This window comes from Neospora caninum, chromosome XII (genome assembly GCF_000208865.1).
Source record: "Neospora caninum Liverpool complete genome, chromosome XII".
Classification (NCBI taxonomy): Eukaryota; Apicomplexa; class Conoidasida; order Eucoccidiorida; family Sarcocystidae; genus Neospora; species Neospora caninum.
This window is the reverse complement of record NC_018398.1, coordinates 1,808,793-1,877,368: the sequence shown is the minus strand read 5'-3', so window position 1 is coordinate 1,877,368 and position 68,576 is coordinate 1,808,793. Positions and strand designations below refer to the sequence as shown.

The 68,576-nt window shown below is 56.0% G+C and overlaps 7 protein-coding genes across 7 annotated transcripts in view; 5 read left to right on the top strand and 2 right to left on the bottom strand.

Annotated features, from left to right (window-relative positions):
• NCLIV_062590 (conserved hypothetical protein) overlaps positions 1-2,173 on the top strand; it is a gene marked incomplete at both ends in the record, with an annotated part of 5,667 nt that extends 3,494 nt beyond the window's left edge. Inside the window, 5 exons of the mRNA XM_003885810.1 lie at positions 1-265; positions 655-713; positions 931-1,206; positions 1,598-1,625; positions 2,115-2,173. The exon at positions 1-265 is cut by the window's left edge and continues 12 nt beyond it. Of these exons, the coding sequence (XP_003885859.1) occupies positions 1-265; positions 655-713; positions 931-1,206; positions 1,598-1,625; positions 2,115-2,173 (687 nt within the window). The remainder of the gene's footprint in view (positions 266-654; positions 714-930; positions 1,207-1,597; positions 1,626-2,114) is intronic.
• A 1,415-nt stretch (positions 2,174-3,588) lies between these two features.
• NCLIV_062580 (conserved hypothetical protein) lies at positions 3,589-13,100 on the top strand (the record flags this gene model as incomplete). Its single annotated transcript, XM_003885809.1, has 8 exons — positions 3,589-7,165; positions 7,845-7,910; positions 8,421-8,821; positions 9,912-10,069; positions 10,417-10,842; positions 11,330-11,436; positions 11,718-11,862; positions 12,473-13,100. The coding sequence occupies 8 exons, from the start codon at positions 3,589-3,591 to the stop codon at positions 13,098-13,100; spliced, it is 5,508 nt and encodes a 1,835-aa protein (XP_003885858.1).
• A 1,986-nt stretch (positions 13,101-15,086) lies between these two features.
• Positions 15,087-20,859, bottom strand: NCLIV_062570 (Contig An13c0020, complete genome, related; the record flags this gene model as incomplete). The annotated part of the gene is made up of 9 exons (XM_003885808.1): positions 15,087-15,303; positions 15,928-16,135; positions 16,646-16,860; positions 17,365-17,439; positions 17,788-17,882; positions 18,304-18,427; positions 18,958-19,130; positions 19,729-19,934; positions 20,781-20,859. The coding sequence occupies 9 exons, from the start codon at positions 20,857-20,859 to the stop codon at positions 15,087-15,089; spliced, it is 1,392 nt and encodes a 463-aa protein (XP_003885857.1).
• An 8,440-nt stretch (positions 20,860-29,299) lies between these two features.
• On the top strand, positions 29,300-38,094 carry NCLIV_062560 (putative GTPase regulator; the record flags this gene model as incomplete). Its single annotated transcript, XM_003885807.1, has 7 exons — positions 29,300-30,669; positions 31,327-31,860; positions 32,156-33,498; positions 33,753-33,926; positions 34,117-34,206; positions 35,100-35,165; positions 35,747-38,094. 7 exons carry the CDS (start codon positions 29,300-29,302, stop codon positions 38,092-38,094), a joined length of 5,925 nt encoding a protein of 1,974 aa, XP_003885856.1.
• A 6,035-nt stretch (positions 38,095-44,129) lies between these two features.
• Positions 44,130-52,278, top strand: NCLIV_062550 (conserved hypothetical protein; the record flags this gene model as incomplete). Its single annotated transcript, XM_003885806.1, has 7 exons — positions 44,130-44,273; positions 44,659-44,981; positions 45,569-45,667; positions 46,018-46,439; positions 48,007-48,061; positions 50,808-50,913; positions 51,349-52,278. The coding sequence occupies 7 exons, from the start codon at positions 44,130-44,132 to the stop codon at positions 52,276-52,278; spliced, it is 2,079 nt and encodes a 692-aa protein (XP_003885855.1).
• A 1,851-nt stretch (positions 52,279-54,129) lies between these two features.
• On the bottom strand, positions 54,130-59,511 carry NCLIV_062540 (conserved hypothetical protein; the record flags this gene model as incomplete). The annotated part of the gene is made up of 2 exons (XM_003885805.1): positions 54,130-54,834; positions 55,483-59,511. The coding sequence occupies 2 exons, from the start codon at positions 59,509-59,511 to the stop codon at positions 54,130-54,132; spliced, it is 4,734 nt and encodes a 1,577-aa protein (XP_003885854.1).
• A 1,367-nt stretch (positions 59,512-60,878) lies between these two features.
• NCLIV_062530 (putative GTP-binding protein) lies at positions 60,879-67,021 on the top strand (the record flags this gene model as incomplete). Its single annotated transcript, XM_003885804.1, has 9 exons — positions 60,879-61,374; positions 61,800-62,074; positions 62,352-62,450; positions 63,015-63,107; positions 63,851-63,907; positions 65,120-65,209; positions 65,718-65,773; positions 66,090-66,189; positions 66,788-67,021. 9 exons carry the CDS (start codon positions 60,879-60,881, stop codon positions 67,019-67,021), a joined length of 1,500 nt encoding a protein of 499 aa, XP_003885853.1.
• Positions 67,022-68,576: the final 1,555 nt, after the last annotated feature.

The following is a 68,576-nucleotide window of genomic DNA, read 5'->3' as shown; positions in this document are numbered from 1 at the left end:
GGTTGTCACGTGAACGGAAATGCATTCTACGATCCCTTTCGTCTGTCGGTGTCTGTGCCTCTGAACCTCGTCCACGCGGCCTTGCATGCGCCCCCGAGCAAGACGGACGCATGCACAAGTCCCGACCTCCAACCTACACAGAATGGACAGCCGACGGAAGCGACAGCTGTGGCCTATCTACGCTCGTTGATTGACTCTCGCAGCAAGAAGGTCTGTGTGAGCGGCGGTGGAGATTGGAGATATCTCGACATCCTTCCCAAAGCAGGTCAGAGAAAACCGGTTTTTGAGCACCACATCCACATGTGCAGAGAGAGAGATATCTGCGCGAAGGCCGACGCGTATACGCAGGCAGATACCCAGATACGGATGCAAGCGTGTTTACGGATAGAGATTTTTCCAGGTACAGGGACACATGTCAACACATTCACGTAATATATTCATATGTATAGATGTATGCATATGTATGCATATATATATATATATATATACATATATATATATATATATATATTTATATATATATATATATATATATATATGTATGTGTGTGGATACATGTATGTATGTTCCATGCGTGACATCATGGGTCCATATATATACACAAGTGGGTCAGCAGTTCATCACTCGATAGAAGGGTGTCTTGTCGCTGTGCAGGAGGAAAGTTGAACGCCTCGCTCTTCGTGATGGAGCAGCTCGGCTTCGACAAGTCCCGAGTACGGCTGCATGCACCGGACCGACTTTCGTCGCCGTTCTATCGAGTGACACACTTCACAGGAATGTCCACGTGAGACGGTGTGCGTTTGGGCAGGTGTGTGTACCTGCCCAAACGCACACGTGGCTAGAACATGTCGCCCCGTTAACGCGCGATTCGGAAAACCTGCTGCGTGTGTGGGGAAGCCTGTGGTTTCTGTGGGCTGCCTGTGCATGCAGACCGTCGTCGCAGGCGACAGTGGGAACGACATCGACATGTTTTGCGATCCCGGGATTCTCGGCGTCTGCGTTCGGAATGCGCAACCAGAACTGCGCGACTTTCTGCAAAACTTTCATGACCGGCAGTGCTCAGACGAGGCCTCACGAGCTGCAGGCGAGGCAATGGTGGACGAACTCACAAACGCGAGCGCCCGCCACGGACGGGTGACCGTCGATGCGGACGAAAGAGACTTCCTGGCTCCTGCTCACTTGCGAACGCTGCGGCCCACCAAGCATGTAAGTCACACCGCGTCTCTGGCCACATTTTTTATGGGACGTGAGTCCAAAAGTATGCAGAGAAATCAGACAGCGAAGTAGTTCAACTCGCCGCGCCACTACACCTACACTTATATCAATGTATATATATATATATATATATATATATATATATGTATATGTCGGCTCGGTATCCGAGAGTCCACAAAGGGGCTCGTACGCACCAACGCGTATCCCGCGAAACTTGCGTAGGCAGCTGTGGATCGTTTTCTCGCCCTCTAGAACATCCTACCCAAGTGGTTCAAAAAAAAGGCGTATCTAGTATGTGTGTGCGTCTTCCGTGTCTGAATTTGCGCGTATACCCCGGTGTATGTATACTTTTTTCTGCCTTGCTGGCTGTCATCCGCCTCAGGTGTGTTTCGCCCAGCACGACTGCGCAGGTGCGTCAAACCACGCAAGAAATGTTTCCTGTTGGTACAGTTTCTTAGCAGTTGCGGTGGACTGCGACACGCGATGTTCGTCCGACCGCCGGTTTTACCGTGCCTAAGACCGTGCACGCGGATAAACAGGGAAACAGGTTCATAGACAGCTGCCCGAGGAAATGGAGAGACAGAGTACGTAACACATTTACCTGCTTAGCTGTATCTATCTAACCGCCTCGGCGCATATACACGTATTTCTCTAATGTCATTGCATGCGTGAGATGGGTATGCACATTCAGCGAGAGAAAGGGATGTTCCATGAGGGTTGAAGGCCTTTGAGATCGCTTTGCGCGTCGCGCGCACCTCCATCCGTCTCACCATTTGTGCCCCGTGGGCGGATCCTATCCCACCTGGTGGCTTGGATCTGTACGCTTGCATCCACCCTCTGTATCGTAGGCTTATTTTCGTGCATCTGCACGTGTGCGTTTCCCTCTGTCGGTCGGTCAGGAGGCATTTTGGATGGTCTTCTTTACTTCAAGTTCGACAAAACGATCCCTGACCTGTAGCGGCCGCCGTTCCTGATTCGCCGCCGTGGAGGATTTGCAGAAGGGAAGCATCAACAGAGTGTATGCAGTCAGCTGATACTGGCTGACAGAGGTCCAAGAACCCAAAACACACAGGCGCTCGCCGGACGTTTCCCTTTGGTGTCACCCGATCTTCTTTTAATAGAGTGCATGTGCAGGATACAGCGTCGGGGCGAAGGCGCGTAAAAACTCGAGAGGTTTCCTTTCGTACCAACGGAGTTGACAGACCACGCTGCGGCGTTAAACGCTTCTTGAGAGTATCGCTAGAATAGAAAGGCAATAACCCCCCTCCCCCCCCCCTACCCCTACCCCCCCTGAAGCAACTAAGGCCTTTCTTACATCAGTGGGACACCGAAAATGCTGTTTGCGTGGTGGTTTCGGGTGGATCCGTGAAGGCCGAAACTCGCCGTTTCAGGCGGTCCTGACCGATACAGCGCCCTCCTCGAAACACATCGGGGTGAATAGACTTTGTGCAGCATTCGCCTGCCTGTGGTCTACTTTTTGTTAAGAGGCCGACTGGATGACGCGCAGTGACTACAGTTCAGGCGGCCCCACATGTAACGTAGATAAAAGCTTCTCGAGTCACACACAGCATCTTAACTTGATTCCCCTCAAAACCACATTTCTCACCTCAGGGCTCGACTATCAATAAACTACCCTTCGCGGTTTACCCTCACGCGCCGCAGGGGCGACAGAAAGCTTCTGATGCATTGTCCGAACGCGGTTCGAGCCGTGCAAGAAACTGAGTGCCCGCAACTTCTTCAGCGGTTCGGATCATTCTCTGAAGAGATCTGAACCCGCAAAGCGCGGAGAGCCCTCTCTGCTCTCGAGCTTGCTCTTTCCCACCGTCGCCTCTCACACGAGACAGCCGCTGTGTCGTACACTGCCATTTTCGTTAGATGCGAAACTAGTCTGTGCCGAAGCGATGAACTTGGGGGCTTGGTTGCCGCTCCATGTCCCCGTGAAGCGAGCTCCAAAGTGAAGAGCGAGAATCGCTTGGAGATTTCCCGAGCCATTCTTTGCGAGTCCTGCCAGTAGATGCGACAGCCCCCGTTGTGTGCTTGTCGGGGTTTGTGTCGCAGTGTGCAGTGGTGCGCCGCTCCACGCGAGAGACTGTGCAAATCACCGGACGCCTTGTTTGGAGGCGAAAACGCCGTCTCCAGAAACGGGCGAAGGCATGGAAAAGTGCATCACTCTGTTCGCTTGAATCGCAGTTGGGGACTCGACTGCAAAAAGCGGCCAGGCTGCTCGCCGGCTGCAGCGAAACGGCCAAAGGCTAGCGACGGCCGCTGCATGCGCTTCACGGTGTTGTGAAGCGCCCTGCCGTTCGAACCCGGCGTACGCTTTGTCGCTGCTGTTCGTGCACAATTTTCCTTTTCTTTTTTTTGACTTCCACAATGGATGCGTTCGACTTGCTTGCGCTGTTAAAGCGGCGGCAGAGCCACGGTCTGTGCCCGCCGGAGCTCGGCGTTGCTCCGATTCAGCCCCAAGCGGCCAGGCGTGTGTCTCCGCCGAGTCAAAACGGAGGCGAAGAACAGAAGCCGCTTGCTGGGAGTTCCGCTTGCAAAAGAGTGAGTTCGGCCGCGGACTCCTTCGCGCCTCGCGCGTTTGTCAATTCCCAGGTTCCCCTCGAGCAACGGGTGTCGTCGTGCCCGACAGCGTGGCCAGCGAACGGCGCTGCTGCGGCGACTTCAGCGACTTCGGCGACTTCGGTTCCCGACTTACCAACCCTGCTCGCCTCATTAAATCAACTGTTGAGAGGGCCAGATGAAGAGAAGAAGGCAAACAGTCTGAACGTGCTCTCGTCGCTTCGACTTCTCCAGCCTGAGGCATCTCCTCTCCAGCTCCCCCGCGCCGCGGCTGCGGGCTCCGCGGCCAGTGGCAAGTCGCTGCCTGCCGTGGACCCATCAGCCTCCTTGGCGTCTGCGCCGCCTCGCCTGCACACACACGGGAGTGCGCGAGACGCCACCGCCTCTGTTGTTCAAAACGAGAAGAAATCCGAGCCGACTTGGGCACGTGCAACTGGACAGAACACAGGGTCGAACCAAAACCCACAAGCGAACGTAAACGCGCAGGCGAACCTAAGCGCGCTAGCGACAGCGGGGCGAGATCCTTTGCAGGCTCACCTCCTTCAGCAGCGGCAGCATTTGTTCCAGCTGGTTCTCCAGGAACGCCTGCGACAAGCGGGCGTGTCGGCAGCTTCACCGCCTGTCTCGGGGCCCTCGCAGCTTCTGACCCAGCCAGGGACGGGGCGGACTGATCCTGGAACCTCTCTCGCGGCTCAGACGTTTCCCTCCGCCGTTCCCTACGCGGTGCCGGTGAGCACACCCTCGCCTCCGGGGCAGTTCGACGGAGAAGGTCACGGACGGCTTTCCGCACCCGGGCTGGCAGGGCGCGAAAAAGAACCGGCGACGGCGCGGAAGGCAGTGGAACGTTCAGCCCGTCAGTGGCAGTTGTCGCATTTGCAGCATCGGCTTCTTCTGGCCTGCCAGGCGCAGCAGAAACGCGACTGCACTCTCGCGCATGCCGCACATCTCGCCCAGTTGTCTCCTCAGAAGAACGGCATTCCGTACTCCGCGGCGACCGCTGCAACGTCCAGCACTCTTTCGCCCGTATCTCCGCTCTTCTCGCTTCCGGGGACGACGGACACGCGCTCCAGTGAGTCTCCGGTCGTCCCGCCTGGTCAACCTCAACGGGCCGGCGGGGCCGAAACCGCTAGAGGACGGTCGACGGGGCCCGCAGGCGCGAGAGGTCTCAAGGCGATCCCCTGTAGGCCTGTCGGGACTCCAGTCTCCGGAGACCTCGCCCCCCCCCACGCCGTCAAAGCGGTGAGGAAAAAGGGGTTTCTCGTGTCAGTCCCGAAGCCGAAACGCCAGCGGCAGTCTCTGCCGGGGGGAGCGGCTGCGCCGGCGCTGCTGCCGGAGAAAGAAAATGCGGAGACAGCGGCGGCTACCGCGGCTGCTGTTGCAGCGGCCGTCGCGGACGCGGTCGTGGTGTCTCCGACTGGCGAAGGAGCACAAGAGGACTTCGCCGGCTGGGTGAGGCGCTCGATGCGTCCTTCCCGGCCCACACTCCGCGTCCGGTGCCCAGACTGTGGAGGCCGGGCGAGTCAGTGCCAGTGTGGTGGCCGAGCTGGGTCCTGGGGGCTGATTGCGCGGAAGGCCCAGTTCCGACGGCTTGCCTCGAGTCCAGAGACGGCGCTGGAGGGGCGGCTGAAGGCGGAGGAAAGACCCGCCGAAGACGGCGAAGGTTTCCCGAGCGTCGCCACACAGAACAAACACAAGAAGCGCCGCACCGGCGGGGTGATCCAGCCGGTCGCGAAAGCTACTGGCAAGCTTCCAGGCGTCAGTCGACTCGAAGCCGGGGAGGCGACAGGTGCTGCGAAGGCCGAACACGAGGAGCGGTTCGAACCGTCTCCGCATCGCGGCGGGGCCACCCCAGCCGCTTGGTCAGCGGTTGGCCTTCCCTCGGCTGCCTTCGCTGCCTTGGCTGCAGCGGAGAAGGGAAGCGAGGCAGGCGAGGCCTGCGTCGCGGGTGTCTCTTTGGGGACAGGCGAGCATGCAGCTGGGGCGTTCGAAGGAAAAACCTCGGAAACGCGTGCAGCCGCTCTGGAAGGCTCCGAGAAGGCTCCGAAGAAGCCGGACGCACTGGGAAAGAAAAAGGCGGCTGCCGGCACCCAACCCAAGCTCGGGTCGACGAACGAGGCCCTCAGCAAGCGAAATCGTGCGACCGACAGATTACCTGAAACCGATGAGAAGACGTGCTTGACAGGGCGTGGACTGCCCGAGAATCGAGGAACGCATGTGGGAAACGTCACGATGGGGCCCGCATCGCGTTCGCTTCACGACGCTCGCCACATGGGGACGAAGCGACTGCCGACGGCGCAGCAAACGCCGCGGCCAGTCGACGCGGGAGCCGAGCGCTGCTTGAGACTTGTGTCTCCCTTTTTCGCTGACCTTCGGGGCATCTCGGGCTTCCGAAGCCTCCAGGTTCACGTGCCGCGCGCTGAGTCTTCTGGGAAGCAGGCGAGCAGGACGGAGCGGCTTTTGGGGCAGTCCTGCATGCCCCGTGCGGTGGCGGGGAGGCCGGACACGGCTGGGGTTTCGGCGCTGGTGTGGGGGCCGTGGAAGCCTCGCGGGGTTCTGGAAGAAGCTGAAAAGCGCGACATTCACCTGAACACCCTCACAGAAGAGTACCACAAAGCCGTGCGGCTCATCAGTCAGCAGGGCGCGTACGTTCTCACAGCCGTCGGGCCGCCGGCGGTCGTCGCTGCTGCCGCTGTGGCGCATGCAGTGAAGGCCACAGACGACTCTGAGGACGAGAGTCGCGTCCCCAAGAGGAGGCGCCTCCGCACAAACACGCGGTTCGCTCTTCATTCGCGAGATTTTCCAGTCATTTGCATGCCCACTTCCGCGCCCTGTGCATCTTGCCCGAGCATCGACAGGAAGCTCGAAATTGCAGAGGAGGGGGAGCCAACCGTGAAGGAGACGAAGGTGAAGACGGAGGACGGATGCGAGGTGACCAGGAAACACGCCGAATGTCGAGAGCGAGCAGGGGGAACTGGAGAGCCTGCCGAGACAGCAGGGCGCTTGACAGGCGGGGGGCCACTCGAGGCACAGCCGGCCGTGGCGGAGGTTCATGAAAGCATATCAGGGAAGAAGAAAGAGCGCGACGAGGAATCCGAGACGGGGACAGAAGCGATCAAAGCGAACAGGGAAGGAGACCTAGGGCCAGACTCCGAGGACGTCCTCACGGCGCCGTCTCGGGAAAGCGAGACAGAAGAGGAGAGCATCCGAGACACCGACGCGGGTGTTGAGGAAGAGGGGAAGGCCGACGCCGACCCACAGCCTGCAGCTTTGGAGCACGACAGGCGACGTACAATTTACCCGCGTATGGCCCGCGATGCCTTCTGCTTCCTCGCGGCCGAGCGCCAAACAGAGAGTGCCCAAGATCTGCTGGCGTCTCCCCCTGAAGGTGCGTGTCTTTGCAACGCCTGGCCATGGCAGCGGAGTCAAGATAAAGGCAGTCGAGCAGAAGTGGGGGGAGGTGGGGTGGATGCCTGCGTTTCCAGAATGGGGGTGTACGGCTCACGGTTCCACGCTTGGGTCCGCCGTTGTTCAAGGTGCTGTCAAACAGCCATCCCACAAGTCGTGCGAAAACGAACAAGACCTGTTGTGGTACAGGGGCCATTCGGCGTGATTCCTATTTCGCGTGTCTCTTTGACGCGCTTGTTCTCACATCGCCAGCATTATCGTAAAAGCATGCACCGAGATGCACCGAAGGAACGCGGAAACCGCGTGCCAGACAGTCACAATCGCGGAGAAACACTCGATCACGTGGGAGGCAGGCGGACCCGCGCATGTGCGACATGTGCGACAGTGTACATACAGCAACCTGTAGAGATGCGTCACCCTTCGCCCGGTCACGTGTCGGTTTCTCCACCTGTTTTTCTGTTATGTGTTTTTCGTGTTCCTCACTCGAGACGTTATCAATCCAAGTTCACAAGCATATCAACTTCTTTCCCTATTTATATATATAAGGTGTTACACGTTTTATCCGTTTTATCTGCTCGGACGTAGCGTTCCATAGGGAGTTGGAGGCATTGATCTGCATCGTGATCCGTGTGTTGGGGACGTGCTCTGCATTGCTTCAGATGAAGAACTGGAGATTCCGTGCGGCTTTGCTTTTTGCCGACTTCCGACGGCAGCGGAGCTTGATGGTGAGAACTACCGTTTGGATGCCTGTAGTTTTATCTCCACTTCCTCTAGCCACTGCCTTCGGATCGATTCGTCTCTGGCCCCAGGTTCCTCGATTCGTCTCCGGCACCGGACAAGCGGAGCCAGGAAGCTGCACCCTCGCGCGTTTTGTCTCTCTGAATCGCCAAACGTTTAATGATCCTCGCGACACCTGCACAAATATATACATATATATACATATATACATATATACATATATATATATATATATACATATGTACCTATGTACCTTGATGTGTGCTTTGGTTGTGTACTGCGCATGTGTACGTGTAGTCCGACATGCAGTTTTGCTAGTATCTGGGGCCGCTGGGGCGTCTCGTCCCAGTCTCCGTGTTGGATGTATCTCGCTGTCCGTTTTTTCTCTGGTGGCTTACCGGTTGTCGCGCTTTGTTGTCGCGCCCTCGAGGTCCCCTTTTCCACTCCGTGCATGTAGGGCCGTCGCTTGTGTGCGTTTTTCGACCCCTTTGCATCAGACTTCCCTGAGTTCTCTGGCGCGGCGCCGCTCTCTCCGCCTCCCTTCGAGGGCCCGGCCACTGCGCTGCTGGCGCTGTCGTGGTGCATGCAAGCCTCTGGAAACCGCGACATGTTGAAGGCCGTTCTCGTGGCTGCAGGGTGCAGCCTCTTTGCCTGCTCCTCTTTCTCCGGTTTCTTCTTCTTCCGGCCGTCCCAGCCTCGCCCGAGCGTCAGGCGACACGCCCGGGACCCCGCGATGGCCTCACTCCGCGCTGTCCCTCTGTCGGAGACAGCCGCAGGGCGCGACGCCGATGCATGCGCTGAAGGACGCGAGACGGCCCACGACGCAGTCCCCTTCGTAGAAACGCCACTGCATGCGTGTGGAATGCTGTGGAGCCTGTTGAAAGAGTGTGGCGGCGTGGTAAGTCTCGCTGGGCAGAAAGGCGGAGAGCTTCGTGCTCCGCAATTCTCTGGCAAGGAGCGACAGACAGTGGACCGGACACGTTTGCTCCCGGAAGCTCTCGGGTTGCCGCCTGTGTGAATGGACTTTGACCGTTTCACGTTTGCGTGAGGAGGCCGAGGAGGCAGCCGAGGACATTCGCTTCTTCCGCTCAAAGCAGTCGATGGTTTCTGTCGTGTGTTGCTCCGCCATGAGGGTCTCGAAGCTGCGGGTGCCTCATGCTCGCTTCGCGACAACGCATCTTCTTTGTTCTCAGACGTGCTCTCCGCCCTTCTCCAAGAAACACCGCGACCTTCTCTGGCGCCTCAAAGAGACGATCCCCGCTCCTCCCCCACACCCTTCACTCTGGTCCCCGACGCAACACGCAACTTCTGCCTCCTCTCCTGTCCCTTCTCGACCTTCTCCCTCTCCTGCCGCTGAGGCTGTCGCGGCTTCATCTGGAGTCTTGGCGAACGTGTTGAGGCTTTCGCTGTCTTCGAGCGGTCGGTGGATGTTCGTCGCGCGCGATGCCTGGACGCACCGCCTCCTCGCGTCCTCACAGATGGCGAAACTTCACTTCTCGCCCGGCATCGTGCACCCCTCGCTCCGAACCTGTCAACTGCTGCGAGATGGCGTCGAGCTCGTGCCCAAGATTGTGCGTCTTTTATTCTGTGGAAGTAGAAAGCTGAGTCAAGACAGCTCCACTCGTTGCGGAGTTTGCATGCGCCGACGGAGACATGCAGCAACGGATTCTGGTCGCGTCCCAGGCGCGCTTCCCCAATGCCACCCATTCAAACCTATCTACGCACACACATGTCTATATATACATATATACATACATATATACATATACATACATATACATATATATATATATATACGTGTGGGTGTGTAAGGGGGTGTGTGTAGGTGCGTGTGTGGATGCATGAGACTGGAAGGCAGTGTAGCTGTTTTTTGTGTGTGTTGATGCTTTCCTGGTTGTCAGTGTAGAATACTTCACCTGGTGGGGTTGTGGGGGAGGCGTCGTGACTCACGGAAGAAAAGATCCTTTTGTGTCTGTGCGCGTCTCCAGCTCTCGGGCGACGTCGTCGCCTCCCTTCACGCAGACGTACTCCGCCACTTCAGCCTTCTGATGGATCGCGTGCTCGCCGTCCACCAACACTGGCCTTCAGTGCCGCCTGCGTCTTCCCTCTTCAAATACAACGGCGTTGCCTGCCGAAACTCTCCTCTGTACGACTCGTTGCTGTTTGTCTTCTCTTCCTGGGAACGGGGAGAACGTTCGTAAACACCTTTGGACTTGCTTTGTGGACTTCCTGTTCTCGCTCGCTGGCTTCTCACTCGGTTGCCTTGTGTGTCCCGCGCGTCTGTCGTTGCCTGTCTGGACTTCGTCTGGAGCCTGTCAAGATTCGGCGGCCTCGCGCGGTTGCCATCGTTTCTTCGTCGCCTTCGGTGTCCGGGGCGTCGCGGGTTTCTGCGTGTCCATGCGCGTTCTTCAGCTTCGCCGCGGGGTCGTCTGTGTTGTCTTCCAGCTGCTAAAGGAGCGTTCGCGTCCTCTCCTGTGCGGCGTTTGCATGCAGACGCGTCGATGTGAATCTCTCAGAGGCTCACTGGGAGTGGGGCGACGGGGAGCTTCGACGGTCCCATTTGCGGCTCCAGCAGCGGGTTCTTCTTCTCACGCGCTCGGCTGGTGCAGCGATCGGGCGGCGCTTTGGCAGCTGGCGACGACCGTCCTCGCGCACGTCGTGCTCGTCTCCTTGTGCGGCTTCTGAGGGAGAGACCGACGCGAGAGACGAACGTGCAAGCAGCCACGCCGAGAACGGAAGAAAGGAAAGGCGCGACGAAGGCCTTGCCGGAGGCAAGCAAGACCGGCATCGCCAGGACGAGGAGAGAGACAGTGGAAGAGAAGAGGCGTGGAGAGCCATCACCTTTGGGTACATTGTCTCCATTGGGCCGCATGCAAATGACCAGAAGGTTCACCACGACTACCACCAGGAAGCCTTCGAGTGAGTTTGCATGCGTGCCCGACGTTCCTTTCGCCGACTCTTCCTGCCTGCCGCAAAAACCGTTCTTTGTCTCTTCTCGCGTTTCGCGGTTCCCCGCGTCTCTTGTCGTGCATTAACTGCCGCCGCCCCACACACACATTGCCAACACAAACTGTGTTTTTTAGTGGGGAAGTGATGTTACTTTCTTCGCGTCTTTGCTTTCCGTCCTGCAAGAGGTCGTCCGCTTTGCAGTCTCGCCGTGCAGTTTCAGCCGAAATGGACTTCTTCAATTCAGTCTTTCCTTGTCACTGGCGATATGCAGCGTCTCTCTTTTCTCTACCTGGTGCCTGTGGCGGTTTTCTTGTTTGCCCCCGAGATGCGTTGCTCTTTCTCTCTGGCGCGTCCAGATCCTTGCTCCCAACAGGCGTCTCTCGCTGCTGCCCGACGCAACCGTCGTGTTCGTTCATGCTCCGTTCACGTGTGTTTTCTCCCGCGTTTTCGCTCTTAGGAGAAACATCGTGAATGCTTTCTTCCCACTCGTGGACATTTCCACGGACAACTCGGCGACGACGTTCATCATCTCCGGAAAGAAGATTCAGTCCTGCGCTGCCGCAGGTGAGCGAAGACGAAGGGGGGGTAAAGCCGAGCCTGCTCGAGATCCTCACTTTCTAGCGTTGCACACCTGTCTCGCGTAAAGAGCGTGGCGAGAAGGTACGGACGTGTTGCTGCCTTTTGTTCGACTCGGGGAAGATCACCGGATGTTCCGCAAGATCCGAGTCTTCTTCGAGGTTGGGGGAGAAACGTGGCGAAGACACCGGCGACTTTTGGAACTGTAGAGGAGCAAGGCGAGAGGATATGGGTTCTGTGTCCACACATGCCCCGTGCCTGTGTCTCAGGTGACCTCATCCTCATGGACAACACAGTGCGACACTACGGCTCGCAACACCCCGCGCCAACCGTCAGGCCGCTCATTTATTGCTCCTTCGCCGATCGACGCACAACGCGAACTCGCGAGGCAGTTGGAAAGAAGACTCATTTCTAGTACGGACCCCACGACACAGCGTCTCGCTCTCTCTCCCTATATATATACATATATATATATATATATATACATATATATATATATATATACACATATATACATATATATACATATATTTATTTGCATAAAGCCAGGCGTATCTACACGCGTCTCTCCATCATCTTTGAACACATACGGTATTCAAATAATAGGTCTATATGTACAGTAGACACAGGTATCTTCACTATGTGTGCCTGCAATACCATATATATATATATATATATATATATATATATATGGATATGTGTAGAAACGTTTATTCGTTTTGCACAGATTTTGGTAGATCTAGAGCACGCGTGCAAATCCGTCTTTGCTCTTGGTGCCAGTGAAGGGTGACGTGTCCTGTTTGTCGTTAGCCTGAAGGCGTGCCTAGACAGGTAGGGGAGTGCAGTTGAGTGTGATAGACAGCGTCCGTAAGCGGTTCTGCCTCCCAAGCGGAAGAGTTCAGTAAGGCGTTTTACTCTACACACGCGCGGGCGAATAAGGAGGCGACGTTTTTCGGCGGCAGGTGCGATGAAGATAAAGTTCCGGTCCGTTCTCTCTGGTGGTGCTGCGTGTGTTGTTTCTCAGCAACTGGCATCAGTATCCGCGGCTGCCTGGCGAAGCGAAGATGCAAGAGAGTTCTCTGCAGCGCGGCGCTGAGGCGGCGGAAGCCTCAGATGGAACCGCCGCGGCGTTGGAGCGACAGGAGACCAACGACATGGAAGGCGACCAAAAAGGCACAGAAGACGGAGACAGACGCGACGGCGCCTGTGAGCACGAGGCGACGAACGGCGAAGCGGAACGAAACATCCCGGAGGCGACGGAAGGAGACGGTGCGAGTGTCGCGAGAGAAGAGCCGCAGCTGACGGGAGAAGAGAACGACAGCTCCAGGCGCCGAGACGAACAGCGCGAGACGAACGCGAAGGCCGAAGCTGAGGAAGAGAACGGAAGTGGAGGCGAGGGGGTTTCCGCCAGCGAGCGGACGGCAGAGACTCCGGAGGAGACGCCCTCGACGCGCGACACTCTTTGCCAAAACGAGGAAAAATTCGACAAAGAGAAGCGGAAGAAGACGCTCTCGGACGGCACAGCCCGGCGCGAGGCGAAGCCGTTCGTGTCTCTTGACGCGCCTCCTTCTTCGCACAACGACACGGACTCGCTGCCGCTCTATCTGCGCAGAGTCCTGGCATATCGACAGTCGCTGGAGTCTTCCAAATAGACGCGATCGCCTGCCGTCTCTCGCTACACTATCCGTATAGAGCCGTGTCGGCGCAGACACCGATATGTTTTGTGTCGAGTTTTTTGTACGTTCCTGGTGACAGGCTCGTCGTCTGGATTCCAGGGAGAGGAGCTGCGCACGCCCCGCCGGTGGAGCGAATGGCAAGTTTTAGACGCTCTCGTGCGCGGGCGGCGAATCGTCCTAGCGACAAGATAGATTCGTTTTTTTCGGCAGGAGCGCATACTCGAATACGAGCAAGAAACAGCCACTTCACACGCGAGGCCGGTCCGAGCTAAGCGCGTGCAGGGCGCGCGAGTCTCTCGAGTTTTGCAGGCGCCGTGTAGCGACACGGAGCGTTCCGCGTCTTTCCCTTTTTTCCGCGCCAGCGGGAGCGATGGCCGACAGGCCTCTTGGCGAGCACACCACGACACGAAAACGCGCAGTTTGGCGCGGGCTGCATGCATTCCTTTCTTCCCTTGTTGGCCTCGACCCCGAGCCGTTCTCTCGAAGTCCAAAATCGCCTAAAGATCCTTGCCTTTATTTCCTCTACCTCTGCCTCCGTTTCTCTCGCAATCATAAAGCACGTGGTTGTCTGTATCTCATAACTGAAGCCATATTCAGGATCCTAGATACTATAATGTCTCTGTTTATTCGATTTGAGTTATCCAGTTCTGGATCGCGGAGGATCATCGTTTTCTTGCTGTAGGCCTCTCTTTGCATTTGTCTCTCCATCCCCTCTGTCTCGACCTCTGGCCGCTGGTCACCGTCCCCCTCTCTGTCTCTCTGTGTCTCGCTCCCTGTCTCTCTGTGTCTCCTTCCCTGTCCCTCTGTGTCTCGCTCCCTGTCTCTCTGTGTCTCCTTCCCTGTCCTTCTGTGTCGCCTTCCCGGTCTCTGTGGCCGCATCCACTTGAGGGTGTCTGGCTGTCATACGGTCACTCCCCCCCGCGGCTCTGGGCGTGTTGAGTCGGGAATCTGTGTTTGCTATATGCGAAAAAAGATTTTGTCTAACTGGGTTTCTCTCGTGCTTCCGAAACCACGTGCCGGAGAAAGAAACCTTTTCGCGCAGCTGCGACTTGCCGAGGGTGTAAGCAGGCGAGACGCGAGAAAGCCGCCCGACGCGCGTTTCGACCTTGAAAGGGGGCGGGCGGCAGCCTCTTCCTGACAGAACGTTTCCCTGGTCTACACAAAAAATTTCCGACCCGTGTCGGGTTAGCGACGCGCCTAGAGACCCGACAGGGAGTCGACCTGAGGCACGCGCCACAGAGAAAGCCGGAAAAGAAGACCTTTCGAAAAAGAAAGAGAAGGAAAAGACGGGACGTGTCTTGCGTGGCCTTTCCCCCTGCCTCCTCTTGCCTTCTTTCTTTCCTAGGCAAAGGCAGGAGAGACATCGACCGCTCTTCACACCGTGTCGTTTGTGCGAGTTGGGGGAAACGACGACCGAAAAAACAACGCAAGAGTCGTAGACAGGGGAAAGTCGAGAGCAGGAAAGTAGGTCAGAAGGCCGAAGAGCGCGAGAAGCCGCGGGGGTGGAAAGTGGAAACGCAAGGAAGAAAGAGAAGAGCGCAACCAAAACGCGAGAGAAAGAATGGAAGACACACGAAGCCAAAACGAAACCACATGTGCGACGCAAGCATGGCCTTTTCTCCCGAGACCCCGACATCCCGATTCCTCAAACACACACATCCACCGCACTGAGAAACCTTGATTCACCCTCGCCTAGAGGGACACCTGTCTCGGCCTCGGTCGCCTCTCTCTGCTTTTCTCCAGATTGTCTCTTGAGCCGTCCCTCAAACTCCGCCCCCATCGTCGCCTCGAGGGTATGCAGCCCCTGCCCCACTCCTCCAAAGACCAGGTGCGCGAGACTTCCTTGGTTCCAGTCTGCTCGTCTCACTTTTCACCTATCTTCCAGCGCATCCACGCGCCTCAGCGTCGCCTTCGCTTCAGCTGCTGTGTCCAGTCTTCTTCCGCTCGCCTTCTCAGCTCCTGTTACTGCTGCGGAGCCGCCACGGAGCCGGCCGCAGCCCCCAGAGAGGCGCCTGGAGGGGAGAGGCCGCCCGGCGAAGACCCGGCCGCGGCCGAGGCCACCTGGTTTTTCACGCTTTGCATGCAGCCGATGAGCGCCCGAACGCCCTCGCCCCAGTGCTCGATGCGCTCGAGCAGTTCTTCCCACTGCTGACGGCCGAACTCGCGCTGCATGGCGGAGCTGAGGAGAGAGGGAAACGCATGCAGGCAGTTCTCGCCGGTTTCGCCTCACAGGGAAACGCGCGAAACAGACACCACGGGCGGCACGAGGAGAGCACACACGCAGCGAAAGGGAAAAGCAACGCTCTGTTCAAAGCCTGTGGATATCTGGAGCGTTCACACGACGCACAATTTTAGGGCAGCCCCAGGGACGGAAGAGAGACACGAAACGAGACGAAGATTCGAGGAAGAAAGAAAGGGCGAGCAAAGCCGAGAGACAAGCGTCTGCGTTCGTTCGAAGCACGAAGTGGGAAGAAGCCGAAAGAAAGGCGAATCAACGGCACTGAGAAACCGCGCGGCAGAGAGATAGAAAAAATCCCCGAACGGCACAGCGAAAACGAAAACCAAGGGCAAACACGCTCTCTCTCCTGCATATACACATCTCTCTCTAGATTTCTGTATCGATGTCCAATGCGAGCGTCAGAGGAGACACAGGAGCGCCAGCAGTTCTGCTCGAGCTCTTGCTCTCCTTGACCGTGTCCTTAAACGTTTCCCTCCGCCCCGTCATGTGTGTAAGTATACAGTCCAGTTTCTCTCCCTTTTTTTGGGTAAAACAAGACGCCAAACGAAAGAATTCTTTTCGTACCGAACGTGGAGCACGCGGGCCATTTGATCGATTTTCGCGTCGACGATTCCCTGGCCGATCGCCTGGACGGCGACTTCCTCCGCGCCTGCTTCGCTCAGTTGGAGCGCGTCTCCGATTGCGCGAATAGACACTTCCTTCTTGCGACCGTGCACGAGCGAGGCGACGGCGAGAAGGCGGATTTTCGCCAAGCACTGCTCGTAGTTCAGACCTGGAAAAACGAACGCACACCGCCGCAAGTGCAAACAGGAAAAATCGAATCCGCAGCGGTGGAAAAAACCCTGAACGGAGACCCCGAGTGTGCGGACAGGCCTCCGGGGGACAAGCGGCCAAACGGAGGCAGCCCCGCGCCGCATGTGCATGCAGGCGATGACGGGGGAAGGCCCACGAGGGGACGAAGCCGCTTTTCGGCATCGCAGTGGGGTGACGGCGCCGAGCGACACTCAGCTCTGGCTTCGCGAGGAATCGTTTTTTTAGAATTCTCGACGGACCGAAAACACGAAAACACTCGAGGTATAAAATAGAGCTTTTCGCTTATGTTATCCTGGCGAATAGCAAGATCCGTCGACGGGAATCCTGAGGCCTTCAGAGGGGCGTTTTTTCACTTGACGCGAAACAGCGCACCTGCCTGCCCACAAGGGGGGGCGGAAACGTGCATGTGGACGACCGAAGACGGGGACGAAACTCTTTCACGAAACGCTTTCGACACACGCGGCCTCACCGTGCTCCTCGAAGACTTGCGGGTGTTTGCTCTTGAAGGCTTCGAGTTCTTTCGGGCCTTGGTTAACGAAGATTTGAAGCAGTTCAATGAGAGGCGCATGCGCAGTCTTCCGCAGATACACCACTGCATGCAAGTCCATCAGGCCGTCGAAGACAATCACGTCCGGAAGGCGAATGCTGTCTTCCACCAACTCGACCGCCGCGGAGATTGTCGCTCTGCACAACCGCGGGAAAGCACCGATCAAGAAAACGTGGAAACCTGGCGAAGGCTGCGAGCACTATATCCGGAGGAACTCCGCGCCAGGAAATAAAGAACACGACGAACTAAAAAAACAAAAAGACTGAGGAGCAGAAAGGCCGAGCGGGGCTCATCGCGGGTTCGCCTGTGGAACGCAAACGCATGGCGAGTTACACCCAGAGAGGAAAGACAAGAAGAGCGAAGGGAGAAAGACGACGAAGATGCGCGGTGGGCTGCTGACGAGCCTCTGTAGGCCGCGCGTTAGGCGACGAGGGGCCATCAGAGGTTCGGCGACCGCGCGTGACAGGCGGCCGTATCCGAAGATACGCCGACGAGGCAAAGTCACAATGGAGAGCCGTCTACATCAACAGAGAGATGTACACAGATGAGGGCACATACATGCCTCTACGTTTGTATCAGGAAGAGGGAAAAGGGGGAATGAATTTGAGAGAGAGCGAAAAGAAGAGGCTCGAGTCACTCACCCATTCGCGAGGATTTCTTCTTTTTCGTTCTGGAAGAACTGGACGTGGCGCTTGAGGAAGGGGTACGCCTCATCTCTGGAAAAAAGATGCATGCAGGACCAGCCGAGAGAGGGAAACAATCAGCCACCAAGTACAGAGTAAACGTGTGACATCCAAAAACTGTTCCTCGCACAATGAACGGTACATTCACCAGAGACAAAGGCGCCTCACATCCAAAAATGTTTATACATACACAAATATATATATACATATATACCGCACATATATATAAATATATACATATATATATACATATATAGACAGGTAGGGGTGCGCACAAATTTGGAAAGTCCACGTGCAGGCATGGAAGCGTTCGGTGAGGACCGCTGCAGAGGCACGCGATCTGTCGATCCAACGGCCAGTCTCGCTTCCAAAATCGCTTACGCCTTCTTCAGTTTCTTCAGCTCGTTAGCGAGAATGAGGAAGACTTGGCGCTTGGACGAAGGTGGCAGATTCCAGTCGCGCATCCATTCGTTAATCTGAGAGAAAACGTGAAAAGATAGACAGAGAAACGAATGCGAAGGCCAAAACAAGAATACGAGCACTATCTCTCCTCTCCACTGCCTCGCGCACATCTCTACAAATAGATAAATGTATATACATGTGTGTGTGGATGCATACGATCCGTATTAAATGACCCCCCCCCCCCCGACAGCACGTAGGTACGGTCCGTAAATGTACGTGTATGCAGATACCGCTACGCGGAGGTGTAGAGTCACAGATCGAGTTTGGCATCCACAAATCAACCCAGCAAATGCGTATATACATACACGTACATCTAGATAAACATATATATATATATATATATATAAGTGTCGGTGTTTCTGCTCTGGCAAACCGTGTTTAGTTTCGTATGTCTCTATCGTGTTTGTGTCGATCAAATGCTCGCGGCAGACTTACGTAGCGAATGTAGGGGAGCATGACGTTGAAGAGATTGGTTTCCGCCGCGTACTCGAGCGTGGCCACAAAGATGGGGAACCGGTAGGGGAAGTTGGGGGGGAACGCGTTGTACAGCGACTGCAGCCTGCGGGGAACGAAGACGGAAATGCGGCCAGAAACCAGAATACACGAGCGGCACGGACGCCGGTCGCTGCACGCCCAAACGGGAGACGCGCGAAACGTCGAAGACCACGCGAACGCAGAAAAGGCCAAAGGCGGACGTCGTGGCGCTCGAAACCGTGTTCTTTTTCTCTGTCAAAAAACCAAAGCAAAGGCTTCTTCGCCTTCCGCCCCCAGCTGTCGGCGCACGTCGGCATCTGCAGTGCCGCACCGTAAACGTCCTCGCGCACCTATGCATACATTTGCATGAATCGACACATTTCTATATTTACACGTATATACACCCTGACGCATGCATGTCTATGCATGCACATCCATCCCGCTGCATGCAGGCGCCATGGCGCCTGCATGCAGCGGGATAGCTGAGTGCGTGAGGAGGCAGTCAGTTGCGGTGTCGGCAAGCAGGGCAGAGCTGGGTCGTGCGGAGAGAGTTGCAAACCGAGACGCTCGCCCAGTTTTTTACGCGACAACGCTTTCGTGACGCCACGAACGTACAGGCGCAGCCGAAATTCTGCCATGTCTGTGGAGGCGCGGAAAACCGAGCAAAGCGTGCCAGCCGCTTGTCCGGCCTGTTCGACGTTTTCGATGCGAAGAACCACCATGGCGATGAGAACGGTGAAAAACTCCTCGACTTCGTGCACTGCCTCCAGGAAGGTTTTTCGCGTCGCCTGCAGCACAAGCCGGTTCGCGTTTCACCCGAGAAATGTGTGGAGGCTGTCGGCGAGATCCCCCAAGGAAGAGGCACGCCCCACGCGCACATCCGAGCCCAACCGGGACGCCCGCTGGCCTTCACGGTGCATGCAAAAAGTATGGCTTTATACGCATATAAACAGATCGAGAGATAGAGAAGTAGACAAGTCTGCGTGCACGTCTCTCCAGGAAAAGAACAGCGAAAGCAAAGATGTGCCTATACAGATTCGTGTGCAAAGGATGCGCTTCATATACATATATATACACCATCTATATACATATATATACACCATATATATACATATATATACACCATATATATACATATATATACACCATATATATACATATATATATATATATATATACATTTATAGATTTAAATCTCTGTATCCAGGTCGAAAAGAGAGAACGAAACAAAGTATCTGTGTGTGGGAAGAGAGACTTGTTTTTTTCTGCAGACAGACGTGTCTTCCGTATGTGTAATTTGAACGGAACGGCACTGGGATGAGGAGGAGCGGCAGGACGCCGAAGGCAGCGTTTTTTCGTTCTGCGTTCGGCTTGCGTTGGGCTCACCGCCGGCCTGTCGCTCTTTTCGCCGGCAGGCTGTTGTCGGGCATGAGTAGCGTAGTTGAAGACAAGTTGGTGCTGAGAGAGGAGAAGTTCGAAGAGCTGGAAGTGGTCGCGGATCCTCTGCTCGCCCGTCTCCTCGTCCTTGTCGAACTGCTCCAGGAACTGCGTGTAGTAGCTCTGGGTCTGCGCAGGGTTCTTCAAGTTGATGACTGAGGAGAGACGCGGCACAGGCATCCAGCGATCATGTGTAAATTCAGGACAGAACGCGACACACACGCCAAACCACGAAGAGCCCCTCCGAGGAAAGTGCGGAACGGAGAGAACAAGGGAGCGACACAGAGAGGGGAGCGAGACGGAGAGGGGAACGAGACACGTTTGAGAACGAGAAGCCAAAGAGGAGGACGAAACATCTGAGACAAAGGGAAGCGCGAGACATGCGAGAGAGCTTGGCACTTGGAGAAAATGTGAATTCGAAGCCACGCGGGGCCGCAAATGAGGGGATACAGCATAAAAAACGATGGGGCGACGGAGAACAAGAAGAAACAGAAAAGGCGAGAAAAAGGCCTGTAAGGAAGACAGGTAACCCCCCACTCGTAGAACCCCACGAGAGACGAGCGGTCCGAGCGATGCAAGAGGGAATACGCACGAGCCTTGATCGCACAGAGAACAGAGCCGAGAGAAAAGGTGAAATGAAGACGCATGTGCATGTGCACAGAGACAGTATCTACTTATAATGAGATAATAACGCTAAGAGCAGTGGGACGGATCATCTCAGTTGCCTGAGGTGAAGAAGTTTTCACGAGAGGTCAGGACAGAACGCGAAGCGGAAGCCTCGGACGGACGCCAGAGAGTCGCAGCGAGCGAGAATCGAGAGCGGCGGAGGAAACACAGAGATTTTGGAAAGACAGATATTTTGGAAAGGCGAGAAGCGAGGCTGTCGGCGAGCGCCGCAGCATGACTGTGCGAGAGGACAGGAGAAACAGCAACGAAGAGGCAACCTGCGCATTTGGGGCAAAAAGAGGAAGAGGCGCCCCGAACGGGAGAAAACAACCTACTTTGAAGAAGCCAGTCGCCAACAGCGACGGCCGAGGCGGTCCCATCGCCGTCCGTTGCAAGGGGAACGAAAGTTGTCATCTTTCCCAAGAGGCGAAAACGAGGAGGTTCTCAAGGAGGAGAAAAAGGCCGGGGAAGACTGAGAGGAGGGGGGACTGAAGGAACGTGGGGCAAAAAGAGAGGCCGAAGTTGCCGAGGGAACAACGGCTGCCTTCTCACACTGGAGAAGGTTCGGTCCTCGAGGAACAGACTGTCGCGCAATTGGGCGAAAGGAAAGACAGACAACGAGAACATGCACAAGGAACGGGCGGCAGCGCGAACAAGCAGGGGACGGACTGGCCGAGGAAACCGAGAGCTACGGGAAACGTCGGGTTTGGAACAAAGCGCAGAACAGAGCGGATGATAAGCGCGGAGGCAAAGCAGAAAGAAACAGACGAGAAGGGAAAACGGCGTGAACACAAGGAAGAACGAGCGGGAGAAAGAGGGTAAGGAGACAGACTGGAGCGGAAGGAGCGAGAGGAGCGGCTCCGGACGGCCTCGCCCTGTCACTCTGCAAAGACACCGAAACCAGAGAAGAAAGGTCGTTTTCTCGTGACGTCGCGAGGTTCACAAAAATCGCTCCACGCCAGAACGGTGTGCAAAGGCAGGCCTTCTGCTTTTCTCGAGAGCGCGCCGTTCCCTTCTTCCCCCACATTTTTTTCCGCGACTGCATGCAGGGTGGAAACGGCGCGGCGGAAGTGAGGGACGACGGAGAGACAGCGGGTTCCTAACAACGCACGTTCTCTCTTTTCGCACAGCCAAGAAGCGGCCGAGTGTGCGCGCCTACGCAAGTTAAAAAAGGAAACGTACACGGTGATTGTCGCTTACAATTCGCGGTGGCTATCACAAAGTTTTCGGAAACCTGATGTTACACCCATGTGTCTCTCGCGGTAGGTTAGAGGCGCCCCCCCCTCTCCCCCTTGTAAAGTGAACGGATCGTCGGCGGTAAGCATTACGGCTTTTAAGGAAAATGTGCATCTGTAGTACCTTGGTGGATCGCGTTTGCTTGGACATTAGCTTCTGCGTCAATTCGCTCTGTTCGCTGTATTTTTATGAGCTTAACGGTGGCTTGCGCGATCAGAGCTGAGTGGCAGTTTGCCGCTGGGGGTGAACTCGCACAGTGGCCACGCGAGAGTAAATGGCAAATTGAGAAGTAGGAAGGCCATTTCCTTTCCCTAGGATCGCCGATTTCTTGAGGGACAGAGAAATGCTTGGGTATCTGATGATTGCGTTTGCGTCTGTCCGCAATCACTCCACAGCCCTCACCAATCCGGCGTTGCTCCCACCTCAACGGCTGGCGGGCACCAGAGAGGAGGTTCCCTGCAAAAAGAACTGTTCCTCTCACTCACACACACAGAGGTGTACACGCGTAGGCCTAGTTCCCACACACATGTATATAAAACCAAGGTAGTCATGTGTGAACCCACGGCTGTGTGTGTGTAGTCCCCCCGCGCTCTTCACCTGCGGTTGAGGAACGGGCGGTACCGACTTTGGACAGAAGCGTGGTGAGGCCGTTCTGACACAAAACACGACGCAGTGTCTCAGAGGTGCTCCTTCGATGTGGCAAACTTGGATTATACAGACAACCTCTCCCGTCGAGTGTCTTGGACCAGGCAGGCAAGCGAGTCATAAAAAATGCGGAGAGACTGCTAGTTGTGCGACGAGATTTTTCGCGTTCCAACGTAAGGATGCTGACGAGAACGCTCAGTTCCCCTGCTTGACAGACTCTCCATTCATTCGCGCACTTTTAGGCGCGCAGCCTCCTGGCTTTAAACTGCGCCACGACGCTGCGGGACTTATGCCCAGCAACCTGAAGAACCACTACACCGCTTCCAGGAACACACAACCCTGTGTTTAGCAGCTGCTACAGAACCAGAGCTCAAGCTAGGTTTCTCCTTTCACTTTCTGGGCAGTCTCAGGATCGGCTTATGGAGAGAACGGGGCCCATGTGGGTGTTGAATCTCGTGTCGCCCCAATCTGTGCCGATAGCTCTTCAAACGGGGATATGTAGCCGTCCCTTTTTTTTCCTACACCCGCGGTCGTTCCAGCAAGGCATCTGTTTTCGGTCAGAACTCCACATTGAGACTGGACTCGTCTCCGGGAACTCTGCAGTGAGGCATGCCTCGAGGATGAGGAGGAACAAGAAGTGGAGAAGCCGATTCTGACCAATAACGACGCACCCGGCAACGAAACGGCGAAACTGTAAAATCCCTGCAAAGAGCTTGACGTGGATAACGGATTGCTGACTTCTTTGAGCGATTGAAGCTGCCAGAAAGGTCGTCTGTTTCGTTATTCGCTTCCGTGGAGTGTTCCTGTCGTAAAAGCTCTCGTTTGGTGTTTCTCGTATTCTCTGAGACAGTCACCGTCACACCTGCCTCTTCGTTTCCTTGTCCAGAGAACGACATGGGGCGCCGCAAGTTTGAAAGCTCGTCGAGTTCTCCCCCTGCATCTGCAAACCTCTTCCAAGTGAAGGAAGAAGGCACGCTTGACGAGGAGAACGCCGCGCGAGGAACACAGAGTGTTTACTTGATTTCTCTCGCAGGGAATGGCCTGCCCCACTCTCCGACAGCCTCTCAGTACCAGAGCGCTTCTCAGGCGGCGCATCTCCTTTTGTTCCTTTTCACACGAGTTCATCTAATCGAGAGCGCAAGAAGCAAGAACCAGGAAACCCGTATGAGATTGCCGTGACTCTGCAACGCACAGAAACCTAACACTCGCTGGCCTTTCTTGTGTCATCCCCACGTGTCATCGTTACCGTTTTTTCGGTTCGTTCGTTCCTTCTCAGTCCCTTATATAGCTTTTGGGTTTCTCGACCGCTTTCACGCGATCTGCCTTCAGAACATGGAAGCGAAGGTTGTACTGTTGTCTGTGGCAAGACGTGCTGTGTCGCATCAGATGAAATGGAAATGCTAGCAGCCGTGTGGAAGCTAGCGGGTAGGCTAGGCAGAAAGGGTTTTGAGCCAGTGAAAGAAGTGAGGGATCTACGGAGATGAATTTCCATCTGCCTGAAAGTGTACGAATACGTGGCGCATGGGCAGTCGTGTCAGTGCATATCCATGATACGGAGTCCAGAGCCGGCTCGGTGACTGGAAGGCGAGAAACAGAAAGTCTAAAGAAAACGGCAGAGACGAGACGCCCCTGGTTCATCTCTCTCTCCCACCACATAGGTACAGAAGCTGTAAAACGTTCCAAAGACCTCCCCCTACGTGCGCAATCGGACAGTGTAGTTGATCGACGCATATGCCTCGGCCGTTGGACACCGGGGAAAACCGGGCAGAAGGTGCCATCCAGAAACGAATCGGAAATAGACAAACCCGAAGTGGGCCTCCATGGCTTTTTTTTTGCCATGCGCCGTGGCGTGTGAGGGCTCGACTTTCCATCTCTCCTTTTGTTTCTCTTCCATTTTCGGTTTCCTCCCACCCTCTGGATCTCTCGTCACCCGCCCTGTGTGTGGCGCTGTGCTTCAGACGTTTCTGCGGTGTCACTACTGCTACGAGGCGGGCCCGCGGCTGGGACCGGTATTCGCATCCCTGTGTTAAAATTTGTCTCTCTACTCTATGTGCCGTCGAGGGGCGAGTTGACAGACTCGCATGTCCCTTCTTCGGTGGCTCTTCGAACGCCAGAAGGAGAAAAACAGAACAAAGAACAGAGCTCCTCGACCTTTGGTTTCTGCTGATCGTTTCGCCCGCCGACGCAGAGAGCGCGAGGCCCAGACGTCTTCAACCTGCTCGCGATGTTACGTAGTTTGACAGGAAACCTCGGATCCCCCCTGAATCCCACAAGAACCAGGCGGCGGAAGAACCCGAAAACATGCGAAACCGGCGGCTGAAGGCTTCCTTGCCTCCCTTGTCTTTTCGGTATTTCTGTTCTGAAGCATTTTCCCGTAATGCTGCGTGTCGCGTCGCGTCGGCTCTCTGTGGAAATTCGAGAGAGAAGCCGACCCAGAGGAAGTATCCTCGCTCCGAAGCTTCTCTCCTGTGCGCCTTCTCCCCCAGCCGCCTCCGCCCCCAGAGTCTACTGCGAAACGTAGTTTTCAATGTAGCAAATTATCCAGCATCACCTTCCAGTGCAGCTACCTTGTTACTTCACAAAACAGTATCTCCAAGCGGCTGAGCCCCGCGAGTGTGTGCGTGACTTGACAAAGGCGAGACAGAAAGACAGCCGGGGACTAGCCGACGTAAAGGTGAGGGAGAAAAAAACCCAAATGGGCCGACTGAGAAGGGGATGACACAAGCTGGCGGGCATCGAACCAGACAGCGAGTGCTTCCGGAGGCGAGCAGAGTGCGGAGAGGACTTCAGAAATGGGCAGAGGCGGTCGAAAGGGACACGAAATGTCCAGACTGCAGAGGCGAATCGCGAAGGGGAAGCCAACAACCCGGCTGACTGAACAAAGCTAGTTCAGTTCGTGTTCCACTTGGACAGAATTCATGTTTACTAAAACTAATTCGATTTCACTAACTGTACCACCCTTTCCTCAAAGGCGCTTCCCTGACTCAAAGGAAAGAGACACGCCGGCGTGCACGCGAGCATGTGCAGCCAGCCAAGAAGCGTAGGATGGAGGAATGTGCGAGGTAGCGCCGACGCACGAAACAATCGGAAGAGCCAGTGTAACGCAGGGTGCGTTCTCAGTGCCGAAGATTAAGAAAGCCTACAACGTGGAAATCCTTCACCGATATAGATGTGTTTTCCTATGTTTGGCGACAACTCAAGTTTTGCCTGCGGGGGGCTCGCATCCAAAACTATATATGCATGAATGTCACGTTTGCATGCCCGTAAGTGTATACATATACTATATGCCAAATGTGTATATATGAAGGCAAGCAGAGCGCCGGCAACAAGCTGTCGGAAACGGAAAGGCCAAGGATGTTTCGTGTTTTTTTTCGCTTATTCGGTTGCGCATCTGTTCCGGCAGCCGCGAGAGCGAGCGCCCACGTGCACCAAGGCCGCCCCGCGCAGCCCCTCCCCACACCTGGACCGAATGGAGCGGAGCCGAGCGTCGATGCGCTGGAAGAGGCGCGTATGCGGATAGCTGAACGTAGAGAGGCGTTTCATGGAAGAGAGAGGAAATGAGTGAGAGACGGCGGCTGGCCAGCCTCGAAAGTGGAGGAGTGAGAAACAGAATGCGACGTGGAATCTTTGGGGCCCACATGCAAACGCTTCATCTGTCGCCTCAGCCATCTGCTGTTTCCGTATCTCTTCTGCGACGATTCTAAGCTGTGCTTCCGAAGATCAGAACCAGTCACACACATATTTCCGGCCTGCTGGTCAGACAGGAGGGTAGCGCTTTTCTGTGAGAGAACACCTTTTGCGTGAGTAAGACACGGCGAGAGAAACCAGGCTGTACACGTTGCAAGAGAGAATAACAGACCGGCGAGGAATACGGAGAGCGAGGCGAGACAGAAAGGAGGCAAAGAGAGACAGGGAGAGAAAGAGAAAGAGAGTGAGAGAATGAGAGGGGAAATGGAGGGAAAAGACGAACAAACCACATTCTAAATGAAGTGACGTTTCCTGGTCATTTAGCTGCGGTGACTAGAGTCGCATGTTTCACAATCCGAATTTGTCCTCGAACGAGGAGCAAGATTTCGACACCTTTCAGTCAGGAGAACGCATCCGAGAAGGAAGCAGGAGCAGGAAGGGTAGACAAAAAGAGAGGAGACGAACGCTACAGAGAGGAAACAAAAGAGAGGGAGAAAAACAGGGGAAGACAACCAGAGTTTGAAGGAGAGAGGGACAGCAACAGAGACCGAGAAGATGAACAGCCGGCAGGAATGCACATGGGGTTACACGGCGCAACAGGGCGGACAGCTACAGCATACAGGCGAGAGACTACCAAAGAGAGACACTGGGAGAAACACGATGAGGGAGAAAGGGAAAGAAGAGAGCGACCGCAGAAAAAGAAAGCAGTTCCAAGACAGAAATAGGGAGAGAGAAAGAAGAGAGACAGAAGCGGAGAGAGGGGGGAAGATAGCGTTTTTTTCCTTGTAACAAGCGGAGCAGAGAGAGAACAGAAACAACCATTTCCGCTCCTTCTACAAGAAGAAAGAGAGAAGAAACACTTTTCTACTTTCCGTTATTTTCTTGGTTTTGGAGGGTACGCAGCAGAAGACGCACTGCATGCACGAGTCACTGCGGTGCGTGACTGTTGCATGCCAACCCTCAACTTTTAAAAAAGCTTGAAAGGCGTTTCCTCGCTTCTCCTTTTTCGAGAAATCCTCTGCACACATTTCTCTTTCCTTCTCTGATGCTCTTCCCACGCAGTGTATATACGAAGAGGGTTTTCCCGGAATGTTCTTCGTTCCTTCCCTCGTGGCGTCAAACGAGAGTTGTTTGCATACTCACATGCAAATCGAGTTGTTGTGTCGAAGACCATGTCTCGGTCTCCGTTCTTTCCCCGTTCCTGTCTCCTTAGGCCCTCCTCAATCTTTTTCTCTGCACCTTTCAGGGTATCGCGTTTTTTTCTCGCGTCGTTTTGTCTCGTCGTGGGGTTCCCCTCTCCTCATTTTCCACGCCGCTTTCCTGTTACTGCCTGGTCGAGGGAAGAAATAGGAGAGAGTGGAGCATAGCAAGAAGAAGAGAAAGAGAGAGAGTGGAGCATAGCAAGAAGAAGAGAAAGAGAGAGAGTGGAGCATAGCAAGAAGAAGAGAAAGAGAGAGAGTGGAGCATAGCAAGAAGAAGAGAAAGAGAGAGAGTGGAGCATAGCAAGAAGAAGAGAGAGAAAGAGAGAGAGTGGAGCATAGAGAGAAGAAGCTAGACAGACGCGAAGAGAGAGGGAGAAGGACGAGCGAAAGAAAGAGCAGGAGACAGAAGCATTGCCTTGCCGGAATGCTGGCGCTGGCGATGTCAGCATCCTTTTTATGACAGCAAAATGAAGAGCCGACGGCGGCCGTGTGTCTCTCGGCTGCATGTCGGTCCTTCCTCGTTTGCACCCTCTTCCGGTCTCGAGAAAGGGTTTGGCTTTAGAAGGCAAAATCAGAGGAAACGCGAGGAGCAAAATGATGAACAGGAGAAGCTGGCTATCACGCGAGAACAGAAGAGCGTTGAGCAGAAAACGCAGAAGGGAGAGACAGCTGAGAAGAGGAGCGACCGAGACAAAAGTTCAAACGCCGCAAAGAAGACGATTTCGCGTTCCTCTCTGGGTGAAATGCCCGAATCGCCACCGCTGTCGTCTCGCCCCGTTCGCTGGCGCTTTCCTTCTTTCCTGTTTTCTCTCTTTTGCTTCTTTTCCCCATTTCCCTCCGTCTTCTTCTTTCCCCCCGCGGGGGTGCTCGTCTTTGCCGCCTACGGTGTATGTACAGCCGGTGCCGTCTGCTCCCAATCTGGCTCCTGGTCAACGGTGGGAGGTGTAACCTTCGCGTTCTCAAACGGGCGAAAGATCACAAACAGAAGCTGGTTTATGAGGGACGAAAACGCGTTCTTCTCCCCAGTTCGCGATTCGCGGCTCCAGCCCTCCCCGCGTCTGCTTGTGCCTATCTCCCGCGGTGTCGATACACCTCCAAGTAATCGCCTGTGTGTCCCGGGGAGCGGCGCGCGCTCGCCCTCGACAAACGAAGAGAGGGAGTCTCCCTCCTTTCCCCTGCTTGATGTTCAGAGCCTGCCGCCATCGACGCCCAGACGGGCAGAGGGACGCTCACAGACTTCCGATGTTTCCCCTCCGTCACTTTTTGCGTCCTGTTCTCCTCTTCCTGCTTGTCCTTTGGGACGTCCTCTGTTCTCGTCGCGGCCCTCTGTGTGGCTGTCGCATCGCCACCAGCCGCGCTTCCGGTCCGCGATTCCTTCTTCAGCCTCGTCCTGTTTTGCTGTTTTTCTGTGCACCCAGGCGGGGTGTCCGTTCCGGGGGTGCTTTGGGTCTCTGCAGGGAAATCCCGACGAAGGCGCAGAGGAAGTCTCCAACGCGAGCGCGTTCAGGGAAATCCTGAACGTGGCGGGGAGCCCGTGGACACGGTGGACCGCAAGACGAGCCGCAGGGCGACAAGCGAATGGGCCTTTCGCGTGTGGTTCTCCGTCGTTTACCGGCTTTCCGTCTTCTCCGTTTCCTTGCTTCTCTCCTTCGTTCTCTTCACTTCCGTCCGTCTCTGCTTTCCTCTGCTCTTTTTCCAGTGTCTCTCCCCTTCTCCGTACCGAGTCCTGTGCTCCGCCTGCATCGACGTCTTCCCCGCCGCGTGTTTTGTCCTCCGCGCCTTTCCGCTCGTCTTGTCTCTCTCTTTTTCCGCCTTCCCGGCCTCATGCCTTTGCTTTCTCTTTTTCCTCCACGCCTTTCGGTCCCTCGCGTGCTTGCCGCTCTCTGCTCGCAACTACGTTTCATGGGTTTCGCCTCCCACAGCGCAAATCGCGTCCTCTGTGTGCGCGTCCACTTCCTTTTCACCTCCCCGCCGAGGGTGAAGACTCGGGAGGCGAAGGCGGAGAAGAGCGGCAAGGCGACGGGCACAGTGCCCAGGACGACGCGCCGCATTTCCTCCATTCGCTTCGGCGAGCGGCGCAGAGAATGGCTGAGGAGCGCGAGCGACAGGTCCGACAGAGCGAGAGAGTGCTCGCGGCGGTGACGGCTGCCGAGCGCGAGGAGCAAAGGGAACAGGAGCGCCGGCGTCAAGAGAAGCGTCGACGGCTCTTCTCCGGCGAGGCGCCGCTGACCCTCGAGGCGCTCAAGAAAGACAAGGAACTGGGGTATGTCCTCGACGAGTTGATTCAGCGGAAACGCGTCGAAAAACAAAGACACGGCACGCTGACTCTCCCTTTCAAAAACCGGTTCCCCCTGCGGCTCCTCCGCGTAGGGACGGAGCTGTACGGCCGCGTCAAGAAAATCCTGCCTTTTGGCTGTCGCCTCGACGTCGGGTGTATCGACACCTCGGCGCTGCTGCACGTGCGCGACATGGCGGAGATCACGGCGGCCAAGTCGGCAGGCGCCGCGTTCGCGCGGGAGGCGCGGGACGGCGCCGAAAGCGACGAAATAGACTGCGGGAGTCGGCGAGACAGGCATCCTCTCGAGAACGCGCCGAGACCCGGAAGGCGCTCGCCGTTTGTCGCGCAGGACGAAAAAAGGCGGAACATGAGTGCCGCAGGATTCGCACAGGACGATCAAGAACACCTCGCACAGCACTGGATTCAGTACCCCGGCACCGTTCTCAGACAAGGCCAGCTGGTCCGAGTGTACGTGAAGCACGTCGACCGGTCGAAGAACGTCCTCGCCGTCTCCACACGCCCCCCTTACTCTTCTTCGTTTGCTTTTTCCTCCTCTTCTTCCTCTTCTCCCTACTCTTCCTCTTCTTCCTCTTCGTTTTCGGCTCCGACTGTCTCTCTCGCGTCGGAGTATCGAGGCGACCTGACTGGGGAGGAAATCCGGGAGCGCGAGGAGGCGCGGCGCGCGCAGGGTCGAGGCAGTTTCGCAGACTTTTTCGTTGGGCAGGAGGTCGAGGGCCGCGTCACGCGCGTGACGTACATGGGGCTGTTTGTGGACGTGAACGGCGAGGAAGACGCGTTCATCCACTTCTACGAGCTGCACAGGCACCGCATGCAGCGGCTGAGCAACGCGGACAGGCAGAGGCTCGAAGCCGCGCGGAAACAGTTTGATCCCGTCGCGCTGGAGGTGCTCCGATCGGCGGAGAAAGTTGTCACGGAGGAGGTCGAAGAGGCTGAAAAACGGAGACAAAGAGAAGGAGCAGAGGCCGGGTACAGCCGCCTCGCCGCTCTCCGCGAGATGTTTGCGGAGAAGGACGACCGTCCAGATGCTGACGAAGAGGCGAAGAAAAAGTCCGCAGAGAGACGCGAACGCGAAATGCGCGAAAAGAAGTGGATCTACAACGTCGGCGAATGGGTCACAGACTTGCGCGTTGCCTCCATCGACGCCAGGCGAAAACGGTACATGAAGCGAGCGGTGGAAACACGCAGAATCAAGGCACCAAACACACAAACCAAAAGGAACGGCAACACAGTATCTATATTTATGTAAATCTGGATGTGTACCTACATGTATTTACAAACATAACAACATACATATAAGTATATATATATATATATATATATATATATATTAATCTGTCTGTGTACATACATGTATATACAAACATACCAACATACATATACGTATATATATAGATATATATACATATGTATATTTGGATGGATATGTTTTTGTTTTTCTGTGTGGGTGGATTGCATCTCCTTAGTGTTCTGTGTGGGGTTGAGACGGTTCGTGGTGTTCCGTTTTTCCGTGATACTAAGCTGTGTCAAGATGCAGGTGCGCGGCGGAGCCTCTCTGGGAAGCGACAGGGCCTTCTCGCAGCAGTCCACGGCGTGTGGGTTGAGGCCGCCCTTCAAGTGGCCATTGCGCTTTGAGTGGTCCGCAGAAAGATCAAGTTCTATTTCAGACTTCGTTGCTTCAAAAGGTGGTTTTCAAAAACCTACTCGACACGAACGTGTGTACATTATGCTAACTTCGTATTAACTCCCAAACGAGAGGAGATAGGGTTGCACTGGAATTTGCCGCTGGAATTTGCCCCGATCTTCTGTGTGCAGCATGCAGTTGAGTCGCCGCCCGGCCTCCGAGCTGCTTTCGCGGTGGCGAGAGAAGCTGCGAGAAGAGCAGCGAGAAGTGTTGACGCCCCAGCAGCGTGAAGGGTTGAGGAAGCAGGAAGAAGCTGAGGAAGAAAACGAAGCGATGAAGGCGCTACGGCGACAGCGGGAAGAGGAGCTTGCACTGAAAGTCTACCGTCAATACAAAAAGAAGATGGCAGCGATGGCGCGCGAGAGAGAAGGGAAGAAGGATCTGTCCCTCGATGGGAGGCTCAGTTCCGAGGAGGGCGAGGCGCCGCAGGACGGCCGAGACGCGAGAGAAAAAGAGGAGAAGGAAGCCGCGCATGCAGACCCGATAGCCAGGAAGAAAGCTGAGCAGATGCGGCGATTCAAGAGCTTTGGCATCGACATTTTCGAAGCGAAAAGAGACGAAGAAGAAATCCGAGAGGCGATGGAGTACCTCCAACGATGGCGCACCGCCTACGCGCATCGGCGAATGCAAGAAGCCGCCTACAAAGAGAAAAAAAGGCTGCAAAGGTAGGGGAAAAAGTGCAACGTTCTCACGTTCCAGTCTACGTCCTTATATAGACTTTACGTACGGGTGTATATGCATATTTGTACACACAGATACATCTGCACATACACATATATATATGCATGCATTTATATATATATATATATATACATAAATGCATGCAGATATATAGATGGGTGTGTGTATCTGTGAGAACCCAAATTTTCGTGTTCGCCTCCTTCTCTTTGTGCTTTTTCCAGTGGGGGTTTGATGGGTGTTTCGCGCTTTTGCCTGCTCTTGCTTTGTTCTGTTTTTCAGGTTGCAACGCAAAGCGCCGGATGAAATGTCGATTCAGGACGCGTGGCGTCTGGCGTCGACGATCGATGAAGAGATAGGACTGAAGGATTTGGTGGCCGACGCTCGGAAACACGCCCAGATGTCGGGAGTACGTACACTGCAGCTGCCGGACTTCTCGGGCCGCTACCCCAAAATGAAAGAAGTGGAGCCAGAGGAACTCGATCAGTTCTATCCGGGTGTCCTTTCTGAATCGTCCGACGAGGCCGCGAAGGACAGAGTCAACGAGGAGGCTGAGGAGAACCAGGAAGAAGACGGCGGTGGTGGACCCGCGTGGACTGCGGAAAGAGAAGAGAGCAGAGGAGAGGGAAATGAGGAGACCAACAGAGTAGACAACGAGCAAAGAGGGCGCGAAGGCGCACAGGAGACAGGGGACGTAAAGGCGGAAGAAACGGCTGGGGACGAGCAAAAGGAAAAAGATGAGAGGCTACCGGAGGAGATGAGAGGAGGAGACCAGCACCGCCAGTTTGGAAGCGAAGGAGAGAGGCGGGAGAGGCTCGCGGGCTTAGAGAGAGATTGGAGAATGGAATCCAGGAGACACGAGACAGAACGACGGACGGAGGACAAAGAGCAAGGCGACTTTTTTGGCCGGGCACTTGAAAAGATGCGACTTCGGACGGAGTTGAAACTAAAAGAGGAGGCAACCCGAGGGCAACAACAACGACAAGAGCGCCTGTGGATGCCGCATACACCCAGCGAAGAAGTCGAGGAAGGGACCGTCGCAGACGCGAACTGCATGCAGGCCTCCCAAGAGGAGAGAGGGGAACGTGGCGGGATAGAACAGCGTGGCGAGAAGGCAGAGACAAGAGAGAAGAAAGAGACGGGGACAGGGTACAGCGAGGGGAGTGACCACAGAGGAGAGGCTGAACCGCCAAAGACGGAGGCGGAAGAGGGAGATGCGAACGCGGGAGAAAAGAAAGGCGAGATGCCTGTCCCGCCGGCACCAGATGAGTTTGTGAACGTCGGGAAGAATCCGGCGTTGCGCGTTTTGCGCGACCTCGCGCTCGCCACGAGTCGACAGGCCCCCGCATCGAAAAAGAAGGAAAGAGATTTCACTGATGAAGAGCGAGCGGCGGTCCTGAAAGACCTCCGCATGCACGCGATCGAGGGCTTCAAGCAGATGCAAAAACAACCCGCGAGAAAGACCAAGGGGGGGAAAGACAAGCGCAAGAAACAAGAAGCCTGGGCGAACCAGGTGTTCCTCGAAGCCGAGGAAGAAGAAGACGACTGGCGAGACAAAGTCAAAGCAGGCAAGCCTGCCGCACCCATGGAGCTTCGTGGAAGGCACTCAGCCGACGAGACAAAGAGTCACACACGCATATATATATATATATATATATGCACATACACATACATATATATATATATATATGTGCATTTGGTTCCATATCTGCATGCATGTAGGTAGACGTTTTTGGGTGTATCCATCTGCATACTGTCTTTTGTCCTTCGGCCTTTCACTTCTCCCTTCTCTCGTTCTCTACCGGTCTCTGCGTGCCTGTCTCCTCCGCTCTCTCTCTTCGCCATATGCCTGTGTCTCTTTCGTTCTTTTTTGTTTCAGGTTACCGGGACGAGACCGACGAGGCCTTCGACGAAGTGTTGAGTGCATTAGGGATCGAAGACTTGACGGAGGAGGTGTTGGAAGAGGCGCGAAAGCGACAGATGCTCCGAAAGCTCCAGGCGGACCGCTCGGACCTCGCTGGCGACGTGAAGAAGATTCTTCGGTCGCTCGTTGGTGAGACAAAAGACGCAACCCTCCAGAGAAAGGCACCGGCTCGCGGACCGCAGGCGAAGCCGCGCACAAGATTTAAAGCGCAACGGGAAAGAGGGTTCGCGCGCGACGCGTAGGATTTGTTCTAGACGCACACCGAAAACCCCTCGCGAAGCGCGGCCGAGGATTGTGTGTGTAACGCGTGTTTCTGCAGCGCAAAGAGATCGACAGGAAGTTCGAGCCTTCGAGGAGGCTGCCGGCGAAGCGACTACGTCTGAGAGCGACTGGGAAGCGAAGGCGACAGGTGAACACCGAAAAAAAAATGTTTCTCGGGGCGCATGCGTCGACGCGATCATCAGGCGAAGAGGCAGACGCTCTCCACGCCGTCAGGCGGCGTCTCCGAGTCACCCGCCCCAGACACCCGTTGACAGCTCCCCTACTCACACACAAACGTAGATAAGGGTGCTGACATGCATAACTCGATAAATAGATGTAGACAGGCATTTTGGTGCAGGTGTACAGGCGGGGGCTGGCGTCTACGGCAACCTTGGGTTTCTCGGATATTCGCGCTGCTGTGAATCGTTTCGTGAGTATGCGCATGGACTCCTCTTTCCCTCTCGTCAACACACTGAGGAAGTTCTGAGGATTCGCTCTCCCAGGCGTATCTGTAGATGTGGATATGTATGTAACCTTCCTATGGATATATATACATATATATATTCATGCATATCGTGTCATTTGTTTCGTCCGTCTCTGGCTACGACAGGGGAACGCGCTTTCCACTTCTGCGAGTTTCGGTCTTTTCTGCACGAGCCGTGCATGTGGTTTAAAACATGAAGATGAGTTGCCGTTTTGCCTCCATCGTGTGTTTGTCTTCTCGGTTTCATTGGCGGCTCGCAACTCGGATCGCCTGCTCGCCTGGCCGCGTGACCTGAGAGAGTTTTTTCGGCGAAGGCCGGTGTTGACGCCAGCGGCTACTGATTGATACATTGGGGTCTTGCTACCTTTAGGTATGTAGGGACGGAGGAAGAGAGACGCGTGTGAGTGCGTCTCGTGTGTGTGTGTGTGTGTGGGGTGTCTTTGTCTCGGCAATCGCACGTGGATCTTTGTGACGCGAAGAAAGCCAAGCACGGAAAGGGTGAAACGGCGAAACGGAAAAGGAACGTTTGTCCTTCGCCTCTTTGTGCTCGTGTACAGCGGCTCAGCGACTCCTCTTCCAAGGCTCCGAGGCTTCGTGGAGAAAGGAAATCGAGGACGAATTCGGTAGGTGCCATCGCGATTTGCCTGGGCAACCTGCATGCAGAGCGCTCCAGAGTTTCTCCACACATCCGATCCGTACACGCCACTTCCACCAGAACAAGGCCTTCTCTGTCAAAACCCTGAGATGTACCCAACCTCCTTGGACATCTCTTTATAAAGGAATGTCCACAATGGCCAAGGCATTGATCTGCGCACACACATATGCGTATCCCGAGCGACGCATGCGGAGGAAAGGGAGAAGTCGCGTAACATTTGCTCATTCATACACAAACATATATACAGATATACATATCTATATATATATATATATATATATATATATATACATACAGATATACATATATGTATGTCTGTGGACGGGAAAGGAAAGCAGACAGAGACTCCCGTATATCGCTTGGTGCATCTCTTTCTCCTCTCTCTGTACATGCTTATGCATAAACGAGGAGTCCGTTCCCCAGCGCTCGGGTTGATGTGCGGGTCTCTCAGTTATGAATGCTAGACAGTATGAGCGGCTTGCGGCGGGAGACGCCGCCAGCGGGAAATGGCCTTTGGCGTGAGCGTTTGTGGGGGTGCTGGGTTTTCAGGCGAACCTGATGTGCTGGATAAGTCTGACAAGAAAATCCAGGAGACGCTTTTGAGGGAGGCAGAGCGCGCGGAGAAGAAGATGCGCAAGCAGGAAAGGAAGGGAAGACGAAGCGTGGGACAGCTGAACAAGACGGCCCAGGCTGGGGCGCGACAGGAGACAGGGACAGACAGCTCAGACGACGTCGAGAACACGCGAGATACGCAAGAGCGGGCCGAGACGCCAGAGGGGGAAAGCGACGAAGAAGAGGCGCTCCGCGACTTCTTGAGCAGCGTCGACGAGGAAGGGTTTGCGGACGCGTCCTGCGGCGAAGGCGAGGCGGGCGAGGCACAGACAGAAGCGCGGCGGCGAGCGGAAAGCGACTGCTGGTGGGAATACGGCTCCGTGGTGGACGAGACCCCAGATGAGGCAGAGCGGCAAGACGCTCGAGATGCTGGAGACGCTGGAGACGGAGAAGGGAGACAGGTGGCGGGATGCGACGCGCAGGGAGAGGAGCAAACAGACAGAGACAGAGGCGAGGACGTTGCCTTATCGCAAGAATTCGGAGGCGACGCAGCGGCGAAGGAATGGAAAAGACAGAGACGGAGAATGGAGGAAAGCGATTTCGACGAAAACGCGTTCCTGAGTGAAATTGAACAAGACCTGCAGGACGTCCTCGCCCAAGCTGGAGGAGAGGAAGAAGACGAGGAAGCAGACGAGGCCGACTGGACAGCCGAGGAGAACTACAGGGACAGCGAGGATACAGGAAAGGGGAAACCAGGGGGTTGTCTGCAACAAACGGGGCGGAGACTTGCCGTCGAAGCAACGGAGGATGAGGAGTTCTCTATCCCTTCTTGGCTTTCTTCTTCCTCTCCAGGTGCTTCCTGTCCAGATTCTTCCTCTGCTGAGGCTTCGTCTTCTCGTGCGCACCGCCTTCGGTTTTCCCTTTCTCCGGAGGACGCAGACGGCGGCATGCGAGACGCCGAAAGAGAAGGCGAGTCACCGGTGGAGAAGGGGGCGAGCGGAGGAGAAAGAGGGGACAGTGAGGACGAGGCTCCTCCGAGGCGTGCGCATGCGCCGTCGGACGACGTGTGGAATGCAACAGGCTGTGACGGCCTGGCTGCGTCGGAGCCTCCGATAGGTCGCCTTTCTTCCTTCGTCGCTGGTTCGTCCTCATCCTCGCTCTCTCTCTCTGCGAGCAGAGGCGCTCTCGCGCCCCATCAACTCTCCCCGTCGTCGCCTGCTTCCGCTTCGCCGTTTTCCTTGGGGCTGTCTTCTCTGTCTGCGGCTTCAGAGGAAAGACGTTCCGTGTCGGGGGAGTCTGGGCGTTTTCCGCCGGACCCGCCGTCCCCAGTTTGTCGCCTCGAGGTGGAACACAGAAGGGCTGAAAGCCTCGAAACGCCAGGCGCCGCGAAGGCCGGCAAGCAGGGGGGTGCCGGAAGTCCCGAGGCACATACCAACGCGGAGCTCGTGTGGCAAACGAGGCTGAGTTCGCGTGCGCGTCTTCTTCCATCTTTAGACCCGCTTTCGCCTGCGCTTTCCTCTGCGCTTTCGTGTCCGCCCGTCCCTTTGTCTCCTGCATCTCGAAATGCACCCGCGTCGCCCTCTGAGGCGCCATCCCCTCTGTCGGAAATCCCGCACCTCTCCGCGAGTCCGGCACTTGTGTCTGTGGATCCTTCTTCAGCTTCGGTTTCATCTTCTTTACTCTCTCGCGAGGAGCAGCTTGTTCGCAGAGCTGTGCTCTCCATGGCGGAGGAACATCGGCGCGAAAAGGAGAAACGAGACCGCACTAAGCGAAGGCGAGGCACGGCGGCGGAGGCGCCTGTGGACGAAGATGGCGGGGACGTGCGCGAGAACGCGAAACGGCCGATGAACGCACTGCTGGAGGAAGAACGCGAGCGAAAACGGAAGGAACAAGAGACTTCCGACTTCCATCGTCGCCACGCTGCGAAACTGGCGGCGGCGTACGCCCTCCGCCTCCCGCAGCGGCCTGTACGTACACTGGAAGACCTCAAGCGACTGCACCGTGCACAGCGCAGGGAGGCAGAAGCGAAGGAACAGGAAGCGCGCGCGCGAGAGAAGCTCGAGGCGAAGAAGGAGGAGCGGAAACAGCGCCGAGCACGTGCTGCGAAGCGGCGCGAACAGGAGGGGGACGGAGACACGGAAGAGTTGTTCACAGAGAAAAAGCCTCGAAGCGAAAGCCCCCATAGAATTCTGTTAGAAGCCGCACGCCGCAGCCACGAGAGAGGCGTCTTTGGGCACATGCTCGGCACCCTGCACTCCGATGACACGCAGGCGAAAAAGCGAGAGGCGCGCGTGCTGCGGCATGCCGGAGAGGACGCAGGTGCGCCCGACCGCGATAAGGAATAGGCGTAGGAAGAGAAGCAAACGGGAGACACATGCGGCCGACGAGAGAGCCGGTGAACGTGAAATGGGGGTGGGAAGGATGGGAACCACCCGACGGGTTTCTCGAAGAGAGATGCGCGCAACCAGGGAGACACCACGCGACTCCAGGCACCGAGAGGCCTAGTGGGTGGACGTGGGTAACCTGCGAAGGGAGCGAGGCAAGAGTGAGGATGTCCGCGAGTGCAGACACGTCGACAGAAGAGGGGCAAATAGGGAATATATGTTTACATATTTACATAGGTTTAGCCATACCGGCGCGAATCTCGAGCACACGCGCCACCGCCGTAGAGAAAAGACTTTTTTATAGGTCGCCTTCTCCGCACGTTTTTTCATTAAAACGCTGGAGAACAGCCAGTCAGTCTTGGCGGCGGACAAGCGCAGTGGCGAGCATAAGTTGCTTGTCCATCGATTCCTAGATCTTTTTCGAGGCTGGCTCTCTCGCCCTGCCTTTCCCGTGAACTGGTTCACCCCAGACACGACCGGTCAGCAAACAGGTTTGCTTTCTTTCTTTTCTCGGATTCTCTCTTTGGGCGTTGCCTCGGACGTTCCCCAAGATTGCTTGCTGCGGAGGTCAATTGAGGCACTACTGACGCGCGATCAAGACACTGCAGCTTTCCAAAGGGACCAACTGCGAGATCCTCTCCTTGCTTATCGAGGAAAAGCCAAAGCGAGTCGTGGAACAAAACTGCAACGCAAAACGTTGGCCCATGCCGCCGACGTTTTCAGTCTAGTAGCTTACACCCACCCATAGGTAAGAATGTGCCTGTCTCGCAGCTGCCTCAGACCCGAAAGTTTTGACTGTGTCTCTGAGGCTTCCAAGGATGTCTTCCTACAGGCTGTTTGTCGTAGACAGCCTCGCTCTGTGTGTTGGGACGAGAAATCCCAACTTGCGCAGTGTCAGCGCGATGGAGCCTTCAAAAGAATTGTCCCTTTCAGGCGTGTCTGCGCGGGGAATGCGAACGGATGCACACACTGGCGCGCTGGCCTTTTCTGTTTCCATGCACACCGAGTTTCGTGAACGGTTTTTTCCTTCGTCGCTAGCGAGGAACAAGAGGGTAATGGTCCGCGGATAGATCATTGAAACCACACAGCTGGGGAACGGCCCAGTGGGGGTCAAGGGTGTTTATTTTTTTCGGCAGTTTCATTTGAAGAGGCGGGGCAGGCAGCACGTGCTAGCTCACGATACGGTCTCCCCGCGATGCGCCTGCACTTCTGAATGGAGATTTCTTTCGGAAGCCTCAGGGGGGACCGCCGTGGAGACAGTTGTGTGGCACAAGGTGCTCGGCTACCGTGTAGGCAAAGGTAGCCGCAGGAAAGTAAATTTTCGTTTTCCGTCCCAGTCTGAGGAAACGTCAGCGCTATGTGTCGTTCGAAACTGCCGCTTCTGAACAAAAACTGCCTCGCCAAGCTGTTCTTCTTTCCATCGACTATCGAATACTGGGTAGACAGCTGAATGCAGCGTATAGAAATGGCTATTCATCTCTGATCAGCAGGTGTGCGTCTGCATGCGCGAGGAGTCGACCGCAGTATGTGCTCGGTGCGCGTACCACACAGAGTCAGGCCAGAGAAGAACGGTTTTCTTGGTGAGGCTTCTTTGAACCGGTCTCGTGACTTAATTGCCCCGCTCGAAATTGAGGATACTTGAGGAATTCTCTGTTGAGTGCAGGAAACGAATCAGCTTTGAGTCTTGCGATGAACTCTTCTGGACCCCCCGTCCACTCGCCTGTCTCTACATAGAGAGAGCTGCAAATATCTTTATTTATCTGTTCTTTATTTATCTGTTATATAAATATGTATATCGCATTGATGTCGGTGCATGTGATACAGCAGTGGGCTCGGCAGTCCACCAGGCCGCCGCCTGCTGCAGTTTGATGATGTCGGCTCGTGCGTCGTTCCGGTCGAACGTGTAGAGGCATAACAAGGCCTCGCGGTCGTCTTTTTGTTTCCTTCGTCAAAGGCGAAGTTCCCTGGCTTAATCCATCTCTTTCCTTCACTGTCTCTCTCTGTCTCCGTTGGCTTCAACGCATGTGCGCGCGTGCTTCGCTGTCGCTGCATCTCGAGAAAAAACGGAGGCACTGCGACTGCGAGAGCCCTTCTACACCTACGAGCCTGGGATGCTGGCATATCGAAGGCAGAAACTCAGGCAAAAGCCTAATAAGACACCGAAATGGATAGATTGCGCCGCGCCTTCTGTGCATGGCGAATAACTCAAAACTGCTACTTCAGGCCATGAACCGACGGGCGACGCCCTAGACATTCGTCCGTATCGATGCCTCGGCCGCATCCAGGTGGTCAGGGAGTGAATCTTCTAACAAAGACTAGACAGAAGAGTGTGGTTTAGTGATAAAAAAGTAAAGAGCCGGCGCCACAAATGCCTTCACCAAACATCACCTAACGAACACAGTTCGGTAAGGCTTCAAGCTGCGAATGTACACTGCTCCTGACGTTAGTTGCGCCATCTTTTCGCAGCGAAGCAGTGTGACCTCCCTTGTCCGAAGAACCTTCCAGCAGTTACAAAACATTAGTCTAGAGAAATCCCCATTTTCTGCAAAGGAGAGTTGCGGCTCTGGGGTCCGAGTTTTTCCGTTTTCCGGCGGCAATTCAGAAACCCACCGTCGACATTGCGTTGCTCGAAGTGGTGTGGAGGCCGCGGCTCTCGGGTGTGGCACGTGCTTCGAAGTTCAGTCTCACGCCTTCTTCGGTAACACACGCGGAAGCTGATGAGCCGAGCCGAAGGTTGGAACACAGAAACGGAGGAACGAAAGTCTGAACAAGCAGTTTTGGAGCGGCATCCTCCACCGCGCTCTTGGACATATTTCTCCGGCGGTTTGGCGGGCACAAGGCGGCAGTGGAAGTAGCGGTACCTTTGTGTCTTTTGAGCCGAGAGAACGGAGGCAGCACGTAACGTTTTTCCGCTGTTCTGTTTTTCGCCGTGAGCAAAAGGCCTGACGAATGGTCTGAAGACTCATTCCAGGTGCCCGGCTTTTTTGCCCCGGACGCGTGCTGGCCGACGGTGCATGCGTTTCCCACTCACACGACTTTGTCTCTGAGCAAGAAGCCTACTCGGCTTTTTGGTGTGTCTCATCTCTTCCGTTGAGAGCTCCGCTCTCGTCTTTCTTTTCTCTGCCCGCTGTCTCATCCAGAAGCGAGTTAATCATTCATCGAGGCAGTTCCTGCGCGACTGCCAGTGTGCGGGTGTCGTGTCAGTGACTTGGCTGCCAACGGGACAGCACATCTGAGCAGTCCACGTTCCTTTTCTGTTTCTTCCTTCTTTTTTGCCCAGCCCCGCGGTGTCGCTGCATGTGAGCAACCTGCGACTTTTCGTTTCCCTCTCACCTGCATGGAGACTCGGGCGGTTTGCCTGGATTTTTGCTCGTGGTCTTAGCCGATTGCGCAAGACTCGGACGGATTTGCGGTGCAGATACACCTGACACAGCAGGTATTGGGTGTACATACACCCGAGCAATCGCTCTCGGAGCAGCACCACGTACGGTCCTGGAGTCGCATGTCCCTTCTTTTCTTCTTTGAAAGCAGTTGACAAACTCTCTCCGCTCCCTCGGTGTCAGCACGGGTGTTCGTGGTCCGTACTCGGAATACACGTGCAGGTATGTGCATCTCCACAAGTCCGCTGATACAGGCTTATACAGCCACAGAAAAGCATGCTACAGCCAGAAAGTTCGAGACGACTGCCTCCAGTGTTTTCGCTCTTTTGGCCTGAAGCCCCGAGGCAACCGGACATGCAGCAGCTTTTTGGCTCGTGCTTCAGCGCTCACCAGACACATGCAAGCTAGCCTCTGAAAGTACACGCAAAGCTACAAATGTACACGTGTAGATGCGCATACACATGCCGAGTTTAACTCTTGTCCTGTGCTTGCACATGAAAAGTGGTGCGCCGGCACCAGACAGTTCAAAGGAGCGACAACAGAGGCCGAGGAACAAGCGGAGGTCGAGGGTGGTGCGTTCCCTTGATGCTGGGATTTTTGGCGCTGGCTGAGCAGCTGACGGGTGGCGCTGTGTCTACTCTGCGCGTCTTTTTCGCCGCTTCACTGACAAGACGAATCTTGTCGAGGTTGCCAGTGAGTGACCTCGAGAGCGAAAGATTCACATACGTTCTTCTGCTGTGTTCCAATCTGTCTGCTTTTTCTGCCTTTTTTTGCCCCTTTGTCTCCTTAGGAACCTTCGAAGCCCTCCACCTTTCCCTTCGCTCCCGTCTTTTAAGCACAGCGGGGCTTTCCCCGAGTGCCCGTCCAAGTGCAAAGCTTCGGGCGCGTCTTGCTCGCTTCGCCTGATAGCTCTCGAAGTCGCTTTTTCTCGCGTTCGCTCGCCCGTCTCTTCTTTCTCCGCATCCGCTGAAACCGAGCACCCGCGGGAAGCGCCTTCGTCTCGTCTCCTGCTCTTGGCGGTCGTTCTGGTGCTGCTTCATCTCTTCCCCGTACTGACAGCCGCGTTCCGCGTTTTCCCCGACAGGCCATGCACACGCTACGAATCGCGAAATCGCGTTTCACCCCTCCGTTTTCCGGCCGCCCTGTTTTCGTTTTCGCCACGCTGGCTCCTCTGCGAGGTTCGCTCCGCCTCACTTTCCACTGCTTCTGCTCTCGACCCGAACGCGTCTTCGCTTGCCGCTCGGTGCGGGTCTTCCCGCTTTCGCCTTCGAGCCGCTACGTGCGATTCCCTGCTGCCATCGCAGCGTCGTCGTCCTCTCGCGCGTCCGGAGGCGGAAAATAACACCTCTCCAGCGTCGTGCTCCCGTGGGTCTGCTCGCCACGCTTCGCTTCCTTATTTTTTCATGTCTCCTTTCTCCTCTCTCCTGCCTCGCACCTGCCTCTGGCGTGCCCAACCTCCGCCCGTGTGACGACGTCGGAGGTTGGCAGGCCTGCATCTCTACCGGCACTCGCCCTTTCTGTCCCACTGACACGTGTCTTCCTTCTCGCTGCCTGCTCGGATTTTCCGCGCCTTCGCGGCACAGAGCCGAGTTCCTGCGGAACGCGCAGACGGCGCTTCGAATGCCTTCTCGCGTCTTTATGCGCATCGTGCATGCGCTCGGACGAACGCCGACAGGCGTCAGCGCCTCTCAAACCGACAAACCGCGCTGCCCCACACACACGCAGTGCTAATTTTCGCATATCTCGGCCTCGCTTTCGCCTCTTCTCACGAATGAAATTCTTCTCCCGCGAGTACATACGGCTCCTACAGTCTCACCTGGGTCTTGTCTCCAGGGCGCAAGCGCTAAGGGGATACGTCCATATCCTATATATATATGTGATATATATATATATATATATACATGTATATATTTTCATGCCTGGCATCGCCAAGGAGATTCGAGTTCAGTAGAAAAGGTATACATGTGTAGACGAGAATGAATCGCTACTGTAGGCCGAGAGGAGGAAGTGGAGCCTCTGGGGAGGGGATGAGAGACGATCGGAGAGGCGAGAGAGGGACAAGTGGCCCAGCAACGAATGCCACACAAGCAGCAGTTCTTGCTCCGCCTCATCGCGCTCGGAAGGCTCCCGGCACCGACGCCGCCCAACAGCAGCGGGATCTCGAGGTAACTGCGTCATTTCAATATACATGTTTATATGCACATTCGATATTGATACTGAGATATACATGTCTACGTGGGTTTGCACACGCCCATATATATATATATATATATATATATATGTGTGTGCACGCATATGAAGGTGTGTCTGTACATGCGTGGGCATCTCGGTACGGGTCTAGATTCGTAGTTAATTTTGGATGTAAACATTTGCAAATATATATATATATATATATATGGGAATATGCCTTCATGTATGTTCACCTATGTGGACCTGTGTAGGCATTCGAATAGCTCATAAGACGCTTGAGATGTCAATATGTATATATATATATATATATATATATATATATATATATATATATGCGTGTGTGTGGGTTGCTGAGGCTGTTGGTTTTGTGGTTATCTCTCGGTGGTGTGCATCTGTTCCTTTTGTTGCTTATCTTTCCAGCAGCGAATGCTTCAGCACCTACCTCCAGCGGAAGCGGTTGCTCAGCTGCAAGATGTGATGCGCGACTTGGCGATTCTGAATGATTCGCTTCGAAGCCTCTTGAGCGACAGCGCGCCTGGGCACGAGGCCCAGCATGACCAGCTTGTTCATGTAAGGCCCTAAGTTTCCCTTCCAGTTATCGTTCAGTTTTTGTGTCCCCCGAGCGCTTCCCGCTGTGCGAGGCTTCACGATGTGCCGTCTTTTTTCGTTGCTCTCTTTTCGCTCCGCTGCTGGCCATGCGTTTGCCGTTATGCCTGCCTGCATCTCCACCGGTCTACGAGCCCTTTCCTTCCAGTTCTGCAGTTCTGTCGCTCTTCTCCCTCTTCTCCCCTTTTTTACTGCGAATCCGCTCCACGCTCGTGACAGCCTCTCCCGCCTCGGGGAGCGTCACTGCTTCTGGCGTCCAACGCCCTCTCTGCAGCCCCCGCTCTGCGCCTCCGCTCTCACCGCTTCGCAGTCCCCTCTTTGGTTTTCTCCTTTCTTTTTCTCTTCTCAGTTCCGTGGCCGCGTCGCGCGCCGCATCAGCCGCTACGCGCTACTCGTCCGGAAGTCGCAGATTCTCGTCGACCGTCTGCTCCACCTGCAGGAGCAACAGATGCATGGGAGCAACGCCGCCGCGCAGGGCGCAGAGAGACAGGGCGCGGCGCCTCTCGCCCCGCTGGCCCCGGCCGCTCTCCCGTCGCTTCCTTCTCTCTCTTGCTTCTTGTCTCTGTCGCTCTCGGCTCCGGGTACAGACGCCTCCAAAGCGGCGGCTGCGGCGCGTCTCCAGCGCGAACAGCTGCTCCAGCTCCAGCAGTACCACCAACAAAACTTGCAAACGTAAGGCCGGCAACATGGGAAGGCAAACGCTTCGGGGACGACAAGGGACGGGAGAGACGCAGGAGGGAGGCGCCTTGACTGGAGGGGAATCGCCTCGACTTGAGGGGAGTTGACGCGCCTGTTGGGAGGCTTTCTGGTCAGTTTGTCCCCTACTGTTAGCAGGCTTCGGCCGTCGTCGTCAGTCACCATCAGTCACCCGTGCGCTCTTCGTCTTTGTGGTTCTTTGCCTTTTCTTCGTTTGCCGTTCCTCTCCGCAACGCATGCGCTGCGAGGCTTGAAAATGCGAGAAGGCGGCCGGGGAGGGGGGTAGGGGGGGGGGGAGGGGGGATGGGGCTTATGGTACTTTGAGGTCATACTAGCGACGAGAAGGGGAGTGTGCTTCAGAGAAAAGGAATATTCATCGGGGCAGGCGCCTTCACAAGCGGATGCAGTTTCCTCCGCCCTGACGAAGAGTGGGAAAGGCGGCACAAAGGTTCGCGTTTTTCGAGGCGATGCGAAACTCGCGAACGTCGGCAGAGAATAGTCGCCTCGCCTGTCCTAAAAAAAGCAAACATGCACTGGCATCGCTGCACGTTTGTTCTTTTTAGGTTCAAATCACAGCTGTCTGCTTGGTGGCAACGCACGGAGCGGCATTTCCACACCATGCGTATGGCGAACTACGTGAATGCGTTGGAGGCGACAGAAAAGTACGCGAAACCTTTCTTCTGTTTGCTGCCTTCGAAGGCCGCCTCCCGACTGCGCAAGAGTCTGCCGGCTTCGCAACGGTCTCGCAGACGTTTCGTTTGCCTTTTTTCTCTTTCCTCGCGCGCGGCCGGTGCTGTCTCCTTCCTTCCTTCTGACTCTCATTTCTCCGTTCTTGTCTTCCGAGATCGCATGCCATCCGGCTAAATGTTTGACGTAAGCGAGCGGCTTCCTTCGCCTCCTAGCCGCGTTCGCTTCTCTTCTTTGTCGTCCTTCTCTTCTTTAACGTCTTTCGCTTGTCTCTCACTTCCTTTCTTCTCTTTTCCCCCGTCTGCCCGTTCCGTTTTGCGTCCAGTCAGGCGCCCTCGGGTCACGCGCCGCATGCGCATGCAGTTGGGAAGCTGGCGGAAGAGGCGCATGCAACGCGGCCAACTGGAGAAGCTGCGAGCGCGCAGGCTGGCGGCCCCCAGGGCGCCTCGAGTTTCGCGGGCGGAGCTCTCGGCTTCACAGAGGACAGTGTGCCCCGCGAGGAAGGTCGGAGAGCGGAGGCGCGCAACGCAAAGGACGAAGCGGCTACGCTGCTCAATAGCAGCGATGTGCGCCCAGACGTGCAGAGGAAGGCGAGTGGCGAGGACGGCGAGAGCGGCGAGAAGCGCCAAAGCCAGCTGAGGGACACGCGCGCAGTCATGGCGGAAGAGCTGCAGCGCATGCAAGAGACGCAACGCCAACTGCAGAAATCCTCGGCGGCCATTGAACAGACAGAATCCACATACAACGGTGAGATTTCCTTTCGCCCGCGAGGGCGATTCTGTCTTTCTTGTGAAGCTTGCTTCTCTCGTTTTTTGAGTCGCCTACGTCTGTTTGGACGCGCGTCCTGGCTCGCCGATGCGTGTCAACTAAACCGTTTTTATTTTTGTCTTGCCACTCTCAGGGGCGTTTGCGATTTCACTTCTCGCGTGGGGTTTGAGAGACGCTGCCATGCAGTCTGGCGTGGCGGCCGCCGCGTGCCTGTGTGTAGAGCCTTCTGGTCATTTGCCTCCGTTTCTCGGCGTTTTCCTTTTGCTTGTTCGTTTCGTCTCGAGCCCCTCAAACGGCTAGGGGGGCGTCTGAGCCGTCGCATCCGAGAAGCGAGGCGAGGGCGCGCGCATGCGCGAAGGGGGTGTCTTCTGCTGCTTTTGCGTATTCGTCACCGCGCCGCCAGCTTCTTTTTCGCACTCGCAGCTGCGTGCGGCTTCTGTGGAGACCAGAGACAGCGATGTGCGTGTTTCCGGTTGCATGCGCGCGCCGCGTGGAGCGCGCACGAGAGGGCGGGACTCGGGGGCGTCGCGTTGCCGTTGCCGGCTGCGGGAGACGCGCGAAAAGGGGAGGTCGAGAGAGAGAGCCATCTGGAGCGAAAGGGAGGCATACATCAAGAGACGTCGCGGAGGAAAAAACGAGAGAGGAGGGGAGAAGAGCGGAGGATTGTGGTCGACGAGACGAGCAAAGGCCGCGAGAAGGCGAGTTCCTCTAGGTCTGTCGTCGCGGCTAGCGATCGTGAGACGCTTTGCGCGACTTCTCGACGCAGCGGTCTTCTCCCGCTGGTGACGGCTGGGGAAAAAAGACGCGCCTCTGGGAGTACCACAGAGGGCCGACGGGCGCTGCATCGACCTGCGCGTGTCTCTGCGCCTTGTCGCTTTTCCCACGACACATGCGCCGTGGTTCTCTCGTATTCCAGCGGTTCTGTGTTTCGCACAGTTTTCCTGGTTTCCGTTCGGCGCGCGTTTCAATGTTGCTGTGGCACTGTCGCACTTCAGCAGTCTTCCGCGGCGGTGTGTCTCCTTTTGGTCCTCTCGTGGGCTTCCCCTAGCGCGCAGTGGAACGCGCTCTCTGCGTGTGTTTCCGTCTGCCGAGAAAAAGGCCGAGTCAAGAGAGACACAAACGCGGAACTGTGCACGCGCCTCTGTCGCCTGTCAAAACGCACAGACGCGTTTCCATGATTCTACGCATACCCGTACCCTATTGTATGTATGTATATATATATATATATATATATATATTTACAGGGACACAAATAGAGGCATGTGTGGTGGTGCCGTGGATTCGTGTAAGCATGCGTGTATACGAACACGATGGTTCTCTAGATGTCTTTCTTTGCACATACGTGGAATCTGCAGGTGCTTAGTGGTGCATACACATGCCTTTATATATATATATATATATATATGGAAGCTACGTGAATATGCGTGAGTGCATATGTGGAAGTGACTCTCTTGTGGTGAAACGAAGGGGACTGTGACGACGAAGTCACGATAGGAAAAAATTGTTGTCTTGCGTTGATGGTCGAGCTGCGGTACTTGCGCTGCAGTCTTCGGAGATCGGCTGGCCTCGGCGAAGGGCATTCTCGCGGCTCTCAAGAAGAGGTATTTCGCTTTTTTCTTCTCTCCTTTTTCTCGTTTTCTTCATTCCTTTGCTTCCTTGGGCTTTCCTGCTCCGTGTTTCTCTGCCCCTGTTCCGCCCGCGCGTTCTCGTGCTGTCTCAGCCGCGGCGGCGAACTTCCCGCGACGCGTTCCGACTCCTTTGCGCTTTCCGGGCGTCGAACGACGAACTCTCTTTTTGCACCTGGCAAAAGCCCCTCTGGTGTTTGGTGCGCTCGTCGCCTTTCATTCTCGCCTGTGTTTGTTCACGCAACTACTACCGTCCACAGAGCGAGTCCGAATCCTCCACGCAAATCCGTAACTGAATATTTATAGTCGGATTGTGGTCTAGGTGCTTATCCTGTCGACGCCTGCAGATGTCTCGTCTGGTGTTCGTCTTTTCCATTTCGCTGTCTGTGAGCGTGTCGTGTGAATGTCGGCTTTGGTTCTTCAAATGCATGCGCTTCGCGTTCTCGGTTTCCACGTCACGCGCGTGTCTCGCGGCCGTTCGTCTCGGCGTTTGTTTTTTCGCGCGCGGGCTCGGCCTGCGCGCGGTCGAATCCCCAGACAAGACGCGCCGTCCCTTGAGAGGCACGCGACAGCCTCTGAGGCTTCGCGGCGCCTCCACGGCCGTTCCGCGAAGTCGCGGCGCTCGGGGCTGCAAACATGTGTCTTCGAAACGCGAAAATGTCATAAATGCACGTGTATCCGCATCTCGTTACACACATACCTGTGCATGTATCTGTTTGTTTATACTTCCCTATGCTTATATATATATATATATATATATATATATATATGCATGTATGTATGTATATATGTATATGTGCATACATACTTCAGTGTTTGTATAGGTATGTATCCATATGTGCCTATGTCGGTTCGCGTGGCGTTATTCAAGTGCATGCGTGTCTCCAGATCCGCGTGAGAGTGGGTCTCGGCCCCTTTTCCCTCGCATGCAGAAGAGAGGATGCGGCAGGGGGAGAGGGCGCCGACTGCGCGTTGATCGCCATTTGCTTTCACCCCCGCGTCTTCCCGCTGTCTCCGAGGAAGAGCAGAAAAATCGCGTCCGACAGCGCCTGTGTCTGTGTGCCTGCCGACCCGATGGAGGCCTCTCTGCCACCAGACCCAAAGCAAAAGGGTGCATGCGCCTGCGTGTGGACGTCTCTCCAGCTTTTATCGGACCATTTTGCCCTTGCTAGTCATTTATTCATAAATATACATACCATATATATACTTGGATGTATATGCATAGAACTACATGTATATATATATATATATATATATACAGTGATATCTGAGGCTGCTTGTATCTGTTCCTGGCCGCTGTTGGCTGTTTTCGTTTCTGTCTTTGTGTCTGACTCGAGAGGGCGTTTCTGTCTTTTCCAACGTTTATGAGCATGTGCACTGTGGGCCACGACGTCGTCGGTGGCATCTCAGACTGTCCACTGTGAGAAGGCGAAGGAAGAGAGAGCCTTGGGGAACTTGTCAACCGCTGAGCACCGCGAAGGAGACAGTCCGGTCTCTCTCCTGTCGCCGCTGCACTGAAACAGGATCTCTGGGTGTCCCCCTCCGCCCGGAGGCGTCGCCTTCGTTCTTTCTTGTTTCCCTTGTATATATCTCCACTGCACCCTATACACATGAGCACAATCATGTACATAAACATGTATGTGCATATATATATATATATATATATACCTGCGTGTATGCGTATGCATTTTTTTCTAGGTGCATAGATGTGTATGCTGTTCATCTACCTCTTGGAATGCGTGGGCGTCTATACGTACTTGCGTGTTTCCGCCCTTCTTAACGTTCCGTGTTCGCGTCGCTTTTGTTGCTGCACATCCGAGTTTGTGTCTCCAAAAGCGTCGTGTACGAGTAATGTCCGGGCATGAGATGTGGCGTGCCTGGGAACAAGGGAGACGCCCCCTGCCCTTAGTGCCTGCTCGAAAATATGCGTTCTGCCTGTTTCCATTGCGCCTGTGCTTCTGTTTCTACGAAAAAACGTTACATATATGCACATTTAGAGATATCGATCTATGTAGATATCGACGCTCTAGATGGATACACGGATACATATGTATAAATAAACACGATATTATATATATGTGTGTAACTATGTAGATATAGATCGCATATGGATAAACTAACTGGGTTGATAGAGGTATTTTGCGTCTGGCGAAGAGCTGTATAGGGTGTCGTTTGAGAGTGGCGTTCGAAAAACCGGTCCCCGATAGGGGATCCAACATGGTTGAAAACACAGAAAAAGGAGGGAGAGAAACGCATGTAGCTGCGACTGCTCGTGTGCTGAGCCGTGGCCGCCGAGCGGCGGAAAGCGAAGAACGACTACACAATTTCGGTTCCGTCGGGCGTTGCATGTGCAGTGCATCTCTCAGCAGACTTGTCTTTGAGAGTATTGCTATCTTCGAAAGGCACAACGTTGAAGAAAGGATCTCTGCACGCGCGATGCCACACGAAGCGCGAGCGCCCGGGGTCGGCCAGGATACCCTAAGAAAATAGGTGTATATATTCATATATATATATATATATATATATATATACGTATAGATAGATCGATATAGATCTGTCGTTATAAGATCCATGCAAGCATTCTACTTGAGAGACCGTGGACGTATGTCACATTTTTCTGCTCCTTCGCTGGCGCCTGTTGTATTCCCGATGTGTGTAATCCTGCTATCCCGAGAGCAGCGCAGATGCGGGTGCGTTCTGTCTTTCGCTTTGATTTTTCCAGGGCTGAAACTGATTCACAGCTTATTTGGTTCGCGTTCCTCTTCTTCCTCGGCTGCTGCGCCTTCGTCGTGTTGAGGCGCCTTGGCATCATCCGCCTCATCATCTCCGTAAGGTTCTCTTCCGTTTTGTCTCTGTTGGTTCGCCTTCGCGGCCGCGTTCTCGTCAGATCCTCGTTCCTTCCTTTTGCGGTTCCTCTGTCGATTCTCCAATTTCCCTTGCTGTGCACGGCTCTGCCTTCTTTCCGTCGACTCGGACTCGCCCTCTGCTTCTCTCACCTTCTCTTTTCTCCCCTTCCCCTTGCCATATCCCCGTCTTTGCCGACCCTCCATGTGCATATATATGTTCCTGTCTAGATCTCTTTATCTCTCCGTATGTCTATCTCTTTCTCTGTCTCTCTTGCTTTGCGTGCGTCTCTACATTTCCTGTTTCGCCACACGCTCCCGTTTCTGCGATGTTCGCGCGTGGACGACTCCCTTAGGCTCCTCTGTACCTCGCCTGCTGTTTGACAAAGCGCTCGTTGTCTTTTTTCTCGTGTTTGTCAGACGGCCTGTATGGCGTGCAGCATCTTCTCAGGTTTTTTCGCAACTCTTTTGTCGAATCTAGAAGTTACCGACCTGCGGCCTCAGGATATCCTCCCGTCTTCTCTTTCGTCCGATTCAAACTTTGCGCCTGTGCTGCCAGCCTCGCTCCCGTACGAGCCGCCCGCGGCTCCACCTCTGCATCTCAGCGAATCCGACGGTGTCTCCAGTCCCGAGCACACCTCGCAGCCTGTGGTGGATCTCTCTCTGCCCTCGCTGACGCATGCGGTTGAGGAACCTGGGGCGTCTGCCGGCCCTCCGGTCTCCACCAGAACGCGGGAGGTGTCCTCGTGTACGCCGCAAGGACAGGGTTACTCAAGATCGCCTTCGAATTCGGAATCGTGTCACGCGCCAGAGCCTCCGTCTGCGCAGTTCTCTTTCAGTCCGATGGGAAAGAACCGAAACAGACTAGCTTCGTCTCCCGCCTCCGCGTCGACGTCGGGTTCCTCGCCTGCGGCTTCGCAACTCTCAGACTCTCCGCGTTCTACAGACTCCATTGCTCCTGTCTCTCCGCCTTCGTCTTCACGTGTCTCTTCTTCTGCTTCTTCCTCTTCTCCGTCGTCGCCTTCTACTTCTTTGCTTCGCCCTCCTCTCTCGCCTACAGGGCTCGGCGAGGACAGAGCAGCGGTGGACGGAGACGGCAGCGAGCGGCGCGTCTTCGCGGCTGGCAGCCGCTCAGAGTCGGAAGCCTCAAACGGCCGGGAAGGGAGGGCCGAGAGCGAAGACGTGGAAGCGAGGGATGACGACGAAGCTTCGGAAGAAGGGGAAGACAGAGAAGGCGTCGAAGACATGGAAGACATGGACGAGAAGGCAGACCGGGAAGGGGAACACGCGGAGGCACATAAGGATCGAGATGCGAACGACCGGAATGAAGAGGAAGACCCTAAACAGTGAAAGCTTTCTGTAGAGCGGCGACGCGAACGCGATCAAAAGCGCACAGGCGAGCGCATTCCGTGCGGATTCTCTTGGTCACGTGGAGGTTACTGCGCATCTGCCAGGCAAATGCCGTCCCCCAGCGATTCGAGACGTCCGTCAGAATGTACTTCAGCAGCGTTTCGGGCGTTTTCTGCTATCGTCGACCGTCTAGCTAGAGACGCGCAGCAGAGGCGAATGTGGGATGCAGCATCGAGGAGCTGTCGGGAAAGGGTTGAGCGTATTTAAGAAGCAAACACGCACCTTTTTCTTCGGATTCGAATCGACTGCGCGCAACGCGCTTTTATTTCCCCACAAGCCCCGAGTCCCTCGGGCCCTGTGGGAGTGGCGTTCTCTCTCGAGCGAGAGAGGTCCGTAGCAGCTTCATGCTGTTCAAATGGACAGGTGTGCATGCAACTTTTTTATGCAGAGTTAAGCTGTCCAAGCCAAGACATACCTTCCTACATAGAGTCATCAATACATAAATATATATGTCCATGACCAACGATAAACACGACTGCACGTGTAGATATATATATATATATATATATATAAATATATATATATATATATATATATATATAAGGATGGGAGTGCGTAAAAGGATGGGAGTGCGTGCATGTGCGTCTACGCCAGTGCGCGTCCGTGGTTCTTGCAAAACAGATGCGAGATCGGGGAGAGCAGATTTTTGTGCAGGTTCTGTCTCGACCTCGAGTCCGCGATTTTGCATGCGAACAAAGGGAGAAGGAAATCCGTAGGGCTGTGTTCGGCACAGTGTTTTTCAGGGGCGTGGTTTTTGGACCGAACGCGCCCGGCGACGGTGGCGCATGCGGAGCTTTCCGTTCGATGCATGCGCTCGTGGAGACGCAGCCCCTGCGTTCTTTTTAAGATTTCCGAGCGCACCTGAGATACGAGAGAATGCGTCTCGGATTTGCGGTGTGCGCGCGTTTTTTAACTCGGATTCCTCCTGCGTGCAGACGCAGGAAGGGCCGGAGAGAAAACAGCTATGCTTGAGCTGAGAGTCTGTGGCTTGTCGTCGCCGTTTCCACGTTCCGCGTCCAGCGCACAGCGACCGGCACTCAAAAACACCACACGCCAAGAGGCAGGCGAACCGAACGCGGAAGACGGGAGCAGAGCGCATCAGAGAGACAGAAATAGTAGCGACGGGGAACGCCAAAGCACAGAGAAAAAGAAAGTGAACAAGCGAGACAGAGAGCGCGAGAAAGGCGAGGCATGCAGGCGGCGTAATGTATTGATGGCTGTTTGACGTGCCAGCAAGCTAACGGTTGGGCGCGTAGGGCCGGTGGAGTTAGACTGACAAAACGTTTCGACAACTCCACGACGGCGACAATGTCTTCATTTTTCACACGCGTTTACGATGAAGAGAATGCTGGACAGAATCCTCGCACACGCTGACTCCTCAGAAGCCGCTCACAGTTTCCACTTCCCTTCTCCGTTTCTCGCGACTTTACTCTGGGACGCTCTTCTCGCAATACACTGGGCACTCCCTTCGGTCCTGCATTCGTCTCGCTCCTTTTCCCTTGGAATGTGCCGCTACGCGCGCTCTCTCTTCACGCCTGTCGTTTGCCCTCGCATATATTCCTCTCTGTCCCCTCCCTTTTCTTCTTCTCGCCGTCTCGCTCCCTTCTGTGATCTCGTATCCTTCCTCTCTCTCTCCTGTCTCCTTGGTCTCTTCGGACACCACTATACTTAATGCACTTAACACGATGGTCATGAAAAGCACAATAGAACTTGGATTTGGTAAACAAAGACATTCAAGATCTAAACCAGTAGTTTCTCTCTCGTTCCCCGTCCTCAAACTCGTCCTCTCTTCTATCTCCGTTTCCTTCTTGTTCGCTGGTTCTTTTTGCACTTTGTCCTCTCGTCTCCCTCCTCTCCACTCTCCCGTTTCTCGCGTTCTCGCCTCTCACTCAGCGTCTCTGCATCCCCGTCCTCGCTTTCGTGACCTGGATCCCCACCCTGCTCTCTCGTCAGACTCCACCTGTGCAGGCTTCTCGCAGAGGCCTCGCGTGTCTCCTCGTCCGCTTGTCTTCGCGCTCTTCTGGGGACGGAACGCGCGCCCAGCGGAAGAGACGCCGTCGCTGTCTGCTCCTGGTCTGCCGCGTAGGCGGCCTCAAGCCTTGCCGCGCAAGCACGTGATGCATCCGAAGGAGACGCGAAGCACGAGGGAGGCCTTCGAGCGGGCGGGGGGACACCAGGACGCGCGACACTATTCTGAGTCGCGTCGCTGATTCCCACTCTTGCCTGCAGCGAGAGGGAAAAGTGCGGCTGCGAATCGATCGATGACAGCGGCGAAGCAATCGAAGGCGAAGTCGGAGGCAGAAGAGAAGGTGGAGAGTCCGAAGCTGCAGATGGCGAAGAGGACGGAGAGGACGGAGAAGGAGAAGATGGAGAAGCGTGGGATGGAAGAGACCGCATGGGGGCCATGAGTTGCTGCCGCCACCGAGCGAGGAGGGAGGGGAGCCGCGGCAAATCCAAGAGAGAGAGTGTGTGGCATCCAAGAGGAACGCCGCGGCCCTGAGAGAGACGGAAAGATGAAAAGCAAAGACAAAGGTGAGAGACCGAATGAAGCAATTGCGACCTCGAGGAGACGCGAGAAGAGCACACGCCCACCGACGCAGCGCGCAAAGAGGATCTGCCAAACCAAAGAGACTGCGAACACCTGTGGCAACGCGCCCAAAAAAAGGTGACCGGATTGGCGGTGAAGCCTGAACACCAGTCACAGGTGCCTGGACCCTTCCCACGAGACCGGTCCATGCCACAAGGAATCCCCACACGTTTTGCTTGTGCCGCTAGGCTCTCGGCGAGACAAAGCCAATTCCAGTCGCCCTCACGCAATGTGTGCTGGAATCAACCGTTTCGAGTTTCATCGTCCGTACGCGTTGCCCTATCTTTTGTTCGTTTTCCCGCGATCAGCTCCGGTGAACCCGACGGTGGAAGTCGATCTGTCCCTCCACGCGTTCTTCCCGCGCGCGTCAATGCCTCTCTCCCTTCGCCGTCTCCTCGCTTTCCCACGTCTCGCCCGCCTCGCCACGCTCGCGCGATTCTCGCCTGTGTCCACCTCCCCTCTTCGCTCTGTGACGGCTCCTAAAACGCGCTTGCTCTCCCTCTCTTCCCATCTTGGCGTAGTCGCTTTCTGTTCAATTCCCGTCCTCTTTGGCCTACCCGGTCTGTGAGACAGATGCACACCGAGTCGAGCCCCGCGGTGGCGCACGTCACTGCGAGAGTGCGTGCGAGGTTCTCGCACGCCCGCTCTGCCTTCGACTTCTCTTTGATTGTTTTTGCGCAGTCGCTCTGTTCGCCCGACGCCTCGCTGGCCTCGCTCCCCTCGCTTTGGCCTTCATCGTCACGATCCCTCTGTGACCAGAACCGTCCGACCTCGTCTTGGATTTCATCCAGCACTTTTCCCGAAAGCACCGGGTCCTCTGTCTCCGCCTCACCGTCCTCATCGGGCAGGCTGAGGAAGTCGCAAAACGAGGAGCACTCGCTCTCAACGTCGTCGCCCTCTCCCCGCTCGCCTTCGGCCTCTCGGGGCGGCTTCGCCCCTCGCCCGTCTTCCCGTGGCGCGAGCGGCACAGCCTTGCCGGTGTTGGAGAGAACGGCGAATGCCCCAGTGCGCACACGTGGTGTCGAAGACGAGACGGCAGAGAAAGGCGAGAAAGAGGAGAAAGAAGAGGAAGAAGACGAGGGAAGGGGAGATGACGAGGCGAAGGAAGACGCCAAAGCAGAGGAAGACGCCAAAGCAGAGGAAGACGACGGCAGGGCGAGGCAGGAAATGTCGACAGCGAAGAGACCGATACGCCGCGCAGGCTGCCGGGCTGCGGCATCCGAGCCTCCCCTGCGTGTGCCTGTGAACTGTTCGGCGTCACCGGCTTCCGACTCGTCCAGAAGCGCATTGGAGACGCGCCGCCCTCTGACGAAGTCGTCCTTCCGTTCCGGTTCGCAAGCCCCCAGGCCTGGCGCAGCGCCTCCGCGCGAGGTCGGCGACGCATCGTCGGGGACTGAAAAGAACGAGAGGCGTCGCTGGGCGTCTTCGTCGTCGTCCCGGCGCACGGGAAGGACGAGGACGGGGGGAGGCAGCCGCTCGCCTTCTCGCCTGTTTGCCTGAAGAGAAAAACCGTCTCTGCTCGGCATGTCTTGCAGCGCGAGGAGCGAAGACTGGCGGGGCGGGGCAGGGGAACGAGGCACGTCGGCTGGGCGAGACAGCGCCGCGAACAAGAGCAGAAAATGGTTCAGCAACTGCGCGTCTCTTTCATCAGGAACCCCCACCAAAGCCAGGGACGTGTCGTCGGCGGGAATTGAGGCCGGAAAGCGCCCTGGTGGAGGCGAAACGTGCGACGAGCACACCGAGCTGGCGTCGTCATCTTCCCGACCCGAGAAAAACTCGTCGTCTTCGGGTCGGCCATCGGGCTCCGAACAGTTCCACTCGGCGTCTCTCGCTGATTCGCCGCATTTTCTGCTTGACAGCCCATCTGTCCCCGCGACGGCGCGGAGTCCAGCCGGGAGACCCTGCGGTGTACGTACACGTGGGAAGGCGACGGGCGGGCGACGGCGGTCGAGTCCCGGAGGCGGGAGCGGAAGCGTCGGCAAGAAGTGCAACACGGCACTCAGCATGTGCTCCGTGTGGCTTCTATCTGCATCTCCGTTACTGCACGCCTCCGTTTCGCGCGAAGCCGTCCACGAACACCCCCGATGGCTTCGCCACACATGCGAACCGCTGCGGGACGCGTCCGAGGGGCGAGGCGACGAAGCGAGGGGGGACGGAGAGCGAGGCGAGCGAGGCGACCACGAGGAACAGAGGGAGACGCAAGGGGAAAGGGACCGTGCTTGCGTGGGTCGTGGGAGTCCCTCCTGCTTCCCTCCAGCTGTGAGTTTGTTGGCTGCAGCCTCCCTCGCGCCTTCTGTCCTTGGCGCTGTCTCCCACGCGGGTGCCTGCATCGCAGCATCCGCGGGCTCAAGAGTGGAGCCTTGCGGCGACTCGGTGGGCGTCCACACAAGACAAAACGTGTCTTCCGTTTCGTCTTCTCCGCTGCGCTTGACCATTCGAAGGCCATCCAGGCACGCCCCGCGCTCGAGCGTCGCCAGCGCATGAAGCACAGTCGGGTCCTCGATTCGGCAAGTGAAGGTCGAAGCAGCTGCTGCGGGAGAACGCGGGACGCGCTGCGAAGTCGCGAGGCCCCGACAGGCCTTCGCGAGATCCGAGGCAGCTGAAAAAGCAGGAGCGCGGTCGCGTTGTCTTCGCTCGCCGTCAGGCCGTCTCGGTCCCTCGCCGGCCTTGGGTGAGGCGGCTAGACGCGCAGGCACTGAGCGCGAAGTAGCCGAACACGCAGACGAGGAAGAAGAGGAGGAGAACGAAGAAGAGGAAGCAAACGAGGAAGAGGAGGAAAACGAGGGAGAAGACGAGACAGGTTTCTCAAAAGTGTCGAAGAACGACTGCATGCCTGGCCAGTAGACGTAGGTGGCAACCGACTTTAGCAGGGTTTTCTTCTCGTCTGCGGAGTCCTCTCGGCGGTCGGTTGTTTCCCTCCAGCCCCATCGTTTCGTCTCGGAGTCGGGAGACGCTCTCCCGCTTGCCCGCCTGCCGTCGCTGCTCGGCGCTCGGCCACGGCCCTCCAGCCCGTCTGTGGGTTTCTCTGGAGACGGCCGAGAGTCGGCGCGTGCTCCGAGCTCGTGTTGTGTCCACGCAAAACAGGACGGCTGCCTGCGGCACCGATCGCCTCGCGCATCTTCTCCCTCGTCTTCCTCGTCGAGGTCCGCGCTGACTGGCGAGACGGCGCCGCCTCGCTCTGGCGCGTTGCCCGCCTCTTGCGACGAGGCGAGCGGGATTGACGGCACCGCGACAGAAGGCGACGGCGAGAGAGAGAAGAAGAAGGAAACGACCTTCCAGAGCAGTCCAGGCAGCCGAGGGATGCAGAGGCGCATGGCCGTGCCTCGGCGCCGGTACCAAACAAAAACTAGGTCTTTGCTCGCGCTGAGAATCGACTGCGATCCCTCGCTCTGGCCGGATATCGCCTCACCTGCATGCGCGCCCGTTCCGTCTCGCGAGCTTCCGCCAGCAGCGGGTGAGGCCTCAGTGCCGACCTGCTCCTCCCGGGGCTCTGCGCCTTCTCCACCACACCCCGCGGGCGCTCCGCCGTCCTCGCTGGCCGTCTGCCTGGCAGGTGCGTCCTCTTCGTCTGCTTCTCTTCCCCTTCCTTTTCGTCGCTCGGTTCGCGCGTCGTCGGGCGCGTGACCGCTCTCGGGTTCGGGACCGACGCTCTCTCCTTCACACGCGCGATCTCCGGGGAGGCCTCGCTCCCGGCACACAAAGAAGCGAAGAGAAAGGTACGTGTCCTCCTCCCCGCGGTCCGCCACTTTCGCCAGAAGGGGATCGCGAGAAATCGACTCAGAAATCTCGCGCAGCAGAGCCGACGGAAGATACCGAAGCGTTGCTGCACGCTGCGCCGCCGCCTTCAGCGACGAAGCGGAAGGACAGGGAGAGACAGACGAGGAAGAGGAAGCAGACGGCAAACCTGCGGAGGAACAGGGTGGAGGCGCTGGCTGTGGAGCCTCCCGGAGCCTTTCTTTCTGCTCCACAGCGCGTCTCTCGCCGGTTTCGCGGCTCCGCCACTCTCTCGCTTCCTCCATGGAGTTCCGGAGGCCGACGGCGCTCTCCTTGCTTCGCTGGATTCCGCCGCTGGCGTTTCCCGGTGCGCCGCCCCAGCCTAAGCTTCCGCCGAGCGTCTCTGAGGATTCATAGAACGGCGAGAGGCAAGGCGGAGCTGACCCACCAAACTGCTGCCGGTGGCCTAGAAGAGTCTTGGACGAATTCTCCGTCACGTGCCGCGCGCCGTTCCTGGCCGGTGCGCCGACGCCTCTCTGCGGAAGCCGGTCCTCGAGACATTGAGGTGTACGTACACCCCGGCGGGGCACCTCGACGCCGGCATGCAGCCGCGAGCCCCCGCCATCGTGGAGTGCAAAGGCACTCTCCCGAAGTGAGGCGTGTCGGCGGCAAAAATTGCCAGGTCTCTCATCCTGGTCACTTCCTTGTAAACCCGAGTGAGGTGTCCGTACACCTCGCCGGGGTGTACGTACACTTGGGTCGCTGGGATGGCTTGACGCGGCCTGAGATAGCACAGTTCGCCTGTGGAGCTCAGAGTGAAGGTTCTCGCTCCGCCAAGATGAAGCTGTTGACTCGGATGAAGGGACGCCCATTGCGTTCCATCTTGCGGCGCCGTTTTCCTTCAGGGCGATTCCTTTCCCACGATTCCACCTTCCGGATCTCCGTCCGCCTTTCTATAGCGCATATCCAGCAGCCCCGTGCACAAAACACGTGGCCCGGTCTCGAAACAGGTGAATCAGCCGGTGAAGCTGCCGAGGCGCACGAGACTCCACGGTACCCTGCGCCGCTTCTCAGCTCGGCAGAACCGCCTTCTCCCTTTTCGCCCCTCTCTTTCTGGATCTACTTCCTTTTCACCCCTCCCTTTCGGACTTGTGCTTCCTTTGTCGCCGACCATTTGCGCATCCCGAGAGACTTCCTCGGGGGCTGGCGCCTGCGGCGTCTCGCAACGAGAGGCCGAGAAGCGGCGCAGCGCCGTCCGGACCCACTTGAGGAGATTCTCTCTTCTCTCCACGATCGCCGTCCTCGTTTTCAGGAGAACTCGGGCGGCCTCGCGGCGCAGGGAAGTCGCCGCAGTCAAGGGACGCGAGACGGGGGCGGCGAAGCAGCCGGAGCGGCGCGCGAGGTGGAAGGAGCAGAGAAAAAGGCGAGATGCAGGCAGATATGCATGCGAGGAACAAGTTGACAGAAACGCGGGAGACAGCATGGCGAGAAATCTCGAAACCTTGCGCTTGACGAAAGGAGAGCGTCGCCGAGGACGCTCGCTCTCTCTGTGGCTCAACTCGTCCGGAACACGGGGCGAGCTACGGACAAAAAGAGGAGAGTGTTGTTCCCCCACGCGAGGAGAGGTGCTCATGCTCTTTCCTTCTTTTCTTTTCCGCGAGGATTCCTAAAAAACTGCCTTATTTCTGCCGAGAAATGAAGGGAAGAATGCGAGCGTGCATGCGCTGGACCTCTTTTTCCGTGCTCGGACCCGAGAGAGAGAGGTCGCGCGCTGGGGGGGAGAACGGGCGCCCGAAAAGCCGCTCTATGCGCTCTCTTGCCGACAAAGTGAGTCGCCTCCCTTCTTCCCTTTCTTCTAGTTCTTCCCTCTCTTTCTCTTTTCGCGACTCTCTCCTCCCTCGACCGTGACTTTCCTCTCTCTGTCTTCTGCGTCGCAGAAAAAGGGGAAACGCGCCTTCCTCTCCAGCGGAGAGGGGCTCAAACGTTGAGGCGCCCGCGCTGGGCCACCCTGGCTGGCTGGAGACACCCGGTGCATGTGTCTCTCCCTTCAAAGTGAATATGGGGGGGTTGTGGCGGGGCCTCGAGAAAGCGCGGCAAAAAAGCTGGCCTCCTCTCGCGTTTGCATTTCTGCACGAGATCTTTGCAGGGAGGCTCTGCTTCGCGTTCGCGGGAATGCCGAGAGAAACACGATGAAGGAGGCAAAACCAGAAAAAAGGCAGAAACGGTCCCGTGAAACAAAATGGGGGTGGCCGTGAGCCGTCGCCTCGACACTCAAAACGTGGCCAAGACGCGAAACGCGCTGGCCGAGGTTCCCGCCAGTCTCCCTTCGCCCGCGCATTTTCGCTCGCTCTCCCTCTCTTCCTTCCCTTTCTCGGTCTCCCGTCTCGCTCTCGGTCTCCCGGCATCGACCCGGACTGCCCCTGCTGTGCATGTCTCCTCTCCGTCTTCAAACTCCGTCCCTTTGTCCTCGTCGTGTCGGTCTTCTTTTGCTTCCGCCGCGTCTGCCTGCCGCCTTCGCGGCGTCTGTGCGCCCGCCTCCTTGCTCCCCTGCGATTCCTTCGCTTCGGCCTGGGGACGACCCTCCGGTTCACCGCCGCTGGAAACTGGCCACAGGCTTCCGGATCTCTCTCTCCCTCCCGCGTGGCCGCGCCAAACTCCACGCGAGCGGCTGAGAGCCGCCGAGGGCTGGACGTTCGCCGCCACCCAGACAGCCCGGTCGCTCTCGACTGGAAGAGGTAAGGAGACTCTCGATGGGGAGACAGACGACCGGAGACGTTAGAGCTTCCAGGCATTGAATCACGCTCGTCAGTTCCTCCTCTCCCCTCTTCTCTTCAGCAGCAGGCATCTACACGCCGAACTCTGGACTTTCGTGGTTGTCTCCTCTCCGTCTGTTTGCCTCTTCTCTCGTTTCCCCTGTCCTCCCTCGCCCACTCTATCGCTTCTCCACACAACGCCAACCCCCTCACCTCACTCCGCTCTTTTTCTTGCGCCGTCCTCCAACAGAAAAAGGCGGCTGTCTCTCTCTCCTTCCTCTCCACCTCCCTCCTTGTCCTCTTCACCTGCGTCTCGTCTTTTCTGCGGTGCTGCTTTCTCTCTCCTGCGATTTTCGCCCCCGGGTTCTCTGCACGCACGCGTCGTGATTGGTTTTTTTCTGTCGCAGGTCGGCGCTCATCTCGTGCGCCTCGTCGCCGCGCCGAGGGACAAGCCGAAGCATGTGGAGGTGAAGACGCGGAGGAGACTGGCGATGTGCAGGACGCTCTAGCTGCGTCGAGGATTCCCGCGACGCATCTGCAGGCTCCGGAGCGGCGCGTTCAGCGCTGGCGGGAAGAACAAGACGCCGAACCCGTCCCGCTCCTCGCCAGGCCGTTCGTGCATGCGTTCCAGCCTCGAGAATTCCTCAACAGGGACGACCTTCCCTGGCTGACTTCCGAGCAGGTGCGCGTTCGGTCGTTTATCGCCTTTTTCGCCGCCTTTTTGGTTCTCTTCCTGCCGCGGTTTCTCCCCGCCTTCGCTCACTCCTCTCTCGCGCGCGTTCGTCCATGAATCGTCGCTGTAGGGCGTGTTTTGGGTTCTCTCTTCTCACCTGCTCTAGCGATCGTTGTCTCCGCAAGAGACGCCGCTGCTAGCTCGCTTCGACGTGGCAACATGCGCTCAACGCCTGCCGTGTCTCCGCGCTTCTCGCGCTTCTTCTCTCTCGATTTGCGCTTTCCAGAAAAAGTACAGCCGCATCCTGTTCGGGAAGCCCATTGCCGCCCACCCCGTCCTGGTTGCGCAGACTCTCCACAAACTCCCACATAATCCGTGGCCGCAGGTGAAGGCTCAGGGGGTGCGGTCCGCGGATCGCACGCGCACACAGATGGGCACCGGCCTTCTTACGGCTCAAATGCGGGATGCAAATGCCTTTCCACAACCAACGAGACGCTCGAGCTCACAAAACGCACCTCTCGTCAATACCCTTCCGTGTATATCTAGACAAATATATATCTGTATATACATATATATATATATATATAAATACAAATATGATTATATAGCATACATGTAGTTCCATGTGGATGTATGTGTATATGCATGTTTGGGTATGCATATACACATAGGTGGAGATACAGACGAGGAAATGCAAGTGTGTACACGTGAGGTGTGCATGACGGCATCCAGCATCTGGGCGGCAGTTTGTGACGGGAAAACACCGTTTCTGCGCGCTTCTCGGCCTTTTTCCTGCGTCACATCTCTGCAACCTGTCTTTCCGCACACTTCGTCCCATTCGCTCTCTTCCCCCCCCCGGCGACAACTGTCGCTTCACTGTTTGTGTGTCTTTTTGCCCTCCGATTGTCCCTGCGTTTTCGTTTCCGCGTCTTCTGTTTCACCGCCTCAGGTCGCAGCCGTCGGCCACTCAAACGTCGGAAAGTCTTCTTTGCTGAATGCGCTCATGCACGGCCGCGACGTGGCTCGGTCGTGCAGCATTCCGGTAAGCTGCCGGTGCGTCGTCTCCCTTTCTTCGGCCGCGTTCAGACCCTCCGCTCTGTCAGGACACCTGACGCCTCTCAGCGAGAACCCCTCGCGCGCTCACGCGTTTTCTCGCCTTCCTCAACAGGCCTACTCCACTGTCTTCTGTGCGCCTCTCCCTCTCCACCTGTCTATCAAAATATACACACACTGACCTATACATGCATGCATATGCAGTGCTTGACAGGAGCATAGATAGGTGTGTAGCGTGTAATGCAAATAAATACGTATGTGTATACATATGGATAGTTACAGATCGATGCATGCCTATGAGGTTTATAAGTTCATCGGCAACCTGGGAGACTGTGGATTAGCACGGGATGGCGTCGTGGCTGTTTCCGGCTGTCACATGCATCGTCCGGCCGGGGTTCTCACGGGGCTCGAAGGTGCCTATTCACTCACACATTTCTGGCACACCCGCGAGTTCGATGCAGCGAGGTCGCACGCGCTTTTCAACGTCATGACTCCAAGGCAGTAGTCCCCACGCACGTATAAGGCCACGTGTATGCGAACGCGAATATATATATATATATATATATATATATAAATAGATATAGATATGTAGATATGCATGCCTATATGTACGTACTACTCTATGTATCTGTGCACGCGCGACAGAGTGTGATGAGTGGCTAGAGGAACCGTGTTTCCGTGCAGTTTGGTTGAAGGCAAGTGGTGTATGGGCGATATTCTGCTTTTTCTCAGTTGCCGAATGGAAAAGTGTTAACTCTTCCAAAGGTTGCACCCGTCTCTCACGCTCCGGTCAGTAGTCCACACACACACGATTCACGGTTTCCGCGTTCTCGTTTGCCCGGCCTTGTCCCCTCGCCGTCTGCGTTCCCCTTTGTCCTTTCCCCCCACCTTGGGGTTTGCCCGGCCTTGTTCCCTCGCCGTCTGCGTTCCCCTTTGTCCTTTCCCCCCACCTTGGGGTTTGCCCGGCCTTGTCCCCTCGCCGTCTGCGTTCCCCTTTGTCCTTTCCCCCCACCTTGGGGTTTGCCCGGCCTTGTTCCCTCGCCGTCTGCGTTCCCCTTTGTCCTTTCCCCCCACCTTGGGGTTTGCCCGGCCTTGTCCCCTCGCCGTCTGCGTTCCCCTTTGTCCTTTCCCCCCACCTTGGGGTTTGCCCGGCCTTGTCCCCTCGCCGTCTGCGTTCCCCTTTGTCCTTTCCCCCCACCTTGGGGTTTGCCCGGCCTTGTCCCCTCGCCGTCTGCGTTCCCCTTTGTCCTTTCCCCCCACCTTGGGGTTTGCCCGGCCTTGTCCCCTCGCCGTCTGCGTTCCCCTTTGTCCTTTCCCCCCACCTTGGGGTTTGCCCGGCCTTGTCCCCTCGCCGTCTGCGTTCCCCTTTGTCCTTTCCCCCCACCTTGGGGTTTGCCCGGCCTTGTCCCCTCGCCGTCTGCCTTCCCCTTTGTCCTTTCCCCCCACCTTGTCACGCGCGCCGTTCTTCCCCTCTAGCGTTTCCTGCTGCTCGTGTGCGTCTGTTGACTCCTCTCTCGTCTGTCCGAGCTGTCGTCTCCCCCCACTCGACTCTTCGTTTTTCGTTCACGGTTCCCGACGTCTCCTTCCCGCCCTGCGTATCCCTCCCGGCGGAGTTTTTCCTCGTGTCCATTTGCCGCCTTTGTGTCCCGCCCCTCTCCTCTCGTACCTGTTGATCCCCGGAGCCTCCGGACTTTTCGTTTCGTGCTTCCGACTGCTGTACTGCTCGAGATTACTCTTTGCTTCGTCTCGCCTTCGTAGGCTTCCTGGTCTCTGTCCTCTCGCTGCTCGTGTGCATCGTCTCCCTCACTACTTTCTTTGCTCGTAGCCTTCTTTTTGGCGTCTCCTGTTTGCTGCCGAGCCGTCTCTCGCCCCGTTCTCTCACCCAGACACCCTCTTTTTCGTCCCTGCTGTTCTTCTCTCGTTTCCTTTCCGTTTTTTCTCGCTGTCTCCACGCCGGCATGTCGCCTCCGCCTCCGGCCCTGTGCTGTCTTCGTCGTTTAGGGACGAACGCGTCATCTCTTCACTTTCGACCTTGGCAACCACTTAAGTCTCGTGGACCTTCCCGGCTACGGGTTCGCTCGCGTGAAGCCGGTGAGACGCCGAAGTCGACAAAGAGAGGCGAGGAGCGAAAGCGAGGACTGAAAAGATCTAGCGCGTGGTTGGGGCGCGCAGGGACAGAAGGGACACTCGGAGAAGCCACCCAGACAAGACAGGGAAAAGCGATGGAACGCAGAGAGCGAGACGGCGAGAACGAGAGGGCGGGGAGAGCGCACAGAGGCAGAACCGAGCGAAACGAGAAAAGCAGCAGCAGCGCGCATGAAAGACGCATTACAAGGAGACAAAAAAAGCGAGGAGGGGGAGAGAAACCTATCGCTTAACGAAAGAAATGGCGACACAGACAGGCGTGAAGAAACCGGATGGCAAGACGACAGAGGAAACAGGTAGACCTCTAGACATTCACAAAGATATCGACAGATAAACAGATAGATAGGCACATGCATGCATGGATATATATGTATGTATGTATATATATATATATATATATATATATGTCTGCGTGGATGCCGTGGCGCCCGTTTGGCGTGTATGGGTTTTTCAGCAACTGAAGGAGGAGTGGGCGATTTTGATCGAGGAATATTTCACCCGCTCAAAACAGTAAGGCAAAAACGCAGCTCGTTTTTCTTTCGTGTTGGACGTTGGTGTTCTTCTGGTCCTCTGTCTGTCCCTTCTTTTCTCTCTTCCTTGGCTGCTCCATCGCTTTCAGGTGTTCTCCGTGTCGCCAGACTTTGGTTCTTACGCATTCTCAATTCACACAGTTCAGTCGGTAGCGAACCACGCACATGCACTATGTATGTGCATCTACGGCCACTACGCGGAATGTCTGTTTGTGTCTGGTTCACCTGTTTACCAAGATCGTTAGAGCCTGTTCTGTGTTGAGCAGGCTGCGCAGAGTGTTATCTCTCGTTGACAGCACCAAGGGTGTAGAGCCTCTGGACGAGAAGCTGTGGCAGTTGCTAGCGGAAAAAGATCTTCCCTTCCAAGTGGTCCTCACCAAGGTCGATCTCCTTTCAGTACGTCTGCAGAGACGAGGCGGAATCTTCAAACTCTCCAACCCGTCCCATGTTGTAGAGATACCGCATCGATATATATATATATATATATATATATATATGAACATGTATATGCGCTCATCTGTACGGAGGTTTTATACATAGTTGTCTGTTGGCCTGTATATGCGCACATGTGTTCATTTTCGTATGCAAGTGTAAAATGTGGTGGCAGGGGGCGGCATCTCTAGACACGTCGATACCTAAACGGGAATGTGCATAGAAAAGGCTCCTTCCCGTCCGCCGTCCATGACGGCCTGTCTGTGTATATACTGCAATCGATGTCGTATGCTTTTTGGTCCATCCGAGCAGTGCAATCGACAGGTCCACACACGCATACGTGAACACTTGTGCAACGTCGCCATTCCTTTGACGACACACTCAAAAGCTGCACAATCCTATTTCCACACACGACGTCCTGATTACCTACCTACCCACCTATATATATATATATATATATATATATATATACGCGTCTTTGTGTATTTTGAATCACCGATTATATTGAAGTGTACGTAGTTAATGTTTACGTGCTTCTGTTCTTCGTGCGTCGCGTGTGCAGGCGCCTCAATTGCACGAGGCAATGTTTAATGTTCTGACGAGGCTCCAGACTGTGGAGAAGAAGGAGACGCTTCTCCACCCGTTTGTGCATGCAGTCTCTTCGCGGTACAACCACGGCATTCCGGAACTGAGGGCCTCGCTTTCTGCGATTGCATCTGACTGGCGAAAACGGCACAATCTCGGCTTATTCAAATTTCAAGGACGAGAAGACTCTCCTGTGCGACGACACAGATAACACCTGGCGACCGCCGGTGCTAGGCGAGAGCCGCTTGTGTGCCTGGCGCCTGCCTCGCGTTACCGAACAAACACCGACTTCTGAGACCGCTTCAGACCTGCGTTCCGCCGTAACTTTTTCGTTCGTTTCTTCCGTCTGGAGTCTTTTCTCCAGCCTGCAGCGTGTTGCTCCGCACTCTCTCTGTCTGCCTTGTGGTAGGTCGAGAATCTCGCTCTGTCTCCTTCTCTTGTCCCCCTATCCTGCGCCCTGTCGTTTGTTAACTAGACGGCAGCGTCTTCTTCTCCCCTGCCGCGAATGTCTCCGTCTTCCTTGTGTGGCGCATGCTTTTGGCTGTCTTCGACACAGAGCCGCCTTCGTCCGCGGGGTGGTGTCACGGCCTGTTGTCTCCGGCCCTCCTCCGAACTGCCCGCTCGAGTGAGCATGCGCGAGCACGCGTGCACACTGCATGCAGTACAGACGCATGCTCTAAGCAAACAGGATCTGCGGGTATTTAAAGCTAGAATCTCTGCTAATAAACCTAGTTTAGGGTTTATATTGTCCGCCACGCGAACTGTCGACGGAGCCGCAGTCCCGGTGCCCGTCGCAATATCCATACCTGCGTTACCTATAACTACTCCTGTTGTACCACCAAGGGTGAATAGAATAACGAAACTAAGGCAGCCGATAGATATACTGCCTGGGGCCTTCGGCCTGGCCACCGAGCTCGTCGTCCACTGCCGTGTGTGTCGCCGTGGAAGCCCCGCCTCAGTTTGGTCCTCTGAAGCGTGGACCGGATTGCCTCTCCGTCTCCCCGCGAGAAGAAGGCCTCCCACCCCGCGCAGGCCTACACTGTAATCGATGTGTTTTGCTACCACGGGACTGCTGTCAGCAGAGCCTTTCAGATTCTGTTTAGAAAACTTGTAATTCCCAAGTTTGATAGGCACTTAGCTGCTTACATGCAGTCCGCCAAGAATGAGGCGCCGCCACTGCACGGCCTAGCTATGGTCTTTATGTTCTTAATTCCCATCGTCTTCCACTCTTTGGCTGCGGGGCGTGCGGTCGCCACAGCGGTTCGCGCGCCAAACGCGCTCTCGGTGACTGCGCCTGCCTGCATCCGTTCCCCTTGGATGGGCATTTGTTTTGCCGTTGCGGTCGCGTTCATTGCCGCGCTGCTTTAACGTCGGCGTAAGATGCATTTTGAGCGTCGCAACGGCAGGTGCGTCGACGCCAAACGCAGCCACGACCCCCGAACGCTCGGTGTGCGTTCTCAGAGCGCACCAAAAGGGCGTCTGCGCCACGCATGCAAAACGGGCGTGCGAGGATGAACCGCGTCCAGGCTACGACTGTGTGTAGAGTGGCAGCTGAGGAGGTCCACGCCGGCGTTAGGCAACTCTCGAAACGATCGCGATGAAACCCGAATCCCTCTGGAAAGCGAGATCTACAGCTATGGGCATGCCCACAGCGGTCCTACACAAATACACCATGTGAATGCTCTCCATGCGAGATGTATGCACACATGAATCTCACGATATCTCCCTATACATGTATTGTTATCGACAAAGATATGTACAGTTAG